The 72,089-nt window shown below is 31.2% G+C and overlaps 5 protein-coding genes across 7 annotated transcripts; 4 read left to right on the forward strand and 1 right to left on the reverse strand.

Moving 5' to 3' along the window:
• The first annotated feature begins 16,536 nt into the window (after positions 1-16,536).
• LOC133675263 (protein KINESIN LIGHT CHAIN-RELATED 3-like) lies at positions 16,537-20,358 on the forward strand. 2 transcript variants are annotated; one of them, XM_062096589.1, is made up of 3 exons: positions 16,537-16,864; positions 17,392-19,473; positions 19,782-20,358. In XM_062096589.1, the coding sequence occupies exons 2-3, from the start codon at positions 17,447-17,449 to the stop codon at positions 19,993-19,995; spliced, it is 2,241 nt and encodes a 746-aa protein (XP_061952573.1). In that variant the 5' UTR covers positions 16,537-16,864; positions 17,392-17,446; the 3' UTR covers positions 19,996-20,358. The 2 variants fall into 2 exon arrangements, with proteins under 2 accessions (XP_061952573.1, XP_061952572.1); XM_062096588.1 differs by having other exon boundaries at positions 17,402-19,473.
• A 2,763-nt stretch (positions 20,359-23,121) lies between these two features.
• On the forward strand, positions 23,122-24,937 carry LOC133675043 (exosome complex component rrp40-like). 2 transcript variants are annotated; one of them, XM_062096309.1, is made up of 3 exons: positions 23,122-24,191; positions 24,398-24,514; positions 24,611-24,937. In XM_062096309.1, exons 1-3 carry the CDS (start codon positions 24,036-24,038, stop codon positions 24,611-24,613), a joined length of 276 nt encoding a protein of 91 aa, XP_061952293.1. In that variant the 5' UTR covers positions 23,122-24,035; the 3' UTR covers positions 24,614-24,937. The 2 variants fall into 2 exon arrangements, with proteins under 2 accessions (XP_061952293.1, XP_061952292.1); XM_062096308.1 differs by having other exon boundaries at positions 23,172-24,191; positions 24,620-24,937.
• Positions 24,938-33,593: 8,656 nt separating this feature from the next.
• LOC133675491 (transcription factor WER-like) lies at positions 33,594-35,021 on the forward strand. Its single transcript, XM_062096895.1, has 3 exons — positions 33,594-33,997; positions 34,113-34,242; positions 34,568-35,021. The coding sequence occupies exons 1-3, from the start codon at positions 33,874-33,876 to the stop codon at positions 34,950-34,952; spliced, it is 639 nt and encodes a 212-aa protein (XP_061952879.1). The 5' UTR covers positions 33,594-33,873; the 3' UTR covers positions 34,953-35,021.
• Positions 35,022-54,644: 19,623 nt separating this feature from the next.
• LOC133675681 (transcription factor WER-like) lies at positions 54,645-55,854 on the forward strand. The gene is made up of 3 exons (XM_062097133.1): positions 54,645-54,993; positions 55,106-55,235; positions 55,393-55,854. Exons 1-3 carry the CDS (start codon positions 54,843-54,845, stop codon positions 55,793-55,795), a joined length of 684 nt encoding a protein of 227 aa, XP_061953117.1. The 5' UTR covers positions 54,645-54,842; the 3' UTR covers positions 55,796-55,854.
• Positions 55,855-70,303: 14,449 nt separating this feature from the next.
• On the reverse strand, positions 70,304-72,086 carry LOC133676070 (carbonic anhydrase 2-like). The gene is made up of 8 exons (XM_062097643.1): positions 72,028-72,086; positions 71,499-71,645; positions 71,363-71,411; positions 71,175-71,291; positions 71,014-71,067; positions 70,824-70,909; positions 70,617-70,722; positions 70,304-70,530 (listed from the first exon to the last, which is right to left on the reverse strand). The coding sequence occupies exons 1-8, from the start codon at positions 72,084-72,086 to the stop codon at positions 70,357-70,359; spliced, it is 792 nt and encodes a 263-aa protein (XP_061953627.1). The 3' UTR covers positions 70,304-70,356.
• Between the last annotated feature and the right edge of the window lie 3 nt (positions 72,087-72,089).

The following is a 72,089-nucleotide window of genomic DNA, read 5'->3' on the forward strand; positions in this document are numbered from 1 at the left end:
ATAGTTGTTAGTGTTGGAAGGTTATTTTTATTTCAACAAAATTCCATGTTATTAGAAAGTCAGACTTGACATATATATATATAAACTTACTTATGGTGCTGAAAATGGTTTAAAGTTTTCGAATATAGATATCGTATAATTAAGCTTTTGATTACATCATGACAAACTTAAAATAATTACTAATTTTGAAGTTTGAAGTTTGTATAATGTGATCACAATAAGATTTTATATTGTACAGATAAACAATTGGATAATTATTATTTGTTTTATGTTCAATTTTCTCAAATAGAAAAGAGAAAAAAACATAAAGGAGGTGTTATATTTTCAAAATAAGAAAATTATTCCCTTCAAAGAGAAAATAAAAAAAAAATACAAAAGCATAATAATGAAAAATTAATTAAAAAATAAAATTAATTAAAAAAATATTTATTTTCTTAGAAAAGCTTTTGCATCAATTTCTTCAAGTTGGAAGAAACTCATCCTCGAGTTCATATTTCGCTAAAACATCATCCTCCACCATGAACATTCTTTTATGTATGGATCATCCCATCATGAGTCTCTAATACCCTTATGTAGATTGTCTCATTATAGATCATTAACACAATATTTTTGAGTGAATTTCCCCATCATGGGTCCCTAATACCATATCTTTATACGAGAAGCCCCATCATGGATCCCGCCACTAGAATCTACAATAACAAAAATTGATGTAGAAAAAAACAACATACTAGTTTTTGAACATCTTTTTTTTCTTTTCTAGGAGGGGACTTTCTTATCCCCTTTTATATAAGCATGTTATGTTTTACGATCTCTTTCATCCATGATTATTTAATAGTACATAGAAACTAGCCACCAAGAATCGTTAAGCTATGGTGATTTGATAGCACACAACAAAAACCCTCATGACTTATTGGGCTACACCAACTAATGTAGACGAGATCAAAAATTGTCAATGTTTATTACAATACAAAAACCCTCACAAGTCAAGTGTTAAAGAACCATCTCAATCCAATAACTTAAGCTGTTAGGTGAGGCCCCAATATATGATTTATATTATTTTCTAACACACCCCCTCAAGTAAAAGTCATTTGGGCTTGAAACTTGTACACGTCCACATTACCTTGTGCTTAATTTTTATTAAATAAATGAGGATGGTGAGATTCGAACTCGTGACCACATGGTTATCAAAACTCTAATACCATATTAAATAACCTTTTCAACCCAATAGCTGAAGCTGTTAGGTGAGATCCCAAGATATGATTTATATTATTCTCTAACACCAAGAATACCATAACTATTGGAAGACTCTCAAAATACTTAATTTTATTTATTTTATGTCTCACTTGCTAAAAGGATATTACAACTCATTTATATAGAAAAAACTAAAAAACCTTAGTAATACTGAATAAGAAAAATAAATTAGGGAAATAATTCCTTAAAAAAAACTAGAAAACCATAATAATACAAAAAAAAAACTAAGTAAACTTTATCAAAGTTAATTTGAAAATTGATCTTTGTAATGTTTTTTTTTTAATTTTTTTATGAGACTATTCCAATCTTGTGTCCATGATTGTAGGGTTAGTGGGTTAACCCAATTGGACACAAATTTTTTTTTTTCATTATTTTTTTTTCAATTTCACCATTCAATATTGATTTGTTTGATAGTTGGACTTCATAGTTTTATTCAATTCATTTTCGTCAATGAATTTTTTTTATCTTTTATTTGTATGGATAATCACTTAATTAAACAAAATTCTAAGAAACAAAGTTATTAAACATAGTTGAGTGCATGTCCAATGTTACGAGATCAAATATTTTAATTCTAGTTATTTCTTGATTAAATATTGATTTATTTAACTAAAGGTGTGTATAAGCATTTTGGTTTATAATTATTGATTTTTTTTAATTCAAAAATATATTGGAAAAACTTTGATATGGACTTGCACTTAAACTACATACACAATCATTAACATTTAATTAAGTTTTAAGTATCCACCTACCATGATTACGAGAGGAGATTTGGATATATATTCTGTGCAAAGAAGTTTGGCTAAGAACTGCATGTGCCTCTCTCCCAAATTATGCATTTATTTATAAAATCAACAAAAACCAGTTATTAGTTGCCATATCTGATTCACCGACAACAATTTGGCAACACTTATGAAATATTTATCATTTCATATAAAAAAATATCAATAATAATATTTAATGATCGATTGGAAATTAGTTGCAATATAATTAGACCCCTGATGATGACTTACGATCTGTAATACCCAAAAACCCAAAAAAAAAAGAAAAATACAAATATCATAGATTTTTGTATTGGTTTAATTTGACCACCCTAATCTTAGTATTATTAAACAAGGTAATACTAATTAATTATAAAGCTATATCTGAGAACATTAGACTCGAATTCATTTTATAACTAAGTACAAATTAGTTTTTAGATTCCTCTACTTAATTAATTCGGAGACTTTAATTTTTTTTTAATATGAGTATCCGGATTAATTTGTATGTATCTCAACTAATTTTACAGGTTTTGAAGTTAACAATTATATATATTTTTAATCATCCTGATATTTATGAGATTTAAATTATTAATTTTAAAAAAATAAATTTAAAATCTAACTAATTAAGCTATATTTTTATTATTAAAAGAATTTAATCCTAGCTACAATTTTTCCCTGCTTCCACTGACCAAAAAAAAAAATCAGCATAAAGTACTGTCCTGCCTCCAAAGAAGGCGCTGGGGAAATGCTCGTGTACTTTTTCTTGCGCTAAATAAATAATTTTGGCTTCGGAACAACCTTATATTCCGTAAGCTTAGGTGCACAAAATCGGGCAAAGGACACTCATTGGGCCTAAATAGTAAATACACTCAACAGAAAAAAAAAAAAACATATTATTGTATTTCATATCCGCGTATATTTTAAAAGTATTTTATAAAAAACAATTAAAACGAAAGTTAAATTTCTTGTAGTTATAAACATTTTTTTTATTTACAGCTACAGTAAAATGTCTCCTTTTCTGTTCCCAAAAAAATCCACAAGTAATTTGGGTATATATATTTTTACATGAAGCATTAATCATTAAAAATTAAGTTGAGAGTATAGTTGTCATTTTCATCTTTCTTTTTTTCATAGTAAAATGATATAATTGATGCTTTTAACCAAGATTGTTTATTTTTTTTATAGAAATAATTTTCCTTATATTCCTTTATATATGATAAATAAAAGAATATTAATTAACATGCGATTTTATACTCAAATTGATAAACAAATTGACTACTATAAAATATAATTAGCCTATTCTTATATATATGGATTAGGTTCAATTTTATTTTAAAATGATCGTGTTTATAGTTGGTTATCAATACCACGTATTGATATTCTTTTAGTTGTTTGGTGTTGTTGTTTATTATTAACTAAAGAACTTGTATTCTCTAGTCTGAAAAATTATTTATTTGATAAGGTGTATGGTTTTGCTTTAACTTTTCTTACTAATGTGCTTAGGCATTGTATTTTTTTAAATTAGATTTCGAACAATTTTCTTGTTTTCATCTTCTTTTTAAAAGTTGGAGATATTAGTTGTTAATAACATTATCATCATTTTCATTATCATGTTTGGATGATTTTTTTTGTCATAGATGGTGATTATATTACTTGGTATCAACTAGTCTTTTAGGCTTAAATGTCTTGGCCTATCATTGAGTCATCACTAGCTCAACTTTTCCCCTCGTGAAAAAAGGATGGTGTAAGGATTATACAATTATATGATTTTAGGCTTATATAATTATATGATTTTTGGGTTATTTTGATTGCTTGAATTCGAGTAATTTCGATTGTCTAATTAGGTTTGTTAATATATTAAATTAATATTTTTTAATTTTTGTTGATTTTTTAATTTTTGAAAATATGCTAAAAAAGAGTAAAAATATGCTATGACAAAGATGTTGATTCTAATAATTGAAATAATAGAATGATATATGTTTAATTAACATCATTTACATTTTTAAATAAAAAAATTGAGCAATCCTTAATTAATGTATAAATCAACATTGAAAATCTAAAACACTCATCTTAATTTAATAAGTAGGGATGTTTGAGAATATGATAATAATTATAATTTAAATTGCTTTTTTCTCGGAAATGTATCATTCTCTTGGTTTTGTTATTGAGGTTTCTCCTGATCTTGCTAGTTCACTTTCTATTAATGCCAGGTCTATCCCCACTAGCATCTCGCCTTTTGTTTCAGGTCGCTGGAACACTATCCTTAGAAACTGCTTTTCGAAGCAATTCATTCCTTCTTTCTCTTTCTTGCCTCAGCGAGTGAAGCTGCTCTCCTTACTTAAACAATTCCTTCCTTTTTCATCTTTGTTGAGCGAGGAGCGATGTCAAGTCTTTTTATTGTTATGTGAGTGAATGAAAATGTGGTTGTAGTTGCTTTATCGATACAAGTAATTATTCAAAAAATAATAAATATATCTTTTTATTTTTAAAAAATTATTTTTGACATCAGCATATCAAAACGATATGAAAATATATAAAAAATTAAACAAAAATTTTTTTTGAATTTTTTAAAAACACGATTTGAACTATATTTTCAAACACCGCCAATTTAAACTTAAGTATTTTCAAGTGTGTGTATATATATACACACACTAATACACCATTCAACGCAAGATAAATGCAGAGATTTTTTCTTCTTTTTAATGGAATATGATGGGAATTGGGATTTAATTTGAAATGGTTAATTAATCCAACCCCATAGCCCATTCCGAGCATGTCCCAGAAGGAGCCGGGTGTTAAGTAGGAAATGCCAGCCAGCCTCCACCAAAACCACTCCCCAGGCAGTCATGGCAGCTGGGCAGGGGCCTCTCCTCTGGTGGAGAGTGACTCACGCGTTGTCACCTACAAGTGGGCCTTATGATGACACGTACAGTTTGCATTTCTAGCTTTTAGTACATGATGGCTACGTAGAATTAGAATCAGAGGTGGATTGGATACTTCAATTTTATTTTTTATTTTTAAATAAAAAATATTATTTTAATATATTAAAAAAAGAAGAAGCAAACAGTACAACACTGGCTTATAATAATAAAAGCTAAAAGGGGTTAATAGTAATTAATTAGCTCTTTATCGATAGCAGTGAAGAAGAAGACAGAGACAGACCGTATACGGAAGAGGACCATACCATACGGCTTTGTCACGGATGGATACCACCTCATGTGTGAGTGGGACCCACTTCTTTCCCAAACCCCAATACCAAATAACGACGCAGTCCTCTCTCTCTCTCTCTCTCTCTCTCTCTTACTATTTTCTGTTTCTGTTTCTGTTTCTGTCTTGCAGAAGTCACCTGTAACGTCTCTCGTATACGGACACCAACGGAATGGCTTCCTTTCTTGTTTAATTACTCACCTGCCCTTTCGCCCTTTCCTCCTCATTTTCACCGAACTGATCTTTGCATCCATGCCCCCCATTAAACTATAACTAAAAAGAATCAGTGTTTTATTGAGGACTGCACTGTACAGTTCTCAGTAAAAAACTAATTTCTTACTTAGGTCTTTTTTTTTTAAGTTTATCTAAGTTTTTTTAGTTTTTTTTATGCTTTTTGGGATTTTTTTTATTTTTTTAATTAATTTTTTTCATTTAGTTTAGTTTGTTAATGTTAAATTTCTTTCTATTTAGTTATTAGACTTTCATGACACATATCCTGAGTTTCACGGGTTAACCTGGTTTCACGAGTGAACCCAGTTAATTCCGGGTTGACCCGTTAATTTTTTATTATTATTATTTTCATAAATATTTTTGTTTAATTTAGTTTATTAATGTTAAATTTTTTTATTTAGTTATCAGACTTTCATGACACAAATACCGGGTTTAACAGATTAACATGGTTTGACGAGTTAACCCGGATTTTTTTTCTTTTTAATTAATTTTTTTTGTTTAGTTCAATTTGTTAATATTCACTTTTTTTTATTTAGTTACCAGACATTCATGACACAGATCCCGGGTTTAACGAGTTAACTTGGTTTGACGAGTTAACATGAATTTTATTTTATTTTTTTCTTTTTTTTTCTTTTTAATTATTTTTTTCGTTTCGTTTAGTTTAGTTTGTTAATGTTAAATTTCTTTCTATTTAGTTTTTTTTTCTTCTTAGAGGTTTTTTTCTTTTATTTTTTCTTTTAAATTAATTTTATTTAATTAATTTAGTTTATTAATATTAAATTTTTTTCTAAGTAGTTCTCGATTGATGCCTTTAGTTTTTTTTTTATGCCTTTGACTGTGAACTGCACAGTGCAGTCCACAGTGAAAAGGCTGATGCTTTTTTTAATTAATTTTTTTTGTTTAATTTAAATTGTTAATGTTAAATTTTTTTCTATTTAGTTATCAAACTTTCATTACACGGATTCTGGTTTTGACAGGTTAACCTGGTTTGACGAGTTAGCCCAGTTAATTTTGGGTTAACCCATTAATTTGTTTTTTTCTTTTTAACTATCAAGCTTTCATGATGCAAATTCAAGGTTTGGGTATGTTTTGGTTTTTTCTAGAAATAAGATAAAGTTTGGGTATTTATTTCATTCGATGCAGAACTTTTTCACCGTTTTATGTTTATTGAAGCTATGGCATGTTACAATATTTTTAAAATGGAAAATAATAAATTCTGAAATTAAAGATAACTAGATAGTGCACCTCGTGCTACTTTGTGCAATAGAATTTTAAAAAGATATTTAAGAGTACGAAAATGGTTATATTTTAAAATATTTTTTATTCTAAAATATATTAAAATAATATTTTTTTATTTTTTAAAAACACATCAAAATAATATAAAAACATAAAAAATATATTCATTTAAACTAAAAAAATTTATTTTTTTTCAAAAACGTTTCTAAAAATGTTCTATGATGTGTTTTTTATGTCATACAAAAATAAATTGAGAATTGAAAAAATAATGTTTGCATTTTATGAGATGAATTGAAAAATATATGAATTGATGAATAGTAGAAAGAGTTTTTAATGCTAATTAAAAACTAAAATGAAAAATTAATTTTTATTAGATATAAAAAAATATAATTGTTAATATCACTATAAAAAACTATAATAATATTGTAAAACTATGGCACAATGAGATAATTATTTAAATATCATTTGAATAAATTTATTTAAATTAAATCCTACTATAAAACATGAAAAAAATAAATTAGGATCACTTGAAAAAAAAGGTTCAAGCGTGCCTAGGCTAGAGACATTGGCCCAAACATCTAGTTTTTTCCTTTAAAATGAGTTATATATATATAATGAATAACATGTCACCCGCCTATAATATTATTTTATCATTAGACGTAGAAAAAACAATTATCCAAAACATTGAAAACCATTATAGGCTTTTAAAAATTCGTCCTTAACTACAAAATATATTTTAATTGTATATGAAGGTCAAAATCAAACCAAATTTAAAATTATTTTTGAGCCCTCATCTACCTTATCAGATATCATTAAAGGTGGAAATCACATTCGTTAAATTCTCCTCTTAAAAACAAATCTAAATATAATAAAATTACAGTTATTGGTGGCAGAATTTGTTCATCTAAGAGCTCTCTCTCTCTTCTTTTTTTGATGTCTTTCTCTCTTTTCTCTAGATATTTAGGGATTAAAATGAAAAAAAAACAATAATTTTAGGACTTAAACATGAAAATCCAAAGAAAGAGGGACCAAGTTGAAGAAAGTTAGACTTGAGGGACCAAATTGAATATTTTCATGCCAATTGAAAAGTAAAAGGGTAGTCAAATGTTCTATTTTTTTTTAAATGTCAATTTTGGCTCTTGATCTTTTAATTTTAATTTTAACATATTTGTTTTTTGTAAAATTGGTCTATAATTCAATTTTGGAATATTTTCCAGCACGTTAGACATGCTAGAACAAGCAAAATGAAAAAAAAAATGAGTTACCAAAATGTAAGAAGGACAAAATTTCAAGTAACTGGAAGGAAAAAACCAATCATGAAATAAGATGGGAGAGAAGTTTAGAAGATGAACAGTAAAAACTCAAAATCTTTTGGTTTCGTTTATAATAATTATAATCGTTGTGTATTATAGTAGTATATCTAGATTGTCAGCTCGTGCTATGTTGTGGGTTGTATCAATTCTTTTTAATAAGAAAAAAAAAATTAAAGCTTTGCTAATGTTTTTCTAGTAAAAAAAATTAAATTATTTAGGGATTGACCTGATGTAACTCGGTTGACTTAGCAGATCCAAATGCAACCCGAACAACAGGTAAAAATGTTGTTTGACTGGAAAAAATTCAAGATGAATTTTTTTTTAATATTGAGATGATAACATATTATATCAAATGAGTCAACTTGAGTTACCCTATCAAATAAACTAAATTTTAAAGGATTAAATTAGAGAAAAAGATATAGGTTAAAAAAACAAAGAAAAAAAACATTATTACAATGAATAGTGTTGTGTGAGTTGGTGTATAGTAAAAACACCACTCCTTTTAGTTTTTTGGAAAAACTGATAATAAATGGAAAAAAATCATTAATAAAAGAAAATAAATGGAAAAATTCATTAATAATAAATAAGAATGAAATTAGAAAAACTGATAGATAAATATAGATCAAAATATTTAATCTCACAACATGGGTCATTTACTCAGTTGTATTTAATGAATTAGTTTATTAAAATCATGTTTTTATTGAATAAAAAGATAATAGAAATTGACACACACACAAAATTAAGTGAATAAAGTAAATGAAAACAATATTATTAATGACGGGAAAGGGCTTGTGCGCGGGCCGTTATTCCCGCCCCCTCTTAAATAAAATAGATAACGCGTCGTTTGGAATTACCCAGATTTAGTGGCTGGAAATTTGGGGTTCTTGGTTTCTTGGCTTAAAAACTCATTTTTTAACTCATTTTTTTTATACCTAAAATAAACCCTAAACACTTTGATAAACCTATAAATGTCCATAAAACCCTATAAAACAACAAAAAAAAAAAACATGAAATTAACTTGAAACAAAAACTCTTCCCAAGCTTATATATGATTTTTTAAGGCATTTTAACGTTTAAAAACGCTTAAGTGGCTACCCCTCATTAAATACAACCAATTGATACCTAGATATATAAGTTTGATGGCCAGAATCATTGTGAGCGCCAATTTTCTTTTTCTAATGCTAAAATCCAGTAAGTCGCTCTCTCTTCTCTCTCTAATTATGGACTAAAATATAAGAAAATTGAATTTTTGGACCAAAATTGAATCTTAGACATTCAAAGAGACCTAAAATATATTATTTGTAAAGTTCAAGGACTAAAGTGTATTTTTTGTGAAAACTCTGAACACATCACCCATTTTGGCTGTTTTTTTCATTTAGATCCTCCTTCGTTCAATGTCGCCTTTGCTTGAGAAATCATAAGCAATTAACCTTTAATTTAGGGTCCAAACACCCAAAATAAAAGTTTGATGACTAAAGTGAAAATAGGAAAAATGTATAGTAAATGAATAGTAATATGTGAGTGTGTGAATAGTACAAAATAGTGTGTTCTTTACAATAAAAATGTGACATGCTTTAGATTTTTCTACTAGCTATTTGACCAGCATTCCGCCGCAGGTTGAATAATTGTTTTCTCAACAAAAAATTAAATAAGCAAGCTTTTTCAAAATGAATTTTTACATAAAAATATTAAACATGAGTCAAAAATTTTATGCACATATCTAATTAAATAAATTAAGAATCATTCATTTTAATAAATGAAAAAGAAGACATTAACGATAATGAAATATGTTTCTCGAAAAGTCAAGGAACAGATGTAGATCAAGATATTCTATATCACAACATAGATCATTTACTCGATTGTGTTCAATGGCTATGTTTAATAAACTAATTTTTTATTTTAACAAATAATAATGGAAATAAACACACATAAAATTGATTGAGTAAGATCAAAAGGAAAAGAATATTTCGCAAGGTTGTACTTATTAAAAATACTATCCAAAAATAAATATATTTTTAAATAAATTTCAATTATATAAAACATAGAAAAAATTATAAATGAATTAGAATAACCTCTTCAAAAACTAAATACATACAAATAATTAAAAAAACCACTATTTAAAAAAAGGTTAAACACAAAAAATAAAAAATTAAGAGAGAAGGGGTATCAATTGAAATATAAAAAAAACACATAAAAATCATGATTTTTTTTAAAAGGAAAAATTACAAAATAAAAAGAAAGAAAGAGGCTATGTGCCATTAAGCCTAGTCCATTTAGGAAGGCCGCGCATGCGAGCCCTAATTTTTAAAATGTAATTGTGGAGGATTACATGTCGTTCGCCCCAATGTTTTTTTTAACAAAATCCTAGATGATGTGTCTTCTAAAACTCCCTAGTTTTTGCCATTATGGTGACAAAAAAAACATGGTATATGGTTTTTAACTTAAAAACCTATTTTGATCATTAACACCTAGAAAATAGCTTAAATACCTTTACAAACCTATAAATAGTCTTAAAAAAAACCACTGAAAAACCCGAAACCAAAAACCTTTCTAATCTTAAATCTTTTTTTAGGAAATTTCAAGGTTAAAAAACACCTAAATAAAACTCTTTTCACCAAATAGAACCTTTTGACACCAAAATCGATCTTTTTGCTAGCCGCAATTAATGATGATATTGATTTGCTCTTTTTACTGTCGAATTCCAGCAATTTCTCTCTTTCCTCTCTCAACTAGAGACTAAAAAGTAACAAAAATAAATTTTTGTACCAAAATTAAATTGAAAAAATATTGAGGGACCAAATAAGTATAATATATGAAGTTTGAGGACTAAAGTGAATTTTTTGTGATAACTTTGAAACCATCACCTAGTTATAGCCCCTTTTCTATTGTGGTCCCTGTCTTTTAAATTTTTTCTTAGCCAGAAAATTTGTTTCGATTATTTTTTAATATAGCCTAAAAATAATGTTATCACGTAAAATAAAGTATGAGAGGCTAAATAGTGGATTGTGCACAGTGTTTTGCCCATAGAATATTTGTTAGTAAAATCTAATGTTGCTGCATGCTTAATGAATGTTTGAACATTTAGCGTCTGACTTGTAACTTCCAACAATGGTGGGAAACATTTAAAAATATCTACATACTTAAAGTAAACTAGCTAAATTCATAATGCAGTCATGAATTTAATTAAGTTTAAAAAATTATTATTTTTTTAAATAATCACCTATAAAACATCAAAGTGATTGAAAAAAAATCAGATTAAAATAAATTGTATTGTTCAATTAATAATCAATCAAATATTAAATGATAAAATTTTTTAAAAAATAAATAAAAGCAATTGTAATGGATTAAAAAACAAAAAGGCCTGGCCTCTTGAATTAGGAAGGCGTAGAGCTCCTGGACCTCCATAAAAGACCTAGGTTTGCGAGCTTGAAACAACCCCTTTGTCTGGACCTTATTTTTTTTTAATTTTCTTAAGGAAGAACGACAAGTCATCTGCTTTTTAATGATTTGAAAAAAAATATAGAGGCGACACGTTGCCTTTACTACCTAGATTAGAGCGAACTCTAGTTGTCAAAAAATCAGGTTGGTCTATTTTAAATGGAAAAAAAAACTCATTTCTAACCATTTTTCAACTTAAAAACCATAAACACCCTAAAATATCTTGTAAAACATATTCATAACCTCAAACACCCCATAAATTATCTTCAAAACTCACATTCAACCTAAAACCAAGATTCTTTTCCGGTTAGGGTCCACTATTTTAGACAAGTTTAAAGGAAAAATAATACCTTGTCTAAACTTTACTCATTAAAAGTAACCCATTGAAACAAAAATCATCCATTTTCGTGGTTTTAATCGGTATCAATTGAAACTTTTTTTTTTTGCCACTAGAATCCAATCACTCTTTCTTATCTCTCAAATTAGAGACAAAAAAAATAAAGAAAATAAAATTTGAGATCAAAATTAATTTTTATAAATTGTTAGGAACTGAAATCTTATAATCTAAAAAGATGGAGGACTAAAGCATACATTTAACCATAACTTTAGCAAAACCATCTCTTTTTGTCATGTTTTTCATTTAACTTTCCTATCTTTGAATCTTGTCTTTCTTTAATAAATAAGTTTTAATTAACTATCAATTTGGATTTATAAAAGTGTAATAAGAAAAAACAAAGAAGGACTAAGAGCGTGTTTGGCAGTTTGGTTGCGGGTGCTTTTCAAATAGCTTTTCGTGCCGAAATGCATGCTAATGATGTTTTTTCATTTTTTAAAAATTATTTTTGACATCAGCACATCAAAACGGTCCAAAAAGTACAAACCGCACTCAATTTTAGCAAATTTTTTTTTTCAGATTTTGATGAAACGTAGTTACAAATGTAATGTCAAACGGTGTCTAAATAAAAAAATTACTATGTCAATCCATAATGATTTGTTTTTTTGGTGAATAGAAGCGTGACAAATATTATTTTCTCCATGTTTTTTAAATTATTATTTAATGAAAACTTTATTTTGATGTAGTATTATAAAGTATAAAATTCTATACAAACACATGCTAGTTTCAACATATTTTGATACTTAGAGTCTATAAGTTTAGATAAAAATTTTGATATTATTTTTCAGATGAATTATTCTTTTATCTTTTTACTTCTATCACATACAGACTATCAAGTTATGATTTTTTTTTCTTTGTTATTGAATATATATTTTTATACCATGATATTTGTTTTAAAAAAGAAAGTAATGATTCTTATAGAAAAACATGTTTTTATTAAATAAAAATTAATTAACAAGGAAAGGAAGTTTTTATTGAAGATTTAAATTTTTTTCTTGAAAATCCTTATGAATATTTATTTTATGGACATTATTTTTTTTTATTAAAAAAACATGATACAAAAAAAAAAGATATATTTCTTGTAAAAAAAATTACATTAATAAAAAAATAAAAATTTTCATGTGATAAAATTTATTTCTTTTTAAGAATTTAAATGGTTTCCTTTCTTATAATTATCTATTTTAATTGTAATAGAACTGAACAAAAGTTGATTTTAAAACCCTAAATTTATTTCTTATAAATATATAATTATTATGTATGATCTTTTGGTCAATTCGACGATGAAAAAACTTATCATAGTACAAATTCTTAAATTGATTCTAAAGAGTAATAATATTGAAACAGAGGAAAGAAAAAGACTAAAAAGCATTTAACCCTAAAGTAAAACAATTTTTTTTTTTGAAAAAACTCAATAAATTTGGTGCTAAAATAAATAAATTAAAGGGAGTTTAAAAACCCCATCAACCCATATGATGGGGCTCTGTTTATTTATTTCCCCGAAGCAAATTTCTTTGGGAAAGGTTAGGTACTGGTCCATTGCATATGGTCATGATAAAATGCTTCGGCCATTGTAGAAAGGGAGCCTACGTGCGGACCGACCCATTTTTTTTTTAAAAAAACCCTATAATATATAGTAATGTTATCTCCTTAAAAGATGCCAAAATCATTGGATACCACATCAATCCAGCCTAGATCATTGCAAAAATAACTCAGGTATGCCCAATAATTTATCAAAAGGGAGGCACAATTCGTTCCTTAAATCCCATTAATTAAAGTCCCCCTTCTTGATGCTCTCCATGAACTCTCTCTTTACCCATTTCATGCACCATAATTGAGAGTTACAATCCAAATATGTTATGTATAAAATGCTCATATATATTCCCACTACTTATTTTATGTATATAAAATCAAATGCCCACATGCACACAATCTTGTACCAATCACAAATTCGCAATCATGCACGACAATAATCACTTCATTATAATAGCAGTATTTAGGAATGTAATTTCAGAAATCGTGTTTTTTAAAATTTTAATATTTTAATGAAATTTTAAGTAAAATATATTTTAAACACAACCGTTATTACATTATCAAACATTCCTAGATCACAAAATATTACTTGGAATTTTTTTTTTCCCATTAAAAGGAAACTCGGTTTGATGAAAGAGAATTTAACATTTCTTAGGCAAAGTGTACACTTTCTATAAATATTCAAATAAATAACGTAAATATATCTTGTGACAGCTGAATTACTAGGAAGTGGAAATGACTTAGGTATTTTTATATTATTTTAACGCACACACAAGCTTTTATAGTTAAAATGATTCACTCAATTCATCCACCGACAAGAACATAGTTGAATAAAACATGAACTTGCTTCATGACCAATTGTTTATCTCTCACTTTAAATCTATATATAATAGTCTCATACCATTGGAGAATATCTCCCACCAACTACTGAGTTAGAGGATGGGGAATCTATGTTTCGTGAAATTCTAACTAATTTCTTTGTTGCTTTCTTCGACTAGACTGGACTGAAAAAAAATATGACAACAACAATTCTATATATATATATATATAACAAATGATTGTTTTGGTCAATCATATCATAACAAAATATATTCCCAATTTTTGTGATCATCATAACACTCAATCATGTTTTCAATTCATTTTTTTTAAATGATGATACTAATTGAGTCAAGAGTCTGTTTATTTTTACGTTTTAAAAATGTTTTTAATATATCTTTTTATTTTAAATTAATTTTTTAATATTTTTAACTTATTTTAATATACTAATATTAAAAATAATTTTTAATTAATAAATAAATATTATTTTAATAAATTTTTAAATAAAAAATACTTTAATAAACAACTATAATTACAATATCAAAAGAGTTCTACATTTATTGACAAATTTGTTAACAAAACTTAAAGAGTACGGGGATGATGCATATATATTACAACTTTCTTTTATTTTTGCCGTCCCACACAAAAGGAACACAGATGTTAAATTAGTTACGTGATTCGTGTTTTATTGTGGGTTAAATATTTTTATTTTTTATAAAATATTATATATGTAAATTTTTTTAATGTATTTTTATAGTTTAAAAAATTCAAGTTCAAATAAAATTTTTTCTATATACATATAATAAAATGAATCGAGAACTATGTGTGCGAATAAATAAATAAAAAGTATTTAACGATATCTAAAAATAAAACTTGAAAAATCAAAAGATAGATGTAAATCAAGATATTTAATCTTGAAAGACAGGATATATACCTAATTGTGTTTGCCAAATTTATTTATTAAAATAATTTTTTATTTAAGAAAACAATAATAGAAATTGAGACACAAATTAAATTAATCAAATAAAATAAAAGGAGAAAAAACATCATGTAAGGCTACACATATTAGAAATATTATCTGAAAATAATTTTTTTTATTTTCAAAAATAAAATTCATCCATACAAAAAAAAATATTATAGATGAATCAGAAAAATATTATAGATGTCAAGGTCTAAACATAGGCCTGCCAGGGGAGGCCAATGCAATTAGTCCCTTATTGTTTTTTGTTTGCAACTGGGACAGACAGCATGCTGTCCCAAATTCTTTTGAAAAAAAATAAGATAGATAACGCGTTATTTGATTTGCCTAGATTCCGGCCATTATAGTAGCCGAAAAATCAGGGGCATAAGTTTTTTTAACCCCAAAACCCTTTTTTAAACCCGTTTTTAACTCAAAACACCTATAAAACACTATAGATACCGTGATAAACCTATCTACAGCCTCAAAAAATCATCCTAAAAACCAAAATCAACCTGAGCTCAAATCTGTTTCTTCAAGAACATTAAAGGTAAAAAAAAACCTAATATGAACTCTCCTCGTCAAATGGAACCATTCCATTTTGGTGGCCTAAATTGATGTCAATGACACTTTTTTCTTTTTACCACCAGAATTTAGCGACCTCTTTTTCTTCTATCAAACAGGAACTAAAAATTTACAAAAATAAATTTTTGAACCAAAATTGAATTAGAAAAATATTGAGGTATTAAAATTATATAATTTGCCTGATTTTTAAAGTTCAAGGATCAACATGTATCTTTTATGAAATTTATAACATGCCACCTATGTTTGATGTTCTTTTCATTTCAGTCCCATTTTTTTCAATTCTATTTTTTTATATAAAATTTAAATTAATTTATCTTTAATTAAAACTAAATCACTAAAAAATTATTCGAGAATCAAATTAAAAAAAACATAAAATTCTACATATCTCATCCATAATAACACGTGAAAGGATGAAGATTAGAGCCTTTAACAATGAAAAATCCACATATTATAGAATAATACTTAATGATTAAAAAGTGACACACACGTTTGACCTTACCAGCTTAGCTCTCAAGGATGAAAGAGGGCAAGTATGGCTCATGAGCATGACCCCTTAACTATCTTCACAAGTTAATTCTACCCAAAGTCAAAGAACCTCTTAATTACTTCCAAGGACACCAATTCAACATTCGAACAAGGTTACAACTGTCGTTCCACCTCATCATAAACATGATCCAACTGCCACGTGTCAAGATCCCATTAAACAGGGAAAAACGGACAGAAAGCAGATCGGCAGTTGCAGGCCTCCCGCGCTATTTAGGTCTGACTATAGGGTGGGAGAAAAGTCCCCTTCTTTATCCTTTCACTCGCTGACTCTGACATTCCACCTCTGCAGGAATATTTTTATTTATTCATTTATTTATCTTCGTCGAACTCCCATTTTCATTTCTAACCAGCTAAGCTCTCTGCAAGTTCCCATTTTGTCCTTGTGTTAATTTTTTTTTTCATCTGCCTAACTTCTTCCTTTTATATATACACACACACACACCCAGAGAGAGAGAGAGAGAGAGAGATAGGATACAAAAACTAAATTAAAGATTTTTTTTTCTTTCCCTCTTGGCTTAGCGCGAACATTGAATCAATATCTCCTGTTTAAAACCCAGATAACATATCACCTCGGAATCTTCTTTCATGACTGGTTCTTAAGGTACTGAGTTTATTAATTAATGTTGTCTTCTTTTCTTTTTTCTTGGCATTTATGTCTGTCTGTTACTGGATAAGTTTGAGAGGTAAAAAAAAATTAAAGTTGTCTTTTTTGTTCAATGAATTTTTGTTTTGTCATTTATATAATTTGTGGGTTTGTGTTGTTTTGTATTGATTTTTTTTTCGTTATTGATGAACTTTATATTGTAAGGGTTCATTTTATTGAATTTTGGAAACATTTTTGAAAAGATCTAATTAAGGAACGTTAATTTTTATTTTTTTTGGTTGTTGCAAGCATGGAAAGTTAGATGGGTTGTTTGACCCAGAAGTTAAAGAATTGAGCTTTTGATGTTATCATTATTGCTGTTTTTGCTTGGTTTTAGTTGACTTTGTTTTCATATATTAGCTACATGTGTATTGGTTGGTTCAGTTTGTTTATAATTAGATAGCTTGCATAAAGATATGATTATCTTGTTTGGATCTAAAGTACCAATTGTATATATAGCTTGCCTTCATATTTCTTATGAAAAGTTTCTTGCAGTTGATTTATTGGAACTCGGTGTTTTCGTGGACTTGGTGAATAAATATGCCTGGAATTGTTATGGATGGAATTAACGAGGAAGCGATAGTGAATGAAATGAACGGAAATTCAGTGCCGATGAAGGAAAATTCTGTGCCTAATAAGTCCCCTAGGAGTGCATCGAGCCCCCACGGCCTTCACAGTGCTGGCCTAGATCCTCCTGTTGATGCAGTTGCTGTTCATGGTGTGGCTGTTGATGGGGTGGTTGACACCTCCATTGAGCAGCTTTATGAGAATGTATGTGATATGCAGAGTTCTGATCAGTCCCCCTCTAGGCAGAGCTTTGCATCTGATGGTGAAGAGTCTAGGATTGATTCAGAGTTGTGCCATCTGGTAGGAGGAGAGATGAGAGAGGTTGAGATAATGGAAGAGGAAGAGGTGGATAAGCCTGAGCATGACACTCGTAGCAACTCTTCTTCTAAGAAGGGAAGTTCATCAGGGAGCAAGAAGTCAGGGAAATTGGAAAAGATCAAATCTGCAAGCACCAAGTCTGCTTCTTCAAGCTCCTCCAAGAAGCAATTGGAATCTGAAGCATCATCAAAGTTGAGTCCTAAGGGAAAAAGTCCTCCAGAGAAACCTCCTATTGATAAACGGAATGATAAGAATTTGAAAAAAGGAAATGTAGGAAACAGATTAATGAAGAAACGGAGGGATTCTCCTCCGGGTGGAGTGAAGTTACTGAATGGAACGAAGGATGAATCGGGGTTAGATAATCCAGATCTTGGCCGGTTTTTGCTAAAGCAAGCAAGGGATTTGGTTTCTTCAGGGGATAATCCTCAGAAAGCTCTTGAATTAGCTCTTCGAGCATCAAAATCATTTGAAATATGTGCAAATGGTAAATCCAGTTTAGAACTGGTAATGTGTTTGCATGTCACAGCAGCAATACACTGCAGCATAGGCCAGTACAGGGAGGCCATTCCCATCCTTGAGCATTCAATTGAGATTCCGGTGCCTGAGGAAGGCCAAGAGCATGCCCTTGCCAAGTTTGCTGGTTACATGCAGTTGGGTGATACTTATGCGATGCTGGGCCAGGTTGAGAATTCAACAAATTGCTACTCAACAGGATTGGAGGTGCAGAAAAAAGTTCTGGGAGAAACTGACCCTAGAGTCGGTGAGACTTGTAGATATTTGGCTGAGGCCCATGTTCAAGCATTGCAGTTTGATGATGCTCAGATGGTTTGTCAGATGGCTCTAGACATTCATAGAGAGAATGGTTCTCCTGCTTCTCTAGAAGAGGCAGCAGATCGACGGCTTATGGGTCTTATATGTGAAACAAAGGGAGATCATGAGGCTGCCCTTGAGCATCTTGTGTTAGCCAGTATGGCCATGGTGGCAAATGGCCAGGAATCTGAGGTGGCCTCTATTGATTGTGGCATTGGAGATGCATACTTATCTTTGTCTAGGTATGATGAGGCTGTTTTTGCTTATCAAAAAGCACTCACAGCTTTTAAGACAACGAAAGGAGAGAATCATCCATCTGTTGCTTCAGTGTTTGTTCGTTTGGCTGATTTATATAACAAAACTGGGAAGTTGAGGGACTCTAAATCGTATTGTGAGAATGCCCTTAGGATTTATGAAAAGCCTGTGCCAGGGATCCCCCCAGAGGAGATCGCTAGTGGTCTCAGTGATGTTTCTGCTATCTATGAATCAATGAATGAGCTTGATCAGGCAATCATGTTCCTTGGAAAGGCATTAAAGATATATAATGATGCCCCTGGTCAGCAAAGCACTATTGCTGGAATCGAAGCCCAAATGGGGGTCATGTACTACATGATGGGAAATTATTCTGAATCTTACAACTCCTTCAAAAATGCAATTTCTAAGCTCCGTGCAAGTGGAGAGAAGAAATCTGCCTTCTTTGGCATTGCTCTTAACCAAATGGGTCTCTCCTGTGTTCAGCGCTATGCTATTAATGAGGCAGCGGAATTGTTTGAGGAAGCCAAGATTATTTTAGAACAAGAGTGTGGACCATATCACCCTGACACTCTTGGGGTATATAGCAATCTTGCTGGCACTTACGATGCAATGGGCAGGTGAGCACCCTTTTCACTTCTTGTGTCTTTTATCCTCATATGCATCTGTCAAAAGTTTATTATCATTTTGCTTAACATTGTTTAAGTTGTTTATGTTGCTCATCTCACAAAGTGATGTTCGGTGGTATGGTTACCCAATGGCTGTGGTTATTTTCCTTCACTTGGTACTTTGTACCAAATAAAATACTAAAGTTGTAAATCTTGGATGTGTTTGGCTGATTTTATGTATGTGAGCATATGCATTTTTCCTATGCATAACAAATTTGAATTGAAGCTGAGCTGAGGTGCTCTGTAACGTATTATCACAGGTTGGATGATGCAATTGAAATCTTAGAGTATGTAGTTGAGATGAGAGAGGAAAAGCTTGGGACGGCAAATCCCGATGTTGTTGATGAGAAAAAAAGGTTGGCCGAGTTGTTGAAAGAAGCGGGAAGAGTTCGGAGCAGAAAAGCTAGGTCACTGGAGAACCTCCTTGATGGCAACTCTCATGACATAAACAAAGATGGCATTACGGTATCATAAAGATGTTACATGTATAGCTGTATTTATTCAAACTGAACAGAATGTATTATAGGAGTTAATTCAAGAAGAAAAGAAACCAAAAGAAAAGAAGAAAGGAATAGGTGGTTGGTGTTCTCATAGATTCTTATCTGGAAACAACTGCAGTCATGGGTTTGGTTGTCCTATTGATTTTCATTTTCATATTTATTTAAGTTTATTTTTTGTGTACCTTACTGTTTATTACTGCTGTAAATCATTGGTGATATTAGTGTTTCTCCCACATAATGATCAAGAAACTATGGATTCATTTGTACTGTACCGGCTACAAGAATTGTATGATTGGATATTTATCATTTGATAATAGAATGCCATCATTTGGTGTAAGAGTTGTTGCTTTTGATAGTATTCTTCTTCTTCTTTTTTTTTTATTATAACCTGGGTGTCCTTCATGTGTGCTATAACTAATTCCCAAATTTACTAAACACCCTGTAATGCAAATCTGCAAATCTAGTAGACAAGCAAATCTAGTAGACAAATAAGATACCACTGGAATGATAGATATACATATAAAGATTCGAACCCAGGGTACAGAGATAGAAAATTTGCAAGACAGAAAATTCTCTTCCAGGACCGCGAGGACACTAACCTGGTTGCTTTTATTCTTAATCTTACTCGTAGCATGTCATCCATCGCCATCAAGGAAAGTAGGATCCTTTGCTCTAACCTAATCTTTTCTTTTTGTTATTCAGTAGGGGACCAATTATGATGCCTCCTGCTTACTGATATTTTAGGGTTTGATGGCAATTTAATAGACGAAGACCTATATGCAAGTTGTGTATGATGAGCTGTTTTTAGTTTCCATTTTCTATGTTGTGGGGGTCCCAAATGCTTTCCAATCATTCAACTAACAAGCTAAATCAGTACTCTTTTCATAAATGTTTTTCAAGGACCGCTATGGCAATTAATCTCCTCCTGGTATCTTTTCTTTGCCTAGCCATGGCAGCTTTGACTGCATGCTTCAAGGTAGTTTGAGGTTATCTCAAAAGAAGGGCGAGGGGACAAGGGGGTGGTTTGAGGTTATTTACACCTAGCTCGTACAACTGGTGGCCTACCTAGCTGAAAGAATTCATGTGTGCAACCATATTGCCTAACGTTCATGTCCCGCGTCTGCAAATTTATTAGCAGTCCAAACTCCAGAAGCTAATTTTGCACCCAGGGAAAAGATAGAGGAGCTTTTATGAAGGTTGTCTGAGTAGATTTTTTATGTCACTCTCCATTTTCAAAGAGCTGTGTGTTGTTGAAGTGGTTGATACGAAAGTGTGGTAGGAAACAGCGATGAGTTGTGGTGCTGCATGTTGCATAGAAAAAAAGGGTAAATTGAGCCACCATTGGTGAAGAGAATTTAGCATAGTGACAGATTGCGGTGAAATTGTGGAAGCACTACTTATTCGTTATTTTGTACCTTTATTTTAGGTATTAGATAGAAATTTGGTAGCGCAACCATTTTATGACAGAGCATACTATAGCATGGTCAGGCTTGCTTTCGAGCATCAAACTGAAAATTCCAATAAAAATAAAAAAACTAAAAGGGAAGGAGATTTTCTTTAGTCAAGACAATATTCACTACAATATAGCGTGTATTGTCTAGATACAATCCACTATCCATTATAATAATAAAGTGGGGCCTTGACAAATTTTTTTTTTGATTTATTACTTTTTAAAATTTTTTTGTACAATTAATTTTTTTTTATAATTTTTTTTAATATTTAATTGATTGAAAATTAAATTTCATGTTTTTTCTAAATTGAGTACAAAAAAAATTAACTTATTTTTTTAAAAAATTTAAAATTATTTTTATTTTTTTATTAAATTATTTTAGTTACATGATTTAAACCACAAATTTAATAGATTATCTTGTATTTGGCTTAACCCTAATTAATATTATTATAAATCGGTCATTATTAATTTTTTATGTTTTTTTTACCCCATTTCAATATCTATATTTATTTTTTAACATAAAAATTAAATAGTCTAACTTCGGGATGAATGACGTGCACCAAAGCGAGTATATACGGTCTTTATGTTCTTTATTTTTCAAAGAAAAAAAAAAAGCTTTTCATGCCTAGTTAAAGCATTTCTTTTCTTTTTACCATAGCCCGTCATCTTTAAATCTTTTAATTCGGTTTGTCTTTTAACCATAGATCTCTCCCCAAAAAACACATCACTGTCCGAAGCAGAAATGGCTTGGAATTAATTGATGCAATTTGAATATTTCAGTTTGACATACATTAATTTAAAGCGAAAAGGAAGTGAAATTTACTGGAAAATATATTTGCTGTATTGATGTGCTAGCACGAAGCCCGTTGAGAGAAGAAAACAGCTTGTGCTTACAGAGAGGACAGGTCTCTAATGGATGTAAGCAGGTGAGCCAGAAGTTTTCTTCTCCCGAGGTATGATAATGGTGGGCACCGCACATGAGTTGTCTGAACTCCGAAGGTCCTGCCTATTACATCCACTATAAAAACCATTATTCAACAAGAAATATCAGAATATAAAGTTCACGGTTTTCCTGTCTAGAATAATTATCTTGACCATCTCTCGGCCATTTCACAGTTGGCTCCATATTATTTTTGTTCCCTTCTGGCCTCGGCGACAAGAGAAGGTGCAAGTCGGTAGGGATTGGCCCAAGTAGTTCCAATTTCGTAATCTATTTTTATCTTTATTGGCAGTGTCCCACATAAGAAAATCGATCTTTGTAGTAATCCAATACAGGTCGGCAAGGAAATTCGAGGAAGTACGATTTCCCAAACAGGACATCGCCACATATTTTTCTCAAAACTCGAACACCGCAGAGGAGGGGATGTATCATCGGATACCTCTCCAACTGACCGAACATGAACGTCGAGTTGTTGAATCTACAGGTGATGACTCCCCTGTCATGCAATAACGTCAAGAGTTTCTAACATTCCCCTCACTCCATTCTTTTGAAACAAATGTTTGTGCTGCCTGATCTTGACATCCTACCTCAGCTGATTTCCAAGATTTCAAGTAAAAAACAATTAACGACTTGCCTTCAAGTTTTCAAGAAAAGCTCTTAAATGATCACATCATGAAAAGGCTTTTCAACTTTTTTTACCAGCACATCATCCAATTTCATCCCAGCTAAGCTTGCCTGGAGATGATGAGACATGTTGATTACTTGTAAGAGATGCATAATTTGCCAGCATTTTAACGAGCAAAAACAACCAATCTGGAGTTATAGGAAACATCAGATAGCCGCAACAGAAACTTACTCCATTAGTTTCCGAGTAAAAAATCAAAGAGTTGGTATCTGCATAATTATTTCAAATCTCAATTACTCAATCAATGCTCGCTTCCTTCCCTTCCAATATCATCCATACAGCTTGCCATTGAACAAGTATTGGCTCATTACTTTCAACAAGTGTTCTTCTGCTACTTACGAGGTTACACCCAAGGACATTATACATGACTTACTTCAAGATTTCAAGGAAAGTTCTTAACTGACATCTCAGGAATAAGCTTTCACCTTGATTACCATCAAATTGTCGATTTCATCTCAGATAAGTTTGCCTTGAAACAAGAAGAGATGTTAACTAATTGCTTATAAAAGATGAATAATTTGACGCGGTGATGAACAAAAAACCGACCTTTCTAGAGTAAGGAGAATCATTAGATAGTCACTTTAGTTTATTTTGTAAGGTCTTGTATCCTTCCCACCGCTGCCGCTGCTGTTATTTATTCACTTTAGTTTCCAATCTCAACAGATTTTATAGCAAATCTTAATTTGCTCTGTCAAGTGAATTGTGCCAATTTTACAGAAAGTCCCCTAATCACTACAAAAATCTCATTCATTCTGTGGACGGGATCCAATTTTAGAATTCAACACAACAAATTCCATATTTTGCAACTGTCATAACAGTCTGCCTTCTGGCTCGGTGCACAGCCTTGATTATTTCTTTCTTCCAACATTAATAAATGAACAAAAAACTGTGGCTGAACACTTCGAACTGAAATTGCACTTCTAAGGTTTCCTTTGATTCATGCTTCTTGGAACAGGTAGGTGCTCTGCTTTATGTTCGAGTTGTGAAGGCAAATCCTGGAAAGTAATGCTGAGCTCACCAACATGTCCGGTTCTTGAGGCACTTGGCAAGAAGCTCTCCTTTGAGATAGCTGTTGGCTTAAATGGCCGTGTTTGGGTATGACTTTTTTGTGCTGTATTATGATATTGATTTCCAATTTTTTCTTCCACTCACTTTTCATTCATCCTTCTCTCACTCTCGCATCTTCCCCTGCTTTAGGCATGTTTGCCTACTTTCATGTCCACAAGACTGCTCTGTTTTGCTTGTGTTGAAAAGTCCTACTTCTATTAATATAACCTTTTGTTTTTCGTGTTTGAATATAGGTGAAAGCTGATTCTCCATCAACAGCTATTATTGTTGTCAATGCAATTATGAAGTCGGAGTCTTTGAGTGGGGCACAGCAGAAAATTACGGCAGAGAAATTACTTCAGAAAATTCAGGTAAATTCATGGCATTTATGATTCAACCCCCTACACTTAGTCCTGTCATCCTTGCTTTCTTTTTTGCTTTTTTCAATCATATTTTCTGAACTTCAGTAACTGCAGAATGATTAGAGAAGACTGCAAACGTTGTTTCTTGGATCCACGATGGTCATTAATCGGAAGGGGCAGGGTCATGTACGCAGAAGTTTGAAGACACCGACTGTCACCAGCTCATAGTTTTGGAGGCCTATAATGGCAAGTACTTCTTGAATGTACATTAACACTACTTTTGAAGCCTTATTTTCCCATTTACTTTGGGTTTAGAAGATGATTAAGCTGAGGATTCTGATTGAATCTCTCCAAGTGCGTCTATCAGTCAGCATTTGTAATTGTGGATATGCTGAGGCATTGAATCTTATTGAAACTGGTTAATTATTTTGAGCCCGTAATGTGTAAGTAATTTGTCAAGAATCATGAACACATACTTCCTTGCATTATTTATCTTGTCTTGAGGAACCTCCACTAGATAATCCAAGTTCTCATTGAGTCCATTTGTGACCACAACGCCAGTTGGTATTAGCTGTGTTGGAACAGGAGGATTTCCAAGACATAACCCTTGAGAAATAAGAGTCGGTTCATTCGGCGGTCAAAACACCATGAGGTGCAGGTAACATATGCCTCCTCCCCTTCGTTATCCTGCAACTCCGAGACCCACTCCTAGATTGTCTGGGACTACAAAGACAAAGCACTGGACATGATGAAAGGAGATCTATGGACGATAACTTTGATCGTTGGTTGTGTAGCATGTTTTTGGAAAAAAGAAGAAGCTCCTTGCTGGTTCCTCGAGACAAGATAAATAAAGCAGGGCTATAGAGAAATGATTACCTTAAGAGGACTAACCCCATCACAATAAAAAAAAAATCCATTATATTAATATTAATGCTGATCTTTTACACAATATTAGAAATATCTTTTTACGTTATTAGTACTGTCAGACAAATAATAGAGTTGTAAAAGAATTTTATATTTTATTATGTACATAACATTAACATTAGAAATAATCTTTTTATAGCACTAATATCAATTAAAATATATCTAATTTGTAGAGGATTTTCATATATATATATATATATATAGGGATGTAGGAAAATAATTACTCTAAGCTTTTAGCATCTTGGGTTAAGGGTTTTGATAATCTCATGACTTAACATGGGGTTAATAAAAACCATCGATTATATGTTTTGATCTGGAATGATTCTAAACCCAAGAATGTTGGGTCTGCATCTTTTCAGGCCCAAACATCTTTTCAGGCCCAAACACGCTTGGTCTCAGCGCATAGTCAAATATAAAGGAATTGAATTTGTTATCTTGCTAGACCGACAAGCATTTGGGCTCAATGTGTAGTCGAGCCTAATAGAGTTGAGTTGAGTTTGATATCTTTCCAGACTCACAAGTATTTGTGTAAGCATGTAGCTGGCTCCAAAGGTGTTGGGTCTGATGTTTTGCTAGACCCATGAGTGCTTGGACTTCACACTTATACGAGCCTAATAGAGTTGGGTATGACATCTTGCCAGACCCATAGACGTTTGGGCTTAGCACTTAGATAAGCCCAAGGGTGTTGGGTCTAATATCTTGCCAGACCCACGAGCGTTTGGGTTCAGCGCGTAGCCAAACCCATTGGTGTTGGGGCTAGTGTATTGCCAGATCCACAAGCGTTTGTGTTTAGCACATTATTTAACTTAAAGGTGTTGAGTCTGATATCTTACCAGATCCATGAGCGTTTGGGCTCAACGCGTAGCCAAGCCCATTGGTGTGTGGGGCTGGTGTATTGCTAGATCCACAAACATTTGTGTTTCGCACATGATTGGACTTAAGGGTGTTGAGTTTGATATTTTATTAGACCCATAGATGTTTGAGCTTAGCACGTAGCTGAGCCTAAGAATTTTGTGTCCTCACCTTGTCCATTTCCTCTATTTATGGGCCTTTAAAGAAAGTGAGTTATGTATAAAATATGTAGATGCATCACTTTTAATTACTCTTAATTTTAATAATATTTTTTTAATTGAGATCCTCTCATGCTTTCTTATATAATGGCTTGTTATATTTATTGGATATGAGTAATTGCACTATAAAAGTAATAATAACTGAACTTTTATTATTTTATTTTTTTATCTAATTTAAATTATTGAATTCAAAACTGATAATGACATAAATACTTAATTTTCAACATATATACATATTTGCCATATTATTATACTACTACTCTAAAACAACTGTTTTTTTTTTGGTGTTTTAATGTTCATATGAATAGTAAAGCATTTAAATAAAATTTTTAATTATTTTATAACATTTCTATATGGTAGCTTAGCTGGTTAGCATGCGATACACTATAGACGATGCAAGTTTACTGGGGGACACAAGTATTTTATGTTTGTCACAAACAATCTATCATCCGTATTTTTTTTTCTCACAAAAATAAAAAACAAATGACATGTTCTCTGTACCCTTAATAAAAAAACAAAGTAGGGTCAAGTGCATGGGTTATTTGAATACTATTATAAATTTTTTACTAGATTTACTTGCCTTTTAATTTTCACATGGTTCTTAAATACTATTATAAATTGTTATTTGAATTTTAATAATTTTTTTTTCAATTATTATATATTTGATATAATAATAATAATAATAATAATAATAATAATAATAATAATAATTGTTCATGAAAATTCGATTGAAATCCATTTTTTATTATTAAGATTTTTAAATAGATTTTGACAATAATTTTATCAAATTTACATTTTTTTTTGCTCTCAATCACATAAAATATGAACATATTTTTTTGATATTTTTTATTAACTTGATTTAACAATCATAAAATTTATCTTAATGAATTTTTAAATAGAAACAATGATTCCAATTAAAACATTGCGTGGACTAAAATAAACAAGAGATACTTTAATTGAAATAATTTTCTTGATATTTTTTTTAAATATATTTTATTTTTGAGTTTAATGACAATAATAAATAATTTCATGAGACCTGTATATTTTTTTTACATATAGAAAAATTCACCCCCACCCCCCACCTCATGCAACGTAGCGTGGATATACAAACTGTAGCAGATTGTAATTATCCCATAAAGAGTTGTGATTAGAACTCTTAGTTGTTTGGTATTCCATGTCTATCACTTATAATATTTATCTCCTATTCTTCAAGAGATAAACCTGTACAATAGACTATAAAGAAGCCCTCTATTCTTGTATTTAAAAGTATGAATGAAAACGTGAAATAGATTCCTCAATTCTATATGGCATCAGAGCAGGTTTTCTAAAAATCCCTACAAATCCACTGAATCACATTACTCCTCAATACAATGACTACCGAATCATCCTTTCCTATTATACATGTCCAAACTAAAAACTTAGGTTTCAATGCTGGTATAATACTTATCGAAACCAATTATGACACTTGGTCTCAAATCATCGAAATGCAAATTGCTGGTCGTGAGAAACTCGATTATATTATTGGCGAATCAACTCAACCTGATACAAAAGACCCTTCTTACTCCAAATGGTATGCCGAAAATCAAAAAATTAAAGGCTGGTTACTCACATCAATGACCTCAGAGATTATGAAAAAGTATCTTCGCCTATGTACTGCTCGTGAAATTTGGAGTGCTCTTGCTAAAGTAGTCTATGATAGATTAGATGAAACATAAATCTTTGCTCTCAATCAACATGCCTTCTCCATTCGTCAATCTAGTTGTTCTCTTCCTACATATTATAGTGAGCTAGTTGAAATATTTCAAGAACTTGGTTACAGTAACAAAAGTCAAAATGAGGGACCCTGAAGATATTAGTATGTATAAAGCAGCAGTTGAAAAATTAAGGATACACATCTTCTTAAATGGCCTTGATGTTGAATTTGAGCAAGTACGAGGAGAAATACTTCGCATGGATCCAAGCCTGGATCTTGAATGCACATATGTATATATTCATCGTGAAGCAAATCGTTAAATCCTTCTAACCAGTGACCCGACTACTTCTTATTCTGTGGCCATGTTAGCTTGTCAAACACACTACCTGTCCGACAAACTTACTCTGGTTCCATTGGTTCCATGGTGACATCTTGTAGCTTTGATATTGGAAACAAATAGTCTAGCTCATCTAGATACTGTACTAATTGTGGAGACACTGGACATACTAAAAGCCGATGCTATGACTTGACTGGATATCCTGAATGGTGGGATCCTTTTAAGGCTCCAAAACGTAAAGGCAAGACTCCACTTGTAACATCATCTATCTCCACCGCCATAACTGAAATGTCTTCACCTAATACTAATGCTACTGCATTACACATCTCCTTAGAATCACCAGGTAAGCCGTTTGATAAACCTACACCTATTGGATCTTATGCATGGATTATTAATTCTGGATCAATTGATCATATGTCCTTTGATACTTCCTCCTCTGTCTCTAAATTGAAACCATCTGAAAAATATGTTGTGTCTATAACAAATGGAACTGAAGCCACGGTTGTTAGAAAAGGTTCATTTTCTTTAAATAAACTAAATTTAGACTCTGTTCTTATAGTTCCTTCCCTTAATTTTAATTTGATATTTGTCTCACAAATTACAACTTCTTTGAATTGTTTCGTGATTTTTTGGCCTGACCATTGTTTTTTCAAGGATATCAAGACAAGGAAGATGATTGGTTGTGGTACTAAAAAGGGGAAGCTCTATTATCTTGATCTCACATCATCTAGATTAAGTGCATTGGCTCAGTCATTATCAGTTACTAGTTCAACATCTATGTCTAATATTTGGTTGTGGCACAAGCGATTTGGATATATTTCATTTGGATATTTAAAACATTTGTTTCCTGAATTATTTTGAAACGCATCTCCACCATTGTTTAAATGTGAAACTTGTGAATTGGCAAAGAGCCACCGTGTTCCTTTTCCACCAAGTTTGAATAAAAGTCCTTTACCATTTACACTTATACACTCTGATGTTTGGGGGCCTGCAAAAGTTCCAACTTTGAATGGATCACGTTGGTTTGTCTCCTTTATTGATGATCATAGTCAAATGACTTGGGTATGTTTGATGAAAACAAAGCAGGCTGTGTCCTCACTTTTTAAACAGTTTTATTCAATGGTTGCTACTCAGTATAAAACTTCAATTCAGGTCCTTTGCACTGATAATGGTGGGGAGTTTGTCAATTATGAGATGAAGCAATTTTTACATGGTTAGGGCATAATCCATCAAACTACATGCCCCTATTCCCCTTAACAGAATAGGGTTGCAGAAAGAAAAAACAGATATCTCCTGGAAATGGTTCAAACCATACTATTTGAAGCCATTATGCCCTTTTATTATTGGGGCGAATCACTTACAACTACTTTGTATATAAGAAATCATATTCCATCCCACAACGTAGACTTCTATACACCACTTGATACATTAAACCAAAGTTTGTCCTCACCACTCACACCAAACCTGCCCCCAAAAGTCTTTGGCTGCATTGCCTTTGTACATATACCAAAACATATCCGTTATAAACTTCAACTATGTGCTCTCTGATGTGTCTTTATTGGTTATGGTCTCCATCAGAAAAGGTATCGGTGTTTCCATCCACCCACTCACAAATTGTATGTCACCATAGATGCACAATTTCATGAATACCAGATGTACTTTCCTGCAACAACAACTACAAATCAGGGGGAGGAAAGTCTTAACTTGCAGTATCTTAGCCATCAAATTGAGAACAGAAGTCACACTTTAACTGAACCTAAACCACCTGAACAGGAACCAGCAGAACCAGAACATATGGATGTAGCAATTGAGCCAACAATGATAGCCTTTGTAAATAATACTTGAGCTTCAACCGTATGACCATCCTAATATAACTGAACCAAATGTATCACAATAACAATTATCTCCATTTGATGCTTCCATTCCTCATGAGTTACCATCAACTGATGAATCACAGGTAAATCCTGAACCTCCACTTTGAATACTTCTTAACTGTATCACAAGAGGAATTCCTAGAGTTTATTATGAACCTATTCGTACTTCTACCCCTAAATACCAATTAAATAATTATGTATCTTACCATAGGCTATCAAAGGCATGTGAATCATTTGTAAATAAATTATCTACTGTGTATGTTCCTAATAGTGTGTAGGAAGCTATAAAGGATCCTAGGTGGAAAAATACAATGAATGAAGAAATGAAATCTCTCCAAAGAAATGCAACATGAATGGTGATTGACTTACCTGTAGGAAAGAAACCTGTGGGATATCGATGGATTTTTTCAGTCAAATACGAAGCTGATGGTGATATTGAGAGGTTTAAAGCATGGCTTATGGCCAAGGGATATAGTCAAATATACAGGATTGATTATGCAAAAACTTTTGCACCAGTGGCTAAAATAAACATAGCCTGTATTCTCTTGTCATTAGCTATAAATTTTGATTGGCCACTATGTCAATTTGATGTAAAGAATGCATTCCTGCACGGGAATCTCTAAGAAGAAGTATAAATGGAGTTGCCTCTAGGATGTCAATTACAGGTTGAAGGAAGCAAACAAGTTTGTAAATTGCAAAAATCATTATATGGTTTAAAGCAATCACCAAGAGCTTGGTTCGACAGATTTACAAACTCAATAAAGGCATTTGGATATCAACAGAGTAGTTTTGACCATACTCTCTTCATAAAGCATAAGGAAGTGAAGCTCACAATATTGATTATATATGTTGATGATATGATTGTGACAGGAAATGACTCTATTGAAAAGGAAGCCCAGCAAACTTATCTCTCTCATGAATTTGAAATGAAAGATCTCGGATCTTTAAAGTACTTTCAAGGAATCGAGGTCTTGAGATCTAGACATGGTATACTCTTGTCACAACAGAAATACACAATTGATTTGCTTAATAAAGTTGGCATGCTAGCCTACAAATCGAGTGACACACCTGCTGCTGAAAATGTCAAGTTGAGTGCACTTTCAAATCAGATTCATACAAATAAAGAACAATATTAGAGGCTGATAGGACGATTGATGTATCTTGCACATACTAGACCTGACTTAGCATACTCACTTAGTGTTGTTAGCCAATTTATGCACTCTCCTAGTGAAGAACATATGAAGGCAGTACTACGTATCTAACAATATTTGAAATCTTCTCTAGGTAAAGGAATTATGTTCACTAAGAGAGATACTTTGAATATCGAAGGCTATACTGATGTAGATTGGGCTGGCTCAATTGACGACAGACGTTTAACTACAGGATACTTGAAATTTGTTGGGGGAAATCTGGTTACATGGTGAAGCAAAAAACAAGGAGTTGTCGCTAGATCTAGTGCGGAAGCAGAGTACAGAGGTATGACTAAAGGTGTATGTAAGCTGTTATGGATTAAAAATTTGTTGCAGGAACTCAAGATTTCACCACCATTTCCTATGAAATTATACCGTGATAACAAGTCTGCATGTGACATAACTCACAATCCTGTTCTGCATGACCGAACAAAGCATGTGGAGATTGACAGATATTTTATTAAAAAACAACTGGAAGCAAAGATAATTGAAGTTCCTCATGTTCGATCTCAAGATCAACTTGTTAACATTCTCATTAAGGCAGTATCAAGTAAAGCCTTTCACCAAGTGTTAGACAAGTTGGGCATGCAAAATATCTATGCACCAACTTGAGGGGGAGTGTAGCAGATTGTAATTATCTTAGATTGTAGTTATCTTCTAAAGAGTTGTGATTAAAACTCTTAGTTGTTCGGTTATATTCCATGTCTATCACTTACAATATTTATCTCCTATTCTTCAGAAGATAACCTGTACAAGGGATTATAAATAAGCTCTATGTTCTTGTATTCAAAAGTATGAATGAAAACGTGAAATAGATTCCTCAATTCTATACAAACTAGTACAAGACTAATACAAGTGCTTTTAGTGCTCGTTTGAGAATCACCAATTTGATTGTGGCTTTGGCTTTAGTTGTGACTGAGACTTTTAATTGTTTGGTAATACTTTAAAAACTAATATCACAACCCCTTCCATGTGTTATTTTCAAAAGCTATAATTTGTAGTGTTTCAAAAGCCACATCCAAAGGTAAAAGTCATAATTTTCCCAGATGGATTCTCAATACGTCTTATCCAAATCCATCTCGTCAAAACCAACAAATGTCGATAGCATAATCGAGTTTTTGTGGAACTCATAGTTAATTCTTTTTTAGAAATAACACAATTTAGAGAGTTGCAGCTGACATATATGATTCACGAGTCACATGCGACTCTCTTTAAATTATATATAAAATGGTCGTGAAAAATCTAATTTGAGGAGAGAGGAGAGAGAAAAAAGAAAGGAAAAAGAACCTCAGAGACACTTAGAAGCTCCAATGACGACATCACAGGTATCACCAGAAAGATCTTAACGAGACGAATCCAATAACAATAAGGAATGTCAATAATAAAGACCAAAATGGGCCACATAAGCTTCTCAAAAGTGGCGAGACACGCTTGCTTTGATATTGTTAGATTCGTCTCATCAAGATCTTTTTTGATATTTGTGGTATTATCATCAGAGTTTTGATGTCTTCAAAATCTCCCACCCCCCCCTCTCTCCCTCTCTCCAATTTAAATTTGTATAGATCATTTTATAATTCTAAAAAAGTCATGTGATACTTCCTACTCGAATTGCATATATCATATATGACTCTCTCTGCTATATTAATTTCTTCAATGTTTTATGGAATGCATTATTTCTCTAATTTTTCTTTTGAGTGTGCTAAAGTAAAATAAAAAAAACTCTTAAAACATCTAATCCGAACCCAGCTCGTTTAAACTAACAAATGTCAGCAGTATAATCATAAAAAATGACTAAGAAAAGTACTAGCCTAGATGTAGCCAACGTGGTAATTTTCAGTTTGTGAGAGGGCTGGAGAATCTTTGGTAGCCCGACAATTGAAAAGGAACGTACATTTATAATTTGTTGTCGTCTATGTAACCAACAAAAGCCTATTTTCTTCCTCTGGACCACCTAGATTGCCATTGATATATTGCTGTAATGAGCTTTGTCACTTCTCATGACTCATAATTTCCACTGCTTCAAAAACTTTCTTGAACCTCAATAATTTGTGGGGAAGGGGAAGGAATCGTAGCCCCCCCCCACCCAATCATACACTCTATCAATGACTTCCTTTTCATGCATATCCTCCATATATATAAACTACAAAATATTGGGGGACTAGTCTACCACTACTACGGGGTTTCAAAACTTCTTTCTAGCAACCTCTCTTCGAAAAGGGTTTATTAATAATTATAAATATCTTCATATTTACAATAAAACGTCATTTGGCTGCAACAACAATGGAAGGAGCTGGGAGTAGAGAATATAGAAAAGGGTTGTGGACAGTGGAGGAAGATAGAATCTTGATGGATTACGTAAAGGTGCATGGCAAAGGGAAGTGGAATCAGGCAGCAAAAGTCGCAGGTTAGCATTTCTTTTTTACCTTTCCATGTAGAAGGGATTGATGTTAGTTTTAGAGCTCGTGGTGTTTTTTTTTTTTTTTATCAGCTAAAAGATTTGAATTAATGTTGTGGTTTAGGCCTCAAGAGAGGAGGCAAAAGCTGCAGGCTAAGATGGGTGAATTATCTAAGCCCTAGTGTTAAGCGCGGGGCTTTCTCAGAGGACGAGGATGACCTTATCATCCGGCTCCATAAGCTTCTTGGCAATAGGTTTCTCTTCATCTCGTATGCACGTTATATAATTTTGAGTTAGCATGCATCTCATTCTTTTTTCCCAGATAAAACATAATAATTAAGTCTTAAAAAATGCGTGGTAAATTTTAATAAATTGATTATTTGATTAATTTATTAATAAAGTTGGTGAATGTAATTGATTGATCGTCACTGTGGAGACAATGATACTATTGTTTCTTAATGATACTATCATCAGCAATTCTTTTGTACTCGTTAAAATTAGAGCTAGTTTCTGGGCTTTGTTGTTTGTTATTGAATATACTAAACGTCTGTTCTTATATATAGTTTCAATTTTTTTTAGGTGGTCTCTAATTGCTGGTCGGATTCCAGGAAGAACAGATAATCAAGTGAAGAATCATTGGAACACTCATTTGAGCATAAAGCTAGGGGTTAAGAAGGGAAAATCTAAAATTAGCTCATCAAAATTCTCCAAAAAAATAGAGGCGAATTTCAATACTAAATTAAGTTCAAATGAGAGGTTAATTCCTAGTAATAAAACTGAAACTGAACTCCAAAATGTGATAGAAGATAGTCATGAAAAGGAAATAGAAATCACTAGCACGCATGAGCCAATATTGACAAGTGATTGCTATGAGAACTTTTGGCTTTTTAATGATGATTCATATCTATATACTCCTAGTTTAATGGAACTTTTAGACGAGTCTCTTGAATCTTTCATGGCATGATGACTTGTAAAGCGCCATTTTGTATCTCAACATCTTTTTTTAATAAATAATTACTGTCCTTTTGTTTTTTGTTTTTTTGCCCGTAAATTAACATGTACATGCACGTGTTCACATGTGATATCCTGAAATGAGGCTCAGGATTTTCAGCAACTCATTCCAATATTGATATACTTTCAACAAACATACAAGTGAATGCAACCCCCGCTTTTTTTTTTTCTACACTCCATGATAGTATTTGATTATTGTTTGAGATAGAGAGATAAGGAAATATCATAACTCGATTTTGACCTCATTTTTTTAAAGATTTTTCATAAAAAAGAATAAATAAATAAATCAAAGAAATATGTTTTTGATGCATTTTGGTTGTTCACATGTCTATTTTATGATTTTCAACTATTTTTCAATTGTTAATATTTTTTTTTTCAAAAAACAATTCAAGAAAATCCAAAAAAAAAAGAAAAAGAAAGAGAGAGATATAGTGGAGGTGACAAGTGGGAGATGTTATTGTTTTTATGTGGCATAAAAGTGAGAAAAAAAAAAAACAAAAAGGAGAAGAAGCTAATGTGTCCCTCCTACCATACAAAATCCCATGTGAAGAAAGTGGATATTTGATCAAACTAGTATAGTTTGATAAAAGTTTCTGTGAAATAGCATAGTTTTGACTCAGCCGCTTTTAAAAAACACGGTTTTATTAACAATCGTTAATGATAATAGCGGTTGTAAACAACTGTTATTCTCATTAGCGTTTTATTAAACAACTGCTATTACTATTAACATTCATTTAGAAACACTAAATAACTGTTATCGAGAATAACAGCTGTGCCCCACACCTAGTTTAAATGTTGAACTAAGTCTAAACCACAACAAAACTAAAAGTCAAACAAGATCTATAAATTATCAAACCTCATATCCATAATTCAAAGTTTAATATTTTAATATCATTTTTATTTGTTAATTATTATTCCAAATTATATGTGTTTTTTAAACATCATTTTTATTTTTGTATTTTTAAGTTGTTAATGAATGATTTGAAATTTTAAACAACTTGTTCACATGTTTATATGTTTTTTGACGATATTAAATCATGCTTATATAAACAAACTATGAAAATACATAATATGTAAGATAACTTTAAAATCAACATGACAATTTGACAAAAACAATATTACAAAACTAGTAATAATAAAAATAACCCTTAACTAGAAAAATAACACAACATAATTATACACTACATAATAATATATCTTAGTCTATCTATGTCTTCTGCGATGACAGGTTGTTGGACCAACTTTATCAATAGCATGGCTTCCACTTGTCTATGTGATCTCATCTTTCGAGACAATATCATTTAGACTCAATATCTCTCTTAACAGGTCAAGTATAGTACAATATGTCTCAAGCCAAAAAAATGCATAATAATGAACAAGTCCATCATCAACATCATCAAGATCACGAAGATAACCTACAACACATCGACCATCATGTATCAACTGTCCAATCTAATATGAAGCAAATAGATATTATTAATTCATAAATAAAATACAATGATTTTGTCAAAGCCTATAAAAAAGTAACAAATACTTACAATATTCTGAATCCATCTTGCATGTGACTCATACTCCATCTCTTTGCATGAAGGAACTTGCGCTTGGTTAGATGTAATGATTTGACGTGTTATACTCAGGTACCAACCCATGTATTTCTCCTTAGAAATTACAGGATGCACCTCTCTAAAAACAAAATTTCTTCATGCATCCTACATCAATATATGTTAGAGATAGTGGATCATCCAATTATAATTAGCGTGCTACCTGAATGATTAATGGAATGCAACTGATCACTCGTATCTATGTCATACGAGATATGTTGCTTAAAGCTAAATTGTCGCATCACACGGTCCGAGCAATGCAACTCAACAAGTTCAAAAGGTACAAGAAGGACAACTGATGTCCATAAATCCATGACCAGTGTACATATAAAAAAAGCATATGTCATAGTATCTGTTGAGTAAGGATTTCACACAACCTATTGAAACATTAACAATGCAATCATTTCTCATTATTTACCAATATCAACCCATCAAAAATTATTTCCCAACATTTATAAATATAAAAAAATTTCACCATCAACCTATGCAATAATTTCATAACATTTACAATATCCAAAAAATCAAACATCGACGCAAGTAATTAATTCTCATTATTTACCAACATCAACACACATAATTATTTTAACGGATTTACCAATATCCAAAAAATAAAACAATGCAAGTAATTAATTCTCATAATTTACCAATACCAACTCACACAATTATTTTAATAGATTTACCAATATCCAAAAATCAAACATTCACACAAGTAATTAATTCTCATCATTTACCAACAACAACACACAATTATTTCACTGTCATAATTTATTAATATACCTAATTTGATTGTCGTCTATCTAACTCGATTTGATAAAATAACAAAACATAGGTTGGATTATGTTCAAAATATCTACTCCCACATCATCTGTTAATAAATAAGCAATGATATTTATTAAATAAGGTTTCCAAGAAAAATATTCTTAATCTAAACAACATAATTTTTAATCTAAACAACATAATTTGTATGTTCAATAACATATTACTTGTATCCTAATGAAGATTATATATCAACCTCTAAAACTTGGATAGACATAACAGGTATAGACTCAATTTGTGGGCGCCCCAAGTGTAAATGCTCCCTCCCAGGACCATAGCTTTATGTGAAAAAAAAATACAACAATTAGTAACCAACTCAAATATAAAAAAATATAATACAAAAATATTGGTAAGTTAAAAAAGTTTTCCCAAAGCCATTTCATGGATAAAGCATTCCTCTTGAACATTTTAGGAAGGGGTACACGTCCAAATACACTCTCGCATAAAGTTATCTTATTTTGAATATCCACAGCAGTACACGCTTGCCCATTTATAGACAAGCCAAGTAGAACATCAATGTTTTGCAATGTAGGTGTCATCTCCATGACACGAAGGTGGAACATATGAGTCTCCTGTCTCCATCTCTCAATGAGCGCCGTGAACAAGTCATGAATCTCATGATCCATCTTTATGTATTGCAGACATGTGATGTAATAAAAACCTGTCTATATAATTTATGGAATCATCGGATCTGGAAGCGGCATCAACTTATAAAATTTGCAATAAATCTTACCCAAATCCTGCATAATAAAAGAAGAAAGTTTGATGTATTAACATGAATTATAGGGTAATTAGCACAATAATTAATCATCTTTGTCAAATGAAAAACAAACGTACATTCCTATTCCATATGGCATGTGATCTATGTGACTCCTGCAACCATAGAATGGATGGATCAATCGGTCCAGGATCCATGTACCGAGGAACTCTACGGGAAGATGAAGATGATGCGCCTCACGAACAAGGCATCTTAACCAAGTGTACTTATAAACTACAAAATATAATTCAAAATTAAAAAATAAATATTAGAAATAAAAAATTGAAATTAAATTAAAAATAATAATAAATGCACATGGACATGTAATTTTCTAACTTGACCGGTGTAGTAGTGGTGATGGTGGCTTGGTGGGACACATAAGCTTGGCTGACGGTTTGCAATAAAAAAAAAAGGTTGAAATACTCGTGGTGATAAGGTGAAGATGATTCTTAGTGTTTTAATGGAGATTGGACAGTGTTTTGGGCGTTTTGGCGGCTTTTTTCTTCATCCATTTTATTTTAAACTATCCATTTCCCCCTTAGCATTGTGATATTATGTTGTTTTATAATTAAAGGCTTCATTTCTTACTATTGTTGTCAATTGAGCATTTTTTAGTATATCTAAGTTGGTTCTCAATTATTTCTTGTTGTCTTTAAAGGAGAAGTGCAGTATCATATAGCTAGGGAATCTTATTTCTATATGAATGATAGCCATAGTACCATAGGCAAGGAGAAAAGATGTTTCTCATATGAAAATTCTTGGATGGTCTTGTAAGCCCATATAATTTCGTTAAGGAGTTCAACCCATTCACCTTTAGCTTTTTCTATCTTCTTTTTAATCTATTCAGTAATATCTTGTTGGTAAGTTCTATCTATCTATTAGTTTGTGGATGTGATATTAATGAGAACTTTTTTTCATTGTGGAGCTTTTGGACATTGTTCCTTTATCTTCTTGTTATCAAACTGGGTGTCATTGCTTATGATCAAAACTCTAAAGAGTCCAAACCTAAAAATAATTCTTTCTTTATGAAAATGAAATGATCTTGTTTATAGTTATTTTCTATAGGGCTTCAACTTCTACCAATTTCATGAAATACTCAATACATTTTAGGATAAACTACCTTCTTCCTAAGGCTTTAGGGAATAATCTAGGTATATCAATTCTTCATTGGATGAAAGGTTACAAAGACATAATAATGGGTAGTTCAGCTAAAGGTTGGCACTACATAAGAGCAAGTCTCTAGCACTTGTAATATTTCTTTACTAAGTCAGTGGTATCCTTCAAGATAGTAGGCAAATAAAAGCCTACTTATATTGTTTAGGAAGTTATGGCCTTGGCTTTTACATAAAAGCTATAGATCCTTTCATATATTTCTGTCAACATATATCCACTTTCTTTTAAAAACAAGTATTTTAATAAATGACTAGTGGTTAACCATTTATACAACTCACCATCTAATAGACAATACTTATCTACATGCCTTGTTAGTCAAACAACTTCTTGTCTTTTGGTAATTTTTCTATAAGCAAATATTGCTTAAGTAATTTTTATCTAGTATAATTTTTATGGTGGCTACTGTCTTTGTTTCCTCTTATTTTATGCTTGACTTTTCATGTATCTCAATCCAAATATATGAGATAATTATATTAGGTTATTAATGACAAGCTTTGAGAGGAGGTATACCTTGTCATTTTCCTTTAATGTATTTTTTTTTATGAAGATTGCGTTTCCTTCTTCTCTCCTTAAGTTTAAATGTGCTTGAACTTTCTATTGGTATTTGGTTGAAAGCTTATTGGCTTCAAGTTATCTAATACAATACCCCACTACAAGCTGGAGATCATTAATATATATGGAGGATAGACATTAAAACTCTCAATCAAGTCATGGCTAGCTAATAATACCTTATATTCTACCATATTATTAGAGGAAGAAAAATTCAAAAGAAATCCCATATTAAAAAAAAAATCACCTTTTAAAGCTTATCAACACAATTCATACTACACTCACATTAGTATTTGAGGATCCATCCATATACAACCTCTACGGGTCTCAACTTAAATTGGACTCTATTGTTTTGTGTTTATCTAGTGTTGGAAGATCTTTGATTGAGCACTCTACAATTAAATTTGTTAGAGTTTGCGCCTTGATATTCGGTCTTACTTGGCACTAGAGTTTGAACTCCCCCATTTTAATTGCCTATTTTACTAAACATCCTAACAAGTTAGGTTTATAAAGAATCTATCTTAGACACTAGTCTTTCAACACAATCATTTGATGTGTTTGGAAATATGGTTTGAGCTTCCTGACAACACTAACCAATATAAGGGTCATCTTTTCAATCTTTAAGTATTTTGAGTTAGCAACGTGGAGAGCTATGTTTTTATAATAATTGGTCTTTTGATTTCTTCTTTATCTCATACTAGAATTACTCTATTCGCCAAGTTTGCCACCTTTAAATAAATAAAAAAAGATCCTTTTTTTTCTCTAGGTTATGAGCAAACTTTTAGGAAGGATAAATTTGACTTTATTTTTTAAAGGTTGCTGAAATTTTAGAGTCCATTCAAAACTAATGATGTTTGTTAGAGTCTTGAAAAAATGCAAACACATTCTCTTAAATGAGAATTAAACTTGGTTAAGGTTGTTAATATATCTCTAAACAATTGAGGAGGGGTCATGTTTAACATGGCTTAGATCTTTTAAGGACTGGGCTCGATCCCTTAGTTATTAATTAGGAATCCTAGAAATTTTCCTCACTTTATTGAAAATGCACACTCCGTAAGATTCAACTTCATTTAGTGTAGGCATATAACAAAAAAAAAAACCTTTTTATAAATATTAAAGATGTTGCTCAAACTTTATGTTTTTTAACTAGAATATCATCAATATAGACCTTTAAGTTTTTACCTAATTAGTCTTGGAAGACTTTGTCCATTATTCATTAGTAAATGGCTATAACTTCTTCAAGCCAAAAGGTATGACTCAATAACAAAATGTCTCTTTGTTTGTGATTAATGTTATTTTTTCTTCATCATCTAGATGTATGAATATGTAGTGATACCTTGAGTTAACATTTAGGAAGCTCAAGTACTCAAAGCTAGTTATAAAGCCAACCAATTTATCGATCTAAGATAGTGGAAAGTTATCACTAAGGCATGTCTTGTTGAGGTTAGTAAGGTCTATATGCATATGGCGTTTCCCATTTGTCTCATTCACCATCACTATATTAACCAACCATTTTAGGTACATTAACTCACAAATAAACCCAACTTTCAATAGTTTATATAATTCCTTTGAAATAGTTTTTTGTCTTTATTAATTAAAATTCCTTTTCTTCTCTTGTATTTTGGAGAAAGATGGGTATACATTCAAACTATAATAAGCCACCTCTGAGTTGAAGCATGGCATATCCAATGGCTTGGAATCAATGTTGTATATTTAGGTATTAAAGAGCTTTATGAGGGTTTTCTCTTGCCTAGGGTCTAAAAAATACCTAATTTTGGTGATAACACTTTTATTTGAAATAAGACTGCTTTCTTTTAGATCTTTTACTATTTTTATTCATACTTTAACTTTTTTTTTAAGAGGTGATATTTGGTCCATCCACAAAGTATTCCTCCTATTTAAATAGGTGCAAGTGCATCACCTAGAAACCATCTGATTTCCCTTTATAGTTATAACTTTTTTATTTATATAAAACTTCATCGTTAAGTAATTTGTCCTAATCACTGCATTTTTCTTTTAAAGAAGTGGTCTTCCAAGTATGACATTGTATGTTAGGTCCATCCTAATCACCATAAAAGTTTATTGGAGAGTGAAACATCCGGGATAAGTGTCAATGGTGATAGGTAAGATTAATATACCTTTTATTGGTATATATTTCCCTTTTGTCTTGATCAAAGGGGTTTTTTACTAGAGTTAACTTAGATACGTTAACACCCATCTATATCATGGTGTCTCTAATGAGAATATTGATAGAACTTTCATTATATACCAATACCTTGTGTACCTTATGATTGGACATGAATGTAGTAAATAACAAGGCATCCTTATAGAGAAAAGTCGTCCTTTCCCATCTTCTAGAGTAAATATAATAAGCTCATGACAAAGGTTCAAAAGTCATACAAACAATATCTATTTTTCATAAGTATTTCATCTCCCACTATAATCTCTTCCTATGAATTTCCTCTTAGGATTATATTGATCTCTAGTAATTAATTATAAATAGTGTCAGCTTTGTTTCCTTGCTTTTCATCTTTTACTTATTTCCTAACAAATTATTAGAGATACCTCTTAGCAATGAGTCTTTTTATCTTTTTTTAGAGCATAATGCTCCTTTGTATCATATTTCTTGTCTTTATAGAAATGACAACAATAATTAGATTATGATTACCAATAACTTCTTTCATTAGTGGTGGATATTATATAAAATACTTCATTTTAATATCTTTTAACACTTTAGTGCTAATGGTGTTTAAAGAAGTTGTCATCAACTCAAGGTTTTTAAGCTTATCTCACACTAGTCTTATTGGGTTACTTTTAAATGCCTAAGAGTCATTAAGTGGTTACCTATGTTTTGGAAATTCTCCCACGTGTTTATAAAAATATGGATGCTCTTGTATTGCCACATTTACCTTTTCTACCAATGTATGGCTTTCTATAACCTATTTGACTTTGAGTAGAGTTCTGTTTAGAAGTGCATATAATCATTCCTATAAATAATAGTTATGCACACCATTAATCAAGGACTCTATAACTACATGCTCAAACAAGTCTTTTATTTTGAGAACCTCCTTATTGAATTTCTTAAGATGTACCCTGGTACTTCACCCTTCTCTTTATGTAATGGAAAAAAAAGGCCTAGTTAAGCTCTTTTTGACAAGTATGCTTATATTGAATTGAGCAATCAATTTGCTACATAAGTCAAAAAAACTAAGTATAGAACCAAGTTTTAAACTATGATAATAGGCTCGTGCAGATCTACAAAACATTGTGGGAAGGATTTTGTACATTGCATTGCTATCTTATATCACTAATTCAAGACTGCTTTTATGGTTTAGTAAGACCATCATAATTATCTAGGTCCATCTCTGTGGTGACAAAGCCTTTAGAAAGATGTGTGTTTAATATATTCTGGCACAATAGAGAAGATCATATCTAGTTAGCAATGTTTATGTTCTCCTCTCATCATTTTCTTTTATGTTTAAGTCCATTTTAGTGGGATTCTAAAAGGAAATGATACATTTGGTAATAGTTATGGTCACAAATGGTTGTGGCCTTGTGTTTTGATATATGAATATCATATTTGAAGGATCCTATTTAAGAGTGTTTTCTATGATGGTGAGACCAACTTTTTGGTATGGTAGAGGTGTGGTGGTACTATCATTTACTCTTTTGCATGTCATTTTTTCCAGTTTCTTTTAGAAAATAAAGTTGTCTATGTATAGGTATAATTAGTTGTAAAACAACTAGCAATATAGTATATGGTGGCAAGGGAAGAGCTTTGAGTTATTGCTAAGTAGTAACAACATTAGTGAGTGCTTTTTTTTTTGTTAAGTAAGATGATTGATATTTTTGGAAGTTGATAATGGTGAGAGATTAGTCACTCTTCCTCCAAAATTTTCCATGTTAGTTATGGAAAACCTTAAAATAAATGTATGAAAAAATAAACTAAATTTTATTTAATTTCTCACATATGGTACCTCTTATAAAGTTATTGAAGCTTAAAAGAGAGTTGGGCTTCTCATAACTAATAATAGACTGGTGAATATATTAAAATGAATGGGCCTGGTGTTACCTATAAAATAAGTCTCTCATGTATTTTTTTTAAGGGACCTTCCAATACTTATGTTGGCGTAATAAAGGGTAAACAAGAAAAACATATAGAAACAATGCAAGAGACTAGTTGAGTGGTAAAGAAGATGTTAAGTGATTTGCCTTTGATGTGTGGATAATAGGAGTATTTATACATATAGCTATTAACAAGATCACTTGGCTTACTTGGCGAATATAATATGAAAAGTAGTGGTTTAACTAATGAAAAGAGAATAACTTATCTAGTGAAAAGAGTAACTCACATTGATATTATTTTTGATTGGCTAAAGAAACCAACCACTTGATTAGTAGTATTATCAACCAATGATAGAGATTCGCTTTTGTTGTAAAGGCGCGTGTCATGTAATTTCATCATTGTACCAATTAAATGAAAAGATATAGTGTGAGAATATTTATATTTATAATTTATGTATTTTGTGTGCTAATCACGGAAATAGAGAAAAAGAAAAAGAAAATAAAAAGATGAGAAAAGAAAGAGAGAGAGAAAGGAGCTGCTAGCCATTTGGCCCTAGCCCAAAAGGCTATGATATTTTTTGTATTAACACTTATTATGCCAACTTTCAAGGCCACAAGAATACTCCTATTATGCTTGTGTTGAAAAGTCTAATTTCTATTAATATCTCATATTCCTTTTCCTTTTTGAATATAATTGATCTCCATCATCAGTTCTTATTGTTACCATAATAATGAACTCAGGGTATTTTGAGTCAAATATAAAAAAAAAAATTATGGCATAGAAATTGCTTCAAAAAATTCAAGTAAATTCATGGCATTTATGATTAAACCCGCTATATGTAGAGAAGAACTACAAATGTGGTTTCTTAGGTCCTTCATAGTCATTAATTGGAAGGGGCAGGGTCGTACGTAGAAGTTTGAAGACACCAAAATTTAGTTGTCACCATCTCATGATTTTAAAGGCTTATAATGATAAGTACTTATTAAATGTACATTGACTATTATGGAGAATACTACTATTTTTGAAGTTGTATTTGCCCATTTACTTTTGGTTTAGAAGGTGTACAACATTTTAAGCTGAAGATTCTGATTGAATCTCTCCAGGTGCTTCTATTAGTCAACATTTGCAATTGTGGATATGCTGAGGTATTGAATCTTATTAAAACTTGTAAGTTGTCAATAATTATGAACATATATTTCCTTGCATTCTTTATTTTATCTCGAGGAACCTCCACTAGATAATCCAAGTTCCTATTATGTTCATTTGTGACCACAACACTAGTTGGTATTAGCTGTTGGAAGAGGATTTCGACCTTTACATCCCTTCTAAGATGTAGTATGGTTCCTTGCACTGCAGTTGTTAATGGGAGCTAATCTGATAAGTCTCGAAGGATAACCCTACTTTATGGTATAGGTATGAAAACCAATTTGGTGGTTTTTTTGTTCAACAATATTCTATATAGGTTTTCAAAGTAATAGATAATAATTTTTGAAGGTATTGAGATTCACCTTAAGGTTATATAAGGAATACCATTGTAAAAGGTTGAGGGTTTTATTAATTTTGCACTTTCAAATCTAAAGAATATTAGTGGAGGCGAAATTAGATGTCTATATGTAAAGTATAAGAATAATAAGTTCTACCAATCAGATGTTATGATGTAACTTCTAAAAAATAGTTCATAGTGAAATACTTGTGTTGGTTTGTACATGGAGAACCCTATGTTCCTTACGAGATCATGTTAAAAAAGATTGTTGGCTCATTATCTAGTTCTAGCAGCATACATAAAGTTATAGATGATGATAATAATTGTTATAGGACTATGGTAAAGAATGCAATGAGAATTAATCACGGTTATTCAAATGAAGGTTCATGTGTCGATAGAGAACTAAATGTAGATGCAACTAAGCTTTTTAAACTTTTAAAAGATTCAGATGAACCATTATGGGATAGATGCATAAATCATAGTAAATTATTGTCCATTGCACGAGTGTTTCCCATCAAGTCAGATTATGGGTTAAGTGAGGCCAGTTATACTAGCACCATCGAATTAGAGAAAAACATTTCAACTGAAGGTAATAGGTTGAAAGAGAACTTATATACTGCAAAACCTATGATGAAACCTCTTGACCTAGGATACAAAAAAAAATTAAATTGATATGTGCCCAAACTTATACATGTTGTACTATGGTGAAGATGCAAATTTAATCGAGTGCAAAACCTATAAGCATGCTCAGTATAAACCTAACAATGATAAAGAAAGGATATTTGACAAATACAAAACACTAAGATAATTCTAATCACTACTAGGCTGGAAAGGTTATTTATATATTTGAATATAGCTAAACATATGATAAGGCATCATTTACATGAAGTGGTAGATGGAATTATAGTGCACTCTTTTGATGGTGAAGCATGAAAACATTTTAGTAGGATACATCCTTTGTTTTTAATGAAACCATGAAACATACATCTTGGGTTATGTTCTGATGGGTTCAATCCATTTGGATCCTTTGTTGCACCCTATTCTTGTTGGCTCATCATATTAGTAATTTACAACTTACCCCTAAGGATGTGTATGGGATTAAAATTTATATTTTTTTCTATAGTCATACCTGGTCTTCACAATCCAGGTAGGAATATAGATTTTTGCCTTTGACTGTTAATTAATAAGTGAATTAGTTATGGTCATTAAAGGATTTGACATATGATGTTTCAAAGAAATAAAATTCTCAAATGAAGACAACATTGATGTGAACTATAAATGATTTTCTTTCATATGAAATGGTTTCTGAATGGAGCACATGTGAAAAAATAGCATATCCATATTATATGAAAAACAATAAGGTTTTCACCTTAATGATTGGTGGTAAAGCTTTTTTTTTTTTTATTCCCACTAGAGGTTATTGCCAAGTTATCATCGATACAAAAATAAAAGAAAGGACTTCTTAAGCGGTAAAGCTGAAGGGGATGTTGCACACCTAGAACTATTGGGTATATTGTTTTTTTCTTAGATATAATGTTTTTTTTCTTGTTTGTTTAACTTAGATCGAATGTTTTAGTAAATATATCCATGTTTATTTGCAATTAATATCATTATTTTACTTAGATTTTGGCGGGTTTTTATGTGGATTGTTAATTGGAATTATGGTTCAATTAATATCAATGTGTTTAAAGTTATTGATTATATTTAGGATATGTGGAGAACAATATAATGAAGTTTTTAAAGATAATTATTTTGCGACCTAAATTATTTTATGAGTTCGTCTAACATCTTATATCCAAGGGTTCAATTGAAGAGCTTTTTCTTTTTAATTAAAATGAGTTAAATCTTTGATATAAGTAGACATACATGCTTTTATAATGTTGATCAGTAATAACTCTATGTATTGTACCTAGAAAATGATCTTGTGTGGTGAAAATGATGGTCATACATGTTTTAGGTTCAATCTGGTCAAAACATAGTTTAGGCATACTAAACTTTGGATAATGCCTTGCTAAATAGCAATTTAAACATGTTAAACTGAGTTGAGAGCAGTTATTTGAGTCTTGATGTTGTTCACAAGCTCATTAAAGTGAGTTCAAAATTATTTAGGCTTTTTTTTTTAATTTTTAAATGAAAGTTTGAATTGAGATTGGGCTTATGTTTATCAAATAATTAATTAAATCAAGAATATTATGAACTAATTTTGCATTTAAGGAAAATTCCCTGTTATTACGTGCAAAATTTACCAATATGTAATAGTAAGAACATGGAATTTTAGGGTAGGGTCCTGTATAGGAAGATGCTACTAAGATTTTATAAAAAATAGATATAATGAAAAATTATATTGGTTTAGCTGTTTTGTTTAGATATCGAGAAAAAGTTTTGCATCGAGACGGAGCAATTCTACTTTTTTAATCAGTATTGTACCCGAGCCTACGATGCGTTTAATTAGTAGTTTACCTACTATATAGGCTACTGATGCAAGCTTGTCGAATACAAGCCACAAATCTGGCATCCCATCTACTAGTGAACTATTTTCTAACAAGCTTATAGTGGAATAGAAACTAGATCTCATCATGTCAAAAACATTTCTCGAAAATAACATTAACAAATTGATTAAGTGTTTATATAGTTTTTTATTAATTAATTGGTTTGTAGGTTTACAAATATGAAAGTTGAAAGCATGATAACATCGATGGAAGTGCATTTGTACCAATGAAGCTATCTTATACATTATGGATGCCTATGGTTGAGGCATAGTGGGGATAGTTTAAGGTTAATAGATAAATAATCAATATTTTTAGATAGTATATGTATTTTTTTAAATTTTAAAACTAATTATTTTATGAAAATAATTATAAGAGAATTTTTTAGTGGGATGCTGCAAACACTAGTGTGGCTAGGCAAGTCTGAAAAAATCACAGCGGAATTAACTTTTAGCATGTGAAGTGTATATCTTTTATGAAAATGTAATATGTTTTTTTCGTTATGGTTCTTTTGTTTAACAAATAATGAATTAATTTCTAAAATAGATTAAGTAATTTATGGTATAACACGCACAACTACGCTAAGAGAAGAGTCAAGTTAGATGACTTTGAGATGTTAAAGAATTATAGATCTCCCAACATCATTGAGAGAGTAATTGAGAGACATATCTTAAGTTCTTGACATCGGAGGGTTTTAGGAGGCAGTCACAAAGTCGATCCTTGAATATAAACAAAGAGACTCACGATTCTATTAGCAAGTATACTGGTGGATCACTTTCTTTTATTAACCATGCAAAGCGTGTGGTAAAAGTCTATTTTATTTTTAAGTAATGTTTTTAAATGTTAGTGATTATTTGTGACAAAGTTTAACTAATTATTTATTTTCCAGGCTACAAAGCTTGGGCGCGAGCCAACTTGATGGAGTTGTATATGAAAACACATACGAAAGGAGTATAGATAGAAAAGGATGCAACAGTTTATGGATAGTCGAGCTAGGATGTTTGTTGTAATTAAACTTTGAAACCTTTAGAATATTTTTTTTGAACAAATGTTTTTTTTTATATGCTTGACTTGTTTTGTTTTTTATATAGGAAAATGTAACGCCAATATACGTACCAAACTTGGAGAGGATCTTTTAACCTATCTAGAATATGATTCAAAATTGTGGTTAGAAGCGGGAGTAACTGGTGGACCCGATATAAATTGAGTTTATAATTTTTTTATGATTAAAACCCAAGATAAAAGGGCAGACTGTAGTTTCTTGACCGTAGGAACCCCACAATCAAGCCCGAGGCATCCATCACTAGCCATTAAAAAGTTGGTTGAATAACAAATTGATGCTATGATGACTAAACTAAAGGCCAAAATAAAGGCGCGATATGAAAACATGGTAGAAAGAAACGAGAGCAAATGTTGACATATGTGTATGGTCATTATTCTCCTCTTTATGGACCTCTAGGAGATTTTCCTCCCCCTCCATCTCCATATGCAATGTGAATTTCTTTCTAATGTATAATTACATTTGTAATTGATTTTACATTTAAATTAATAATATAAAATATATTATTCAATTTAATTTAGTTGTTTAATGTTAAATTGTTTGTTCTAAATAAGCATATATTGAAAAAAAAAGAATTACTGAAATATCAATGGAATCACCGACAAGCATAAAATTTTTTTTTGTTAGGGATTCCGTCAGTTATATTTGATCCATTTCCTCAAAGACTTACATAATGTTGTGAATTGTTTTCATATAAACCGATGATTTTACCGATATATTTTTATATTTATCAATCTTTTAGTTACATGCGGTGAATTATTGAATTATTGTTCATAATAATTATTGATGGATTGGCTCAGAAAAAAAAGTGATAAATTTGCACCAATATATTATATTGGTGTTTCTAATGGTAATTATGTTCATCAATTAAATTATCTACGGACATGATATCCCTGATAAAAAAAACTCGCTGATTAAACCGTTGGTTATTTTTACACCAATAAAAATATATCTTATTAGCCGATGAAATATTTCGTTGATGAAAGTCAATTTTCTAGTCGAGCTTGCCGCAGCCACAAAACTTCAATTCCAAATTAGTTGGCCTTCTCGTTTGCTACTTTCCTTAAATTAATTGCCTTGTAATTTATGAATTTTGGATTTTGGTAGCAACAAAGATGTATAAACTCACGGGTCACTATAAAAATACACCAAAGAGAATCTTATTTCGCTCGTGAAACATTGGTTTAAGGGTATTAACTTCATATTAGTTGTATTAACTTCAATGTTTAAGGGCTCTTGTAAGTGTACTGACTTTTCACTGCGCCCGAGAGTCCATTTTCTGGTTTGGAGTTGGACGGCAAAGGCATGAGATCTGCAGTCAATTTTGACCCCTTTTAGGCTTCCCATTTAGTCTTGTAATTAATTAATTAATTAATATCATGAGATAATGTCCCGTTAATCCTCTAATTGATCAATCATTTTTTTTTTAATTTTTAGATAATAGAATAACGTTGTTTGGTACTCTATCAAATAAATAAATGAGACATTGGATCATTATCTCGTAAGAAGAAAAACAACTTTAAAAGATGTAGTTCAACTTATTAGATCATAAATTTACTTTAGAGATTATCAATTTAAATTTTATAAATTTCAGAATTACTAAAAAATTATATAGTTGTTAAATTAATTGAGTTGGTACAAATTAATTTAAACAATTATATTAATAAAAAAACAAAAAACAACAAATAGAGCATGGTCCATTTCGTGCTTGACAAGTCATTGCTCGTATAATAATTGCCCTATTGAATCTTTTCTTGTCACGTTTTAGCAAAATAAAATCCGAAAATTTCCCTCAATGAAGGGCCAGCTCTCGTCGTATTTGTTCAGACAAGACTCTCTCGCAGGGTGGAAGTCCACCAAATCAGAATGGCCTCCGTATCATCACCTTTCTCAATGTTTGCAGCTTCTCCTTCTGCCTTGCATTGAGATGTGTGCATGGTAACGAATTGCTTGCCCATCACACTCACTCTCGAGTCACGCCCTTGATTGATTTGAGAGAACATAAGCTACAATTACAATTATAAATTATAATTATATATAAAAAAACTAATTGTGATACCAAAAACACCATTATGTCCCCACATAGCAGTGTTTGTCAGAACAATGCCCATTTATTTTCTTTTTTTAATCTTTTTATGCCTTTTTTTTTTATCTCAGCTACTATTTTATTTTTAATTTTATCTTTAAAGTTAAGTTTTTTAAAATTTGAAACTGGAAAATTGTTTGTGTTAGCTTACCATGGGTTCTTGATGAATGCAATGTTTTTTATGTTTAATTTGACAAAAATAAATTTAGTTTTGTTGCTTGAAAATATTGAAAATGCAGGACTGGATTTGACATTATATATAAATGAGGTTTTTTTTAACTAAATTTCACAAAGAGTTTCATTTTAGTTTTTGTTTCCCTTTATCTTGTAGGAAAATGTAAAATGAGGTTGAAAAAGAATTTTTTTTCTATATTAATTTTATGTTTTTTTAACCATTTTAGATTTTTTTTGAGTTCAGATATTATAATCTCTAATTTTCTACCACTCATATGGTGATAAAAAACTACCCTTCAAGACTACACATCATTTATTGTGGCAGATAATGTATTGTGTGAATTTTTTTTTGTAAAAAACAAACAATCCACCAGATAAAAAAAGAAAAAGGTCAGGTGTGTGTACATAGTCTTGCGAGCCTTAGAGCATGTTCTTTCATCTCATGGGCCAGGTACACTAGTCTACCCAAACCAAGTGTTTGACTTTTAAATTTTTTTTATCTTAGATTTAGATTTAAATTTATTATTATTATTATTATTTTATCTTTGATTGGATTTTTCCCATAAATGTCTACTTTTAGTGTTGTAAAATTAAATGAGAGGTGGATTCTAAAAAAAAAACTATATTGAACCTAAGCATTGAGTCATAAGTTTTGTGAATTAATTAGCTTCACCCGTTTCAATTCAAAATATTGTTGTTTTAATTTTTTTAAAATTAAGATGAAAAAAATGGTGTTTTTAAATATATATTTTTTAGTTCAAGCTAGATCTTGAAATTTTTTAATTGAAATTCATTTATTAAAAAAATAAAAAATATATTTTGTATATTATTTAAGGAAGTATAATTCAATTCTTTTTATGATTATAATATATTTTTCTAATACTAACAAGCATTTTGTTTTATGAAATTCTTCATGGTTTTTTTCTTAAATTTTATTGTAACGTTTTTCTTTGCATATCAATTTTGTTATTAATTATAATTACATAAGAACCTTGATTAATAAAATCAAAGTTATTAAATTTAACTAGATCCATGAGGAAGATTAATCTGGATTAATAAAAAATAATATAATTTTAAATATATATTTTTTTAAAAATTAAATAATGTTACTTGGAATTTCTTTTCCTATCAAGGCCATGTTTGTTTCTCGGAAAGTGGTTTTCGGAAAACCATTTTCCAAACTTTTCTGTGTTTGTTTGCCATTAGAAAAGTTGGTCAATGGAAAACATTTTCTAGTGAAAGGAAAATTTAGCTTGGTTTTCAGGAAAGTGTTTTCCTGGAAAATTTAGGCGGAAAACACTTTCCGGAAGTTGTGAAAAATTTAAAAATATCATATTATTTGCTGATTATATCAAATTTGGTCTTCAAACTTTTGATTACTATATATATTTTTCAATTTCATCTCTTAAAACTTAATTTTTATATTAACTTTGGTCTTCATTTTTATAATTGTTATTTGCTTTCCCCTTATCATTTTTTTATTGCAATTTTTTATCTATCAAATTTGGTCCTCATTCTTTTGATTGTTACTTATTTTATTTGAAATAATTTATGAAATGTTAATTATTATTATTTTAATTTCTTTATTTTTTTTATGTTTTAGATTTGATCTCTATTATTTTGATTATTATTTATTTTATTTGAGATAATTTATGAAATTATATTTTTTTCAATTTTATTTTCATTTAACCTTTTAATTTGTAAGATTTATTCCTCATTATTTTAATAAACTTGAGAAAAACAAATATCAATAAGTTATTTTTCTGTTCATTTTCCATAACATAATCAAATACTGGAAAATATTTTTTAATTTATTTTCCATTACATTACCAAATATTAAAAATTAATTTACTTTTCTGAAATTTACTTAAAAAAAAAACAATACTTTCTAGTAAATAAAGAAGATCAAATTGAGTTTGTAATGAATCAATGAAAATGTATTTGAACTTTACAAGATGAACAAGTCACATCAACTTGACATTAACTCTTGATTTGACACAATTATTACTTAGTTTTATTAAACACACGTTCAGTTCTTCAATTCATATTTGAAATTTTGTTTAGTTTAAAAGAAGTAGCAACGCCAGCACATTCTTTTTAAAAAATACCTTCTAATCCAGTTTAGGATGAAGCTTGAACACCGAGTTAAATAAAAAAAAAAAAAAAAGAAACCTTAAATAGGAGCCTAGATATATTACTCCATTAATTGATGTGGTTAGAACGTCGAACTTGAACTAGCTAGTCCAGTAATTCGACAACAAAACTATCTCACATGGCGGTGTATAAAATGGATTATAATTCATGGATGACCCAGCATGAGTACACTACTGGCTACTGCTACTGCTACTGCTGCTAAAAAACAAGAACAGTGTCGTTCATGTTCCAGATCAGTGGGAAAGAGACACCGCATGAATTTTATCAGGAAAGCATCCAATGAGCAAAAACAGGTCGTCTTTCTATAAAGTAGACGCCACACGATGTTTACCCAAGGATGGCTGTGTGTTCTTTCCCATGGAAGCACATGAAACTCATGGTGCTTTCATCGTTGAGCACTATATAGTTAATTGGTGTATACCGTGTGGCGACAATGAGGTTCAAAAAATGATTTGCTTACGCAGGGCCTTTTCTCTTAGAAGTCGTTTATATATTTACTTATTTTATATATATATTTTCCATGAATTTATTTTGTTTTTCCACCCTAAATTAAGTTAGAAAGATTGATTTACAATATTTTTATTTAATTTATTGTACAATAAACGTATAGTTTATTTTAAAAAAGGATGCTATTACTGCTTTCTATATATATATACATGCACGCCATATCAGACAAGACTAATGCAAGTGCTCGTAAAACACCTAATCACCCCTTCTTATTATGAACAAAATAAAATATAAAAAGAAAAAGGAAACGTGCAATTAAGCAACGAAAAAACTCTTAACTAGAAAGATAGGTCAACCACCCAACATAACATGAATTTGATATAATTTTGTTATTATTGATGATTTTTTTTATATTCGTTGTATTTATTTTATCAAGATTTTTTTAATAATACAATTAATATTGTAATAAGAGTTTTGATGTGTCTTAGATTTTTTATTTTTATTTTTTTTTCTTTTTAATAATAGCATTTACAAATTGCATTATTTCAATAATTTTTTTAATTGTGTTATTTTACTAAGATGTTTTAAAAAATTGCTAATAAGAAAAAAAAGCCAATCTAAGGTGGCCTGGCTATTGAAAAGTCACGAACATTTATAATTTGCTGTCGTTTATGTAACCAACAAAAGCCTATTTTCTTCATGTGGGTCAACTGGATTAATTACCATAGATAGCATTGTCGTTTCCACTGATTAAAAAACTTGCTTAAAAAGCAATAATTTTGGGGAAGAAATCGTAGCCACCACAACAATCACGCAATCTATCTATGACTAGTCTATAAGCAGAGCAGGCCTCCCTTTTTATGCATAGCCTCCATATATATAAACTATAAAATATTGAGGTACAATTACTACTCCAGATTTCAAAACTTCTTTCTAGCAACCTCTCTTCGAAAAGGGTTTATTAATAATTATAAATATCTTCATATTTACAATGAAACGTCATTTTGCTGCAACAACAATGGAAGGAGCTGGGAGTAGAGAATATAGAAAAGGGTTGTGGACAGTGGAGGAAGATAGAATCTTGATGGATTATGTAAAGGTGCATGGCAAAGGGAAGTGGAATCGGGCAGCAAAAGTCGCAGGTTAGCATTTCTTTTTTACCTTTCCATGTAGAAGGGGTTGATGTTAGTTTTAGAGCTCGTGGTGTTTTTTTTTTTTATCAGCTAAAAGATTTGAATTAATGTTGTGGTTTAGGCCTCAAGAGAGGAGGCAAAAGCTGCAGGCTAAGATGGATAAATTATCTAAGCCCTAGTGTTAAGCACGGGGGTTTCTCAGAGGAAGAAGATGACCTTATCATCCGGCTCCATAAGCTTCTTGGCAATAGGTTTCTCTTCATCTCTTATCAACGTTACATAATTTTGAGTTAGCATTCCTCTGATTCATTTTTCCCTAGCTAAATGTGCTGGGCTTTGTTGTTTATTATTAAATACCAAATTAATATATGTTCCTATACTTTCCCTTTTTTTTATTTATTTATTTAGGTGGTCCTTAATTGCTGGTCGGGTCCCGGGAAGAACAGATAATCAAGTGAAGAATCATTGGAACACTCATTTAAGCAAAAAACTTGGAATCAAGAAGAGAAAGTGTAAAATTAGTGATTCTTCGTCAAAACTCTCCGAGAAATTAGAGGCTAATTTCCATATTAAATTAAGTTCAAATGATGAATCAATTTCTTGTAATAATAACACTACTGAAATTGAACTCCAAAATGTGATAGAAAGCAGTCATGAGAAGGCAAAAGAAATCACAAGCACCCATGAGCCAACAATAAGGAGTGATTGCTATGAGAATTTTTGGCTTTCTATTGATGATCCATATCTATGGACTCCTAGCTTAATGGAACTTTCAGACGAGTCTCTTGGTTTTTTATGGCATGAAATGTAAAGCTCCATTTTGTATTTCGACAAATCTCTTTTTAATAAGATAATTTTTTTCCTTTTCTATTTTTTTCCCCCCTGTGAGTTCACAGGTGCACGCACGTGTTCACATATATGATATCCTGAAATGAGGCTCAAGATTTTCAGCAACTCAATGCCAATATTTGCATAGTCTCAACAAACATATTTACAAGTATGTAAAAGTGCATGTGGGGATAAGTCGCCCGTTTTTTGTGGCTGTACCCTACAATAATTGAGAAATGCGTGGCGTTTTTGAGAAGAAGAAAAAAAGGCCAATCTTGTTGAAAGATACACTTAGATGAATTAATCCATACTTTTGAAACTTTCAAAATTGATTATTATTAATTAGATTAATGGAGCAAGTGGCTGTTGGTTTGTATTCCAAATTATGTTTCTAAAAAAATTTAGATTTTTTAGGATAAAATTATTTTTTATATTTTTGAATCGATTTGATCTGATATTAAAAATATATTTTTTAAAATATTCTAAATTAAAATTATTTTAAAATACAGTCATTACCCTATTACTTGTAATGAAAGCTTAGACTATTAAATCGGCTTTGAAATATTGGTTTGATGATTTCGATTGGTTTGGAATTAAACTACTGGGTCACTAATGTAACTGATACTGCCAATTAAGGATTCAATTGCTTATGAAAGTGCACCAGGTTTGGACAGGAAGTAGCTGGCAAATTCCTGAAGATGCATCGACAAAAAGACTACGAATTTCTTGTCAGAATATTGAGTCATATACCGACGATAGTCAAGTGCAGTATCTACTAGTAGTTGATAAGAAGATGGGCACCATTGGAAGGGACTAACAGCTGTGAGTGTTTCTGCATCACATTTTCATTCCTTTTCTTCTACCTTTCAACATTTCTTGGTGTTACTATGGGATCCTTGAACTGTTGAATTTTCCATATATATAGTTGTACGTACGGCCATTCTTTACTCTCGATCTGTCGAATATATAAATCACTCACATTGAAAAGGGGCATAATTAGTGGGGGAAATGATTGTAATATTTATGGAAATCCTATGGCTCTGCTGTTAAACTCCCAGAATGCACCAAGACAATGAGAAGCCTTGAAGGAGCCACCATGGCCATGTTGAAAAGGATTACATAACACATACGAGTGCTGCCAAAAAGAAAAACTATTTTACTATCATATAATTCCCAGACAAACTAGACAATTCTTAGGAAATTAGTCCTGCATGCACCCCCGTAGTGGGTTGCTTTCCCTGACTTCTTTTCACATCTCTATATATTCTCTTGTATTTACCTTGCATGCATTTTCAACAACATACTAATTAGCCATCATGGAAACAGGAGAAAAAAAAAAGGTTAAGGCTGGGGGATTGAGTTTCAAAGGTTGGCCTGATATCTGTAGGTTTTGGCTACTTTCCAGCCAAGATTCTTTCTACCCAATTGAATTGCATTCACACCATCCATTAAAATGTACTTTGTAGGGTACATATTTATTGTTCATTTTGCTTTATCTTTCAACTTTACTCTTTTTTATTGATGGAGTTCTTATGTCAGAAACACTAGAAAATTAATCAAAGAGCCTAATCCAAAAAGGTGTGAACTCTTTGTCAATGGTGGACTTGCTAGGAAACATGTCAATCTCTACTAATAATAACTGACTTGTAATATACTGCGAGTCAAAACTTTTCTTTTCTTTTTCAATGTAAACAGAGTATTCAGGTTAGTATTCTACAATAAAAAAAAATTAATTATTAATTTAAAATTTAATGTATATATTTAATAAAATAAATTAAAAATTAATAAATGCTAAAAGAATGTTAACACTAACTAAAAATTATGTTGTAAAGTTCAGAAATTGGCACAAATGATAATACTTGTAGTGTTTGTATAAACGACACAAATATTTTTTTTTATATGAAGTCTTCATTTCCTTATCAATTTAAATTCCGTTGATATAAAATAATTTGCTAGTAAAAGCTTTCTTTTTTTCTTATTAATATCTTTGATTTTAAAAAATCTAACAGTTTTTTCTCTATCATTTTATTGAAAAAAAAAACTAAAAGAATTTATAAGATATAACCATGAAAATCAAGAAAATTAAAATAGAAATAAAAAACATACCTCCCCAACAAAAAAAACTTGTTCTGACTCTTTACTGTGCTCATTTGTTTTTCTGAAAATTTTCACTAGGATTTTTTTTCTAAAAGACATTTTATCATTATTTCAAAGCAATTTTCAATTTAAAAGAATTAACACCCTAGTAATTTTAATGCGAGTGTATTAAAAAATATCATAATAACACAATAGACAATATTTGTATATTGTTGTATAAAACTCTTTATAAATATCATTAAACTCAACTTAGCTAATTATCCTTCCAACATTTCAATGTGAATCCTTGTCTAGCCTAGGTTTTCAAACTAAATCATATAGATATTAACATGATGTAACATGTTTAACTTGATGGGTCTAAAAACAACCTGAAAGATTGGTAAACACGTGGCTTGACTTATAAGAAATTCAAGACCACATTAATTTTTTAATACTGAGAAAGTGACATATTGAATTGATCTAAGTCAACCCGCTAAACTTGCAACTCGGGTCATGGATCCACCTAGGTTTAATAAGTTTTTTTAAACTATTTTTATATAATTATATGATAAAAATTCAGTGATCTCAACATAGTAATTCAAAAAATAAAATATGATGGATTGTGCAAAAAGAATGATGGTTTAAGACCAAAGTAAAAATTAAATAGAATTTAATAAAATAAAACAAAATCCTTCATTGATCTAGGAATTTAAAAGAAATCAAATATATTATATTTTAAATTATTTAATTTTTAGGAGTTTAAATATGAATGGTTAAGATTTTTTTTTATTAAAAAAACTAGACATTCGATCATAGGCGGCCTAAAAATAAGCTCAAGCCCACATGCTTGAGTCTTTTTTATTTCTTCTTCAAATTAGACATACAATGTGTCATACACTTGATTTTTTAAAAAGAATTAAATGACGTGTTGTTGTCTTGCCTAGATTTCAGCCACCATAAAGGTAGGTGGAAAATCAAGGTTGCGTTTTTTGATATAAAACCATATTTTCAACCCATTTTCATCTAGAAATACTATTATAACCTCATGTAAAAACCAATTTATCAATCTAAAAAATCTAAAAAAACAGGGTCTTTAATTTGTTTTATGGTCGCACCAAAGATTTTGGGTCAATCAAGTCAGGTCAACCAGATTAGGTCAAAATCAGGTCAAAAAGTTAAGACCTATTTCGTTTCCAATCTTTTTGGTAAAGGATTTTTTGGTTTAAGGGTGTGTTTTGCAAACACCTCCTTAAGCTTGTTGTCGCACCCTCCCGAGAGCTCGACGTCGCGGCGACACTTCCTCCGTAGCGGGGATTCGATGTCGGGGTCTTTCTGTTGTGAAAAAGGGAGTCGCCACCTAGTATTATGGTCACTAGGAAACCTAACTGGTCTTTCAGAGATTCTAAGGCAAGGGACTGGTTGCGTAAAGGGAAGGTTTTAGCACCCCTAGTACGCCCTACCTAAGGTAAGCTGCTTGGTGTTTGATTTGCCTTATAATTGTTATAGTGTTGATGTTCTCTAATCCCATTAGTTTCCTAGGATAAGTCTGCTCTGATGAATGAAATCTAGGGTGCCTTAAAAACCTATTTTTTTGTCTTAGTGTTTTATACTCTCACGGCTCTAAACCGTGGAGAAAAAAAATTAAAATGTCCTCGATTATAATCAAGGCTTCTTTCAAGGATTTATGCGGATTTATTATTCCTAAAAAAATATTTTGGATATTTACCACTCCGGGTTTCTTTATCCAAATATTAACAGTGAATAATAACAAATTATTCCCAATAATATTTTGGATATTCGTCCTTTAAGGATTTCTTTATCCAAACATTAGCGGTGAATAATAGATAAATTCCCCCAAAATAAGATTTTTATATTTTTTGGAATATTGGCCAATACCCTTTGGAGTTTTACAAACATGTTGTAAAATCCAGAAATGCAAGAAAAATGATTTTTGTTGTGTTTAAGAAATCCATGCGAAAACACATTTTCAAAACTTCAAATATTTGTTTTTTATATAAAAAAAAACATAAAAACAATGTTAGGGTATTGGCCGTATGCAGGAAAACAAAACATTTTTTATTTTATATTTTTTTTGATGTCTCGACGAAAACCGGGTATTTTCATACCGGACTTGTATCTTTACCATATAAAAAATACAAGCAGATATTGATAAACAATGCATCAACAAACTTTCAGAAAAACACATATTTAAATCATTCTTTTAAAGAAAATTTTCCGAACGGGCCAGACCCGGCCCACAAAGAGACTGGGCCGAAATCAGCCCAACATAAAATGGGCCCACTTCCTACAGGGGCTGGACTCAGCCCAGCCCAAATCACATGACTGGTACTGTTCACTGTACAGTAACAGTGTTACTGTTCCTCTGCACAGTAACATGTTAATTAATTTTACAGTTACTGTGCACATGCATAGTAACCGGGTAATTATTTTTCCAGTTACTGTGCACATGCACAGTAACCCCGTTTTCACACATTAACCAAGCAAACTGCATGCAAAAGACCACGTTACTGTTCAAGTGAATTAAATTTCACTTAAACAGTGCAAACACAAAGCAAAAAATTACACAGTGCGGGAGGTTACAGTTCTAACAAAGTTGGCGGATTAACTGTTCAAGTGAATTAATTCACTTGAACAGTGCGGTGAAATGCAGACAAAGAGAACCTGTTACTGTTCAAGTGAATTAAAACTCACTTGAACAGTGTAAATGCAAAGAAAACCACTGCGCACACAAGGTGAAGAGAACAAACCTGGAGATGAAGAAGCTGTCTGCGTTCGTCTGTTCCCAGTCTTTCCCTCCTGTCCTATGTTGGCGTCGGTTTCCCTGTTTTTTCCATTCCTCTACGTCTTTGTCACTCTCTCTCCCCAGTTGTCTGCTCTTTCTTCTTCCCTGTTCTGCAAATGTTATATGTAAAAATAAAAATAAAAGCAAAGACCGAAAGAGATGATGAGCTGGTGCGGTTGGTGGTGTTATTGCGGTTACTCTTCCTCCTCTCTAGTGTTGCTGTGGCTGCTCACAGTGTTGTCGTCTCCTTCACAGGTGGAAGAAAGTCTTCTGCTGGCATGGCAAATGATCAGCGCCCTTGGAGTCTCGGTTTTCTGCTCCTTCTTTACTGTCCTTTGGCCTCCCCTCTTACTTCTCCATCTTCCCCGTAATGAGCTGCTGTTAGCAGCGAAGAGGAAAGGAGAATGAAGGGCTGGTGTAGGAGCGGGAGCTGCAGCTGCTCGTCCTCCTGATGTGGCTGCTGGTTCGGATATAGAAGATGCGGTGCAAACAGGGGTGAAAACCTTTGCTTTACTGCCTTTGAAACCTGAAGAAAGCCTTCCTTTTTTCCTCTCTCGTTCTCTTTGTTTTTTTTTCTATGCCAACCCTCTCTGCTCTTTACTCTTCTCTTCGCCTCCTCCTTCCTCTGCTGGAAGAAGGAGAAAGCAGTCTGTTATATATGCCAGAACCGGAGACCACCCTCACATTCTTTCATCTCCACCGTCTCTGTTTAGGGAAACAGTCCCAGTCCTTAGATGATGATGAGGGCGTTGGCAACGTTTGGCAGAGAAGGCTGTTTCGTGTGCAGGGAAGAAATGGCCGAGAGAGGGGAATGGCCAAGGGGGGAACTCCTTTTGGGTGTTCTATCTTTCTCCTCCTCAAAACTGAACTCTCTCCCTTCGTTTTCAAAAACTCTTCCCCCCTCCTTTTGTTAATTAATTGTGAGCGGTACACAAGTGGAGCGGGCTCTGTCGCGCATGCACATCGGGTGAGGTCTCCAATCAGGGTCGTTGCAGGGCACGCCTGCGCTGTTTTCTAGTCATGGGGTTTTGGGTTTTTGCAGCAGTATGCGGGGGGAGAGAGAGAGGAACGGTGTCTACACTATTTTGGGTTTTTTTCTTTTTAAATTTTTTTTATTTTTGTGGGGACCCAAAAATGGGTTACAACACTTGTTTTGACATTTTTATTATATATATAAAAAAGGTTTTTCTCAAACAAAGTAAAAAAAATAAAAAAAATATATTTTTTCTTGCATATGGCCAAACCACTTAAAATTACTTTAGTATTTTAAAAAATCTAAAATACTTCGGCATGTTTTAGAAAGGGTGTTGCATGGATTTACAATAAGTTTGTAAAGTTCCCAAGAATTTTAGCCTATATTTAAAAAGTATTAAAAATTTATTTTTGGCAAGAGAATATATTATTCACTTTTAATATAAAGATAAAAAAACTTACAAAAAGGTTAATATCCAAAATATTATTAGGGATAATGATTTATTATTACTCACCTTTAATATAAGGATTAAAAAACTTGTATGAAGTTAATATTTAAAATATTATTGGAAGTGATACAACTCATTCACTCATGATATAAGGATAAAAAACCACAAAGAATTTTATCTTAAATATTATTTGGAATGACCCGATAGCAAAAAATTTCAAGTTTATCCAGCAAAAAAGCCTCAATGATAATTGAGGATATTTCACTATTTCAGACCAAGTTCTTGACCTAGGAAACCAAAGTTTGTTTATGATAGCAAACCCGCCAATGTAGACTGATAGAAATAGAAACATCACTAGACCATAACAAACAAAGAGGAAAAAAAACAATGCAACTTACCTTAGGTAAGATGTACTAGGGGGCTACTAATAACTTCTCATTACACTACCAGCCCCTTGTCTAGAATCTCTATAAGACCAATTAGGGTTTCGAGTAACCATAATACTACGTGACGAGTCCTTTATCCAACTAAATCCCTTACTAGTAAAAGCTTTGCTTTTTCTTATTAACATCTTTGATTTTAAAAAATCTAACAGTTTTTTTTGTCTATCATTGGATTAAAAAAAACTAAAAGAATTCATAAGATATAACCATGAAAATCAAGAAAATTAAAATAAGAAATTGAAAACATACCTCCCTAATAAAAAAAACCTCTTCTGACTCTTTATTGTGCTCATTTTTGTTTCTAAAATTTTCACATAAATATTTGTTTCCTAGACAACATTTTATCATTATTTCAAAAGCAATTTTCAATTTTCAAAAAATAACACCCTAGTAATTTTAATATGAGCATATTAAATAAAGTAATAATAACATAATGCTCGTATATTATTGCAGGAAACTCTTTAGAAGTGTCATTAAACTCGACTTAGTTGATCATCCTTGAAACATTTCGATGTGAATCCTTGCCTAGCCTAGGTTTTCAAATTAAATCATGTGAATAGTAACGTGATGTGACATAGTTGACTTGATGGGTATAAAGATAACCTGAAAGATTGGTAAATACGTGGATTGACTTAAAAGAAATTCAAGACAACATTATTTTTTTAATACTGAGAAGGTAACATATTGGATTGATCCAAGTTAACTCGCTAAACTTGCAACCCGGGTCATGGACTTGCCTAGGTTTAATAAGTTATTGTTTTGGAAACTATTTTTTATTTAATTATATGATATATTATAGAATGTATGTATATAGGAAATATTATAAGACTACTGACACGATCAAAAGATTGATGTTTTATCTCAAGTGCATGAGTGCGAAGTAATAAATAACCTAGCAAGATTGGGATCGAACCACAGGAAGGTGAATTATATAAATTACAAATAATATATATATTTAATAAAACAAAGAGTTTATGAGAATTTTATGGAATATTGATGTAAGGATTAAATAAGGATAAAATAATTGTCAAGGTTAGAGAATCCATTAATAGTATTTCAAATAAGTATAGTGTAAACTCTTTTTATTACTCAACTAGAAACTACACACAAAGGAGGTTCCAATCGGATTATAAATTGTTAACATGATTACATTAGTTATCTTATTCAAATAATGCTAATACTTGTAAATATTATCAGGTATTCATGATGTTAATTTATGTTAATAACAAATCAAGTTCCTTTCATAGCACAAGTGTCGGTTAAACCATACAGTAGGCTATGAAAGGGTCAAGCCTTTATTGTACCAAGGGTTATACAATATAAATCTAGATTAACCATTTAACAAGTAAATTATTAAGAGTGAATAAGATAACAAATACAAAACATGGTAGTATTGAACATTAACATTTATGTTGAGTTTACACTATACTTATTCTTGCACCATTAGTGTAACCTTTTCACATTAATATAATAAAATTAACTAAACATAATGAAAGAGAGAAACATAAATAAACAAGATAAGAACATAAATAAGATATAAGTTAACTAAGTATAGTAAAGGAAATGAAAAGCATAAGCAAGAGATTAATATAATATAAAATAAAACTAAAGATTACAAAATACAAAGAAAGAGAGTGATCTTGATCTGAACACCAAGATGCTTAAATGCATGACAAATGCCTCCTTTTATAGGCCAAAATTCAGAACTATTGATTTGATAACTAATTATTGAGTGGGTGGTCACCTTTTGACTTGGTAACAATTCTTATCTTTTTGTCTACAAAAAATATCATTGCTAACATTAGAATTGGAACAGATTTCATAAAAGTTCTGAGAAATTGTCTCAGCTTTCTAATAAAACAAGAATGAGGTCATTTGGACTTCTAGAACTCGAGATATGGGCTGAACACTGAACAGTGTCTGCCCTGTAGGGCAGATTTCGACTTTTCTATTGTTGTTACAATTTGAACTTAAAAACAGTCCTTTTGAATCTTAGACTCTTTATGAACGTTTTAGGCTTATTTCTTATCTTTCTATCCATATAAACCAGACCTAAATCCAGTTCTACAGCTCTAGTTATGATCAAATAACCAAATGGTGTTCCAATTTGAATTCAACCAACATCTCTTTTCTAAACTTAGCTCTCTCTTTGTCTTCTCAATTTCAGTAGTTAAACTCATCAATCAATCCTTTGATTTATATGATAGGCTTGCATTTAAAATAAACATTTACCATAAATTAAAGGTATCTTATATTTTCAAACTTGTTATTATAAAACATGCTCTAGTTAAGGAGTTATTAATACTTCAAGTGCAAAATGATGATATAAAACTTTGATAAAAATGCACTTTTAAATACTAATCAACTACTCTAGTGTTGTAGTCTCACATTTATTGTTGTATAGTGCCTTATACATATAAATAGGAAAGGTTGGCTAACTGATAAGTCAAGCCTTCTATTATATTCAACTTGGTATCAGAGCTCTAAACAACTTAAAACTCTTTCTCCCTCTCTCCAATGGACTCTTTTTCTTAGCCACCGGTGCAGACTTTCTCTGCCTCTACTGCACCACCTGTGTAAACCTTGTCTTCTGCTGCACCACCAATGCATTCTGCATATGAGGCTTTCTCTGCTCCTGCCTTTGTTTTACACTTTGCCCCTGCTGATGTTGGCCGAAATCTTGCCAAAATGAATGTCTCAAATTTGCAAACTTCTTTTGTTGCTGCCATCCACATTGCTTCGGTGGATACCATTGTTCCATTCTCCAATACCCATCAAGTTGTTTCTTTGAAACTTATAAACATAAATTACTTGTATTGGTGAATGTAGATGGGGCCATATCACTTAGGGCAAGGAGTTTTCCAATTTATTGATGGCTCACTCTCGTGTCCTCATGTGTTTGCTGCTGATGGTACTTATCTTTAGGTAAATCACTCTTTTCTTTGTTGGAAATAATGGGACCAATTCATTCTAAGTGCACTACTATATTCGCTCTCAATGGATGTTCTTCATCTTATTATTGACTATTAAACCTCGTACTTTGTTTGGCGCACTCTTGAGCAAGCTCTTGCTTCTCTATCTAACTCTAGCAATGGATGAGGACACAGGTTTTCTTTCAAGTTTGATTTTCACAGCTTCAATGGGTTTTCCAACAATGACTGGAGGCAGGGAAATTGGCAGCGAAATAATGGGCATCATGCCTGTTCACAGTGGTCTAATGTTCATTGTCAGTTATACTAAGCCTTCGGCCACTCAACCCCTCAATGTGCTCAACTTTAGAGCCATGGACAACAGTCTAGTGCAAATCTGGTGCTGAGCAATATTTCCTCAACAGGTTCTGCTGATTGGTTTCTTGACACCGATGCTATTCAACATGTCACACCTGATCTTGCAAATATGATAGGGTTTGAACCATATCTCGGTAATGATTACTTGCATGTTGGTGATGGTAAGAGACTTCTCATATCTAATATCGGTCATACTAAGATATATACACCACATCGTACTTTCAATTTGTCTAATGTTCTTCATGTCCCAAATATTAAAAACCTTTGCTTTCTGTTCATAAATTTTGTTTTTATAACAATGTTTATTTTGAATTTCATCTATTTGTGTTTTATGTCAAGGATCTTAACACCAAAACAATGCTCCTTTCTGGTCAGAGTAAAGATGGTCTCTATGCTTTGACCAAGTCTTTTTGTCACATCAGTTCCTTAAGCTTATTGGTCTCCTTACGTATCTGCTTCTGTTGATTTATGACATCGTCGACTGGGTCATCCTACTTCCTGTATTTTTAATTTTTTAGTCTAAAAAAATAATATTGCTTGTAATAAAAAACGTCTTCATTTTCAATGTCAAACTTGTCCGTCACGAAAATCATCGCGTTTGTCTTTAGGACCTACAGGCCATGAAACTTCTACTCCACTTGAATAAATTCTTAATGATGTTTGGGGTTCTGCTCCTCTTTTTTCATCTGAAGGTTTTCGCTATTTTGTTATTTTTATAGATGCGTATATAAAATATATATGGTATTACCCTCTTCTTGCAAAGTCTGATGTTTACTCTATTTCTCATCAATTTCAAACTCTCGTTTAGTGTTAATTTTCACTAAAATTTAAATATGTTTAAACTGCTTGGGCGGTGAATACCACAAGTTATCCTCTTTCTTTCAAACCATTGGTGTTCATCATTGTCTAATTTTTCCTCACACTCATGAACAAAATGAAACAGTTAAACGTTGAATTTTTAAAATAAAATTTCTTTTTATGTTTTTCAATTGTTTTAATATGATATTAAAAATAATTTTTTAAAATAAAACATATATTTTTTAAAATATTCTAAATTAAAATTATTTTAAAATACAATCATTACCCTATTAAAGGTTGGCCTGATATCTGTAGGTTTTGGCTTCCTTTCCGGCCAAGATTCTTTCTACCCAATTGAATTGCATTCACACCATCCATTAAAATGTACTTTGTAGGGTACATATTTATTGTTCATTTTACTTTATCTTCCAACTTTACTCTTTTTTATTGGAGTTCTTATGTTAGAAACACTAGAAAATTAATCAAAGAGCCTAATCCAAAAAGGTTGAACTCTTTGTCAATGGTGGACTTGCTAGGAAACATGTCAATCTCTACTAATAATAACTGACTTGTAATATACTGCGAGTCAAAACCTTTTTTTTCCAATGTAAACAGAATATTCAGGTTAATATTCTACAATAAAAATAATAATTATTAATTTAAAATTTAATGCTTATATTTAATAAAATAAATTAAATATTAATAAATGCTAAAAGAATCTTAACACTAACTAAAAATATAAAAATATCCAATCATATGCTACAGGAAGACTAGTGGTTTTTTTAACTTAATTATACGACACAAACATTATTTTTTTATAAGAAGTCTTTCTTTTCTTATTAATTTAAATTCCATTGAAATAAAATAATTTGCTAGTAAAAGAAAATTAAAATAAGAATAAAAAACATACCTCCTGACAAAAAAAAACCTCTTCTGACTCTTTACTATGCTCATTTTGTTTTTTCTAAAAATTTTCACCAGAATATTTGTTTCTCAGACAACATATTATCATTATTTCAAAAGCAATTTTCAATTCTAAAAAAATAACACCCTAGTAATTTTAATGTAAGCATAATAAAAAATATAGTAATAATAAAATGCTCATGGAAAACTTTTTTAAAATGTTATTAAACTCAACTTAGCTTATCATCCTTGAATATTTCAATGACAATCCTTGTCTAGCCTAGGTTTTCAAACTAAATCATGTGGATATTAACATGATGTGATATGATGGACTTATTATGTCTAAAAACAACCTAAAAAATTGGTAAACACGTGGTTTGATTTAAAAGAAATTCAAGATAACATTATTTTTTTTAATACTGAGAAGGCAATATATCGGATTAATCCAAGTTAATTCGCTGAACTTGCAACTTGGGTCATAGACTCTCCTAGGTTTAATAAGCTATTTTTTTGGAATCTATTTTTTATTTAATTATATAATAAAAATTCATTGATCTCAACCTAATGATTAAAAAAATAAAAAATGATGGATTGTGCAAAAAGAATGATGGTTCAAGACCAAAGTAAAAATTAAATAGAATTTAATAAAATAAAATAAAATCCTTCATTAATCTAGGAATTTAAAAGAAATCAAATATATTATATTTTAAATTATATAATTTTTAAGAGTTTATATATGAACATTCAGGATTTTTTAAAATTAGGAAAAACAAGACATTCAAGTACATGCAACCCAAAACTAAGCTCAAGCCCACATGCATGAGTCTTTTTTTATTTCTCCTTCAAATTAGACAGACAATGTGTTGTACACTTGATTTTTTTAAAAAGAATCAAATGGCATGTTGTTGTCCTGCTTAGATTTCAGCCACCATAGAGGTGAATGGAAAATCAAGGGTGTGTTTTTTTTTTTCAAAAAACCTATTTTCAACCCATCTTCATCTAAAAACATTGTTAGAACCTTCTTCAAAAACCAATTTATCAATCAAAAAAATCTCAAAAACAAGGGTCTTCGATTAGTTTTATGGTCGAATTAAATATTTTAGGTCAACCAAGTTGGGTCAACCCGGTTAGGTCAAAATAAGGTCAAGACCCTATTTGGTTTGCAATCTTTTTGCTAATGGATTTTTTGGTTTAAAGGTGTGTTTTGTAAACACTTCTTTAAACTTGTTTTGACAGTTTTATACAATGAAAAATAGGTATTTGTTGAATTATTTGAGAATTTAAATATATATTCATGAGTGAATTCTCAAATAATTTAAATATAAATATATATTTTTTCTTGCATACGGCCAAAAATACTTAAAATTATTTGAGAATTAAAAAAAAAAAATGCTTCGGTATGTTTTAGAAAGGGTGTTGCATGGATTTTACAAGAAGTTTGTAAAGTTCCAAATGATTTTGGCTTATATTTCAAAAATATTAAAAATTTATTTTTGGCAAGAGAATTTATTAGTCACTTTTAATATGAGGATAAAAAAACCTACAAAAGGGTTAATTTCCAGAATATTATTAGGGATAATGATTTATTATTACTCACCTTTAATATAAGGATTAAAAAAACTTGTATGAGGTTAATATTTAAAATATTATTGGGAGAAATACAATTCATTCACTCATAATATAAGGACAAAAAACTAGGAATTTTATTTGAAATATTATTTGGAATGACTCGATAGCCAAAAATTTCAAATTTATCCCCAAAAAAGCCTCAATGATTTGAGGACATTTCATCATTCCAGATCAAGTTCTTGACCTAAAAAATCAAAGTTAGTTCATCGTAGCAAACCTGTCATATATAGTAAGCTGATAGAAATAGAAACATTATGAGACCATAGTAAAGAATGAGAAAAAAAGAAAAACAATGCAGCTTGTTTTAGGTAAGACGTACTAGAGGTACTAATATCTTTCCTTTACACAACCAATCTCTTGCATAGAATGTCAAAAAGACTAGTTAGAGTTTCTAATAATCATAATCTATACTAGGTGGCGACTACCTTATCCAATCGAAGAGTACCATCTAGAACATGTCTGAAGGGTCACCGAGACGTCGCGCACCCATGAGAAGGGTATGACACCCTGTATTAATTACATTATAGTCCTTAATTTTTAAAATTTATTTGCAAGTTATATTTGATTAATCATCCCTTTTAATTTCCGACCAATGGTTCTTATGTGTGAGACCCATTAGATTCTTTAATAATTTGACTCAAATATAAATCACAATCCTAAATAAAGTAGGAATAAATAAATTAATTTATTATCAATTCGACAATTAATTGATTTATATTTGAAGATCAAGTACAATGTCTAGTAACCTGTCATGATTCTCCAAATATTAAGAAAATCATAAATAATTTAACTTAATCTTTTTATGATCAAATTTTCATTATAATTATTATTTTTTTATTAATAATGTTTGAATTTATATATTATAACATGGAATATATTTACCATGTAAAATCAAGTAGTACCTCGCACCAATATGGTCACCTAAGTCCTTTAATAATATCAAGAGTAATTTTGAGTGCAATGAAAATAACCAGACAAAACCAGCTATTCATTCAAGGAGCTGCCCAGCTTTTATTCATTCTGAAATTATTATTCATGATGACAAATCTGCAACACACGCTCCCATTATTGGAAACACAGTAGCAAGCACCAAATGCTTAAAGCAAATCAAAGGGTGATGGAAACAACATAGATATTATGTGGCTGAGGATCTTGAATCTTGATGGCGTCACGATGGGCTTGACCTATTTGCAACACGTGGAGATGGGCGGCGTAACGGTGGACTTGACCTCCCAGAGCTGGAAACACCCTTCAACAAAATCATAATAACCACCCCTCAGTGCTAGAGCTCCCTCTGCCATCCTTTCTTGAACATATGGGTATGTCTGTAAGTTTATCAGTGATAAATTCACAGCCTCCTGCATAACAGTGTTACCTAAACTAATTAATATCACCAGCTTCATTTCAGCTATTGATTGATCAGCAAGTTTTGAATAATAATTACCTTTTCACATTTATGGATCTGTTCAGGAAGTGGAAGATGCCCAAACTCAGCTTTGACCTTGGCCTTGGCAGGTAAACCGATTTTGACCCAATCATCTACGAAGTCACTGCACATAAATTCATGAAATAATTCATTTGAATTTCCATCATTAATCAGCACCTCGCCACATAACTCATTTTCTTGAAGAAAAAAACAAGAAAACCTTACTTAGCAGTCGAACCATCCTCTGGGAGAGTCATAAGCCTCGCTATCCCACCACAGCAACTATGTCCAATGACCAAGATATTTTCTACCTGTCAAACTCTCTTGTAGTTAGCAATCAGGAATTCCTCTAATAAAATTGCTGTATAAAGAAAAAAAGGAAGTGTTCAGGAGTTTAAGATGAACGTAAATTTACCCCCAAAGTCGCCACAGCATATTCAATAGCTGCTCCAACTCCAGAGTATCTCAACTGTGTGCCAGACCTCCATATCAGTTACATAATACATGCATGAATCATTGAGAATAAACGTAGATTAACTACTCATAAATAAGATTTCAGAATTCAGTTCTTGAGACCTGGTTAAATGCAGGAACCAGGTTAGCAATGTTGCGGACCATGAAGGCTTCACCAGGTTGGAAGTCCAGGACATGAGAAGGGCTAACCCGGGAATCAGAGCATGCGAAAACCAGAAACTGCACCATGGGATTATCTTAATAATCGTTTGATTTAATTATTGATTATACACCAAGAAATTAAACATTACCTTGGGGGACTGGCCTTCTGCAAGTTCACGGTACAACTCTGGATACTTGCTGCGAGAGTAAATATCCAAGGAATTAATAATCATAAAACCATATATATATAGCTATTGATCATTTCGTTGAGTTGCATTATCGTACTCAAATTTAGTGGTCTTGAAGCGATGAAACCCATCCAGAATTCTTCCAACTGGATCACAGTGATCAGGGGGCCTTTTCCCTTGCAACTCACCTATCAGCTTCTCAAATTTTGCCTCAACCTCCTTGTTCAACTGGTCATCCTTTTCACTGCAAGCAAGATAATAATTATATATAACCCTCGCAGAAGTTTAGCCCTTTAATCCATTGGCAATCATCAGTTTTTGAACAAAATTGGAGATATAATTAGATATCTGTGTCAAACAAAACCAAGTAGCTAGGGTTACGGTTCATATTTCCAGGGAGACAAACACATGACACTTTGGCAGTCATGTGTTTATTAACTTAGCTCCCTGAACTTTTGGTTAAATTATAATTAATCCCTTCTCAAGTTTATTTGATCAACCAGTCCTTGAACAAATCAATTTCAATTACTTTTTACCTTTGTGACTTATAATCCAATTTTGTTCGAGGATTATAAACACTTTTACTCTTAATTCAACCAACATAAAATGATTAAAAAGAACATTACTTGTCAATTAGAAGCTTCTTCAATCCTTCAATAGCCCCTTCATGTGACAGATTATTCATGCC

This window comes from Populus nigra, chromosome 16, assembly GCF_951802175.1.
Source record: "Populus nigra chromosome 16, ddPopNigr1.1, whole genome shotgun sequence".
Taxonomy (NCBI): Eukaryota; Viridiplantae; Streptophyta; class Magnoliopsida; order Malpighiales; family Salicaceae; genus Populus; species Populus nigra.

Coding starts and splice junctions, on each gene's coding strand:
- LOC133675263 (XM_062096589.1), top strand. CDS start 17,447: ATGCCTGGAATTGTTATGGATGGAATTAACGAGGAAGCGATAGTGAAT. Junction 19,474..19,781: donor ACTTACGATGCAATGGGCAG/GTGAGCACCCTT, acceptor GTATTATCACAG/GTTGGATGATGCAATTGAAA.
- LOC133675043 (XM_062096308.1), top strand. CDS start 24,036: ATGCTTCTTGGAACAGGTAGGTGCTCTGCTTTATGTTCGAGTTGTGAA. Junction 24,192..24,397: donor GCTTAAATGGCCGTGTTTGG/GTATGACTTTTT, acceptor GTTTGAATATAG/GTGAAAGCTGATTCTCCATC.
- LOC133675491 (XM_062096895.1), top strand. CDS start 33,874: ATGGAAGGAGCTGGGAGTAGAGAATATAGAAAAGGGTTGTGGACAGTG. Junction 33,998..34,112: donor TCAGGCAGCAAAAGTCGCAG/GTTAGCATTTCT, acceptor GTTGTGGTTTAG/GCCTCAAGAGAGGAGGCAAA. Junction 34,243..34,567: donor CATAAGCTTCTTGGCAATAG/GTTTCTCTTCAT, acceptor AATTTTTTTTAG/GTGGTCTCTAATTGCTGGTC.
- LOC133675681 (XM_062097133.1), top strand. CDS start 54,843: ATGAAACGTCATTTTGCTGCAACAACAATGGAAGGAGCTGGGAGTAGA. Junction 54,994..55,105: donor TCGGGCAGCAAAAGTCGCAG/GTTAGCATTTCT, acceptor GTTGTGGTTTAG/GCCTCAAGAGAGGAGGCAAA. Junction 55,236..55,392: donor CATAAGCTTCTTGGCAATAG/GTTTCTCTTCAT, acceptor TTATTTATTTAG/GTGGTCCTTAATTGCTGGTC.
- LOC133676070 (XM_062097643.1), bottom strand. CDS start 72,086: ATGAATAATCTGTCACATGAAGGGGCTATTGAAGGATTGAAGAAGCTT. Junction 70,910..71,013: donor ATGCTGTGGCGACTTTGGGG/GTAAATTTACGT, acceptor AGAGTTTGACAG/GTAGAAAATATCTTGGTCAT. Junction 70,531..70,616: donor AGATCCATAAATGTGAAAAG/GTAATTATTATT, acceptor ACTGTTATGCAG/GAGGCTGTGAATTTATCACT.